The sequence below is a fragment of the Sardina pilchardus genome, chromosome 4 (assembly GCF_963854185.1).
Source record: "Sardina pilchardus chromosome 4, fSarPil1.1, whole genome shotgun sequence".
Taxonomy (NCBI): domain Eukaryota; kingdom Metazoa; phylum Chordata; class Actinopteri; order Clupeiformes; family Clupeidae; genus Sardina; species Sardina pilchardus.
Genome location: NC_084997.1, coordinates 15,856,155 through 15,928,243, shown reverse-complemented (window position 1 = coordinate 15,928,243; position 72,089 = coordinate 15,856,155). Strand labels below are relative to the sequence as shown.

The 72,089-nt window shown below is 40.7% G+C and overlaps 6 protein-coding genes across 7 annotated transcripts; all 6 read left to right on the top strand.

The window, feature by feature from the left end:
- The first annotated feature begins 7,505 nt into the window (after window positions 1-7,505).
- LOC134078018 (gamma-crystallin M3-like) lies at window positions 7,506-8,232 on the top strand. Its single transcript, XM_062533647.1, has 3 exons — window positions 7,506-7,520; window positions 7,615-7,857; window positions 7,954-8,232. The coding sequence occupies exons 1-3, from the start codon at window positions 7,506-7,508 to the stop codon at window positions 8,230-8,232; spliced, it is 537 nt and encodes a 178-aa protein (XP_062389631.1).
- A 6,674-nt stretch (window positions 8,233-14,906) lies between these two features.
- Window positions 14,907-15,622, top strand: LOC134078016 (gamma-crystallin M3-like). The gene is made up of 3 exons (XM_062533645.1): window positions 14,907-14,918; window positions 15,005-15,247; window positions 15,344-15,622. The coding sequence occupies exons 1-3, from the start codon at window positions 14,907-14,909 to the stop codon at window positions 15,620-15,622; spliced, it is 534 nt and encodes a 177-aa protein (XP_062389629.1).
- A 5,221-nt stretch (window positions 15,623-20,843) lies between these two features.
- LOC134078015 (gamma-crystallin M3-like) lies at window positions 20,844-21,599 on the top strand. Its single transcript, XM_062533644.1, has 3 exons — window positions 20,844-20,896; window positions 20,983-21,225; window positions 21,321-21,599. Exons 1-3 carry the CDS (start codon window positions 20,885-20,887, stop codon window positions 21,597-21,599), a joined length of 534 nt encoding a protein of 177 aa, XP_062389628.1. The 5' UTR covers window positions 20,844-20,884.
- Window positions 21,600-40,237: 18,638 nt separating this feature from the next.
- LOC134078405 (gamma-crystallin M2-like) lies at window positions 40,238-41,637 on the top strand. The gene is made up of 3 exons (XM_062534340.1): window positions 40,238-40,301; window positions 41,032-41,274; window positions 41,368-41,637. The coding sequence occupies exons 1-3, from the start codon at window positions 40,266-40,268 to the stop codon at window positions 41,635-41,637; spliced, it is 549 nt and encodes a 182-aa protein (XP_062390324.1). The 5' UTR covers window positions 40,238-40,265.
- Window positions 41,638-42,210: 573 nt separating this feature from the next.
- Window positions 42,211-44,759, top strand: LOC134078014 (E3 SUMO-protein ligase ZBED1-like). Its single transcript, XM_062533643.1, has 3 exons — window positions 42,211-42,334; window positions 42,605-43,228; window positions 43,741-44,759. The coding sequence occupies exons 1-3, from the start codon at window positions 42,211-42,213 to the stop codon at window positions 44,757-44,759; spliced, it is 1,767 nt and encodes a 588-aa protein (XP_062389627.1).
- Window positions 44,760-56,778: 12,019 nt separating this feature from the next.
- On the top strand, window positions 56,779-59,183 carry LOC134078406 (gamma-crystallin M3-like). Of its 2 annotated transcripts, none has more exons than XM_062534343.1 (3): window positions 56,779-56,787; window positions 58,569-58,811; window positions 58,908-59,183. In XM_062534343.1, exons 1-3 carry the CDS (start codon window positions 56,779-56,781, stop codon window positions 59,181-59,183), a joined length of 528 nt encoding a protein of 175 aa, XP_062390327.1. The 2 variants fall into 2 exon arrangements, with proteins under 2 accessions (XP_062390327.1, XP_062390325.1); XM_062534341.1 differs by lacking the exon at window positions 56,779-56,787 and adding an exon at window positions 58,247-58,258.
- Window positions 59,184-72,089: the final 12,906 nt, after the last annotated feature.

Below are 72,089 nucleotides of genomic sequence, written 5' to 3'. Positions count from 1 at the left end.
TGAGAGACGCACCCCAGGATTACAAAATACGTAGAACCCACAAATGTGATCATTTCCCAATAATGTAATAAAAAAAATCTCATAAACTCAAAAAAAATGAAAAATGTTTTAACCTATCACGTATGACGTATGAACAGGTTGGCTCATTATTTTTACCATATTACCTTATAGGCTGCTATAGGAAAGGACAAAAAGACCATAAAAGCAATTGTACTGTATGTATAGTATACTGTAGGTTTGATCACACACACTAAAGTTAGACGACACCACCTGCGGCGTCGGGACCTTATTACCACTTCGAACGTGCATTATTTTCCTAGAAACGCACGGCGCGTCGTTGATTATCTCTTACATAATGACCGCTGCCAATGGCAACGGGGTTTTTGCTTCAGATTCACGCTGTCATATCACTTGGCAAGTAGATTGATAACGGCTGATTTGAGATTTTATGGCGACACCTTGCGGCGAAAAACTGTTTTCTATTAACTTCAATTGTTATGGTGAATATCGCACTGCTGAGCGCTGGTGGGAAGACCAGTTTGAAAGTGAGATGTCTAAAGAAAAATCAAAAAGGCATAAACAACTGGACGAGGAGGAAATTAACAGAATAGAGGACAACAGGCATGAACCCAACACCAACAAGAAGACTGCATGGGCCATTAAAGTTTTCAGAGTGGTTGGTGGAGAAAGACATCCAATCTCTTGTAGATGATTTTGATGAAGACAGGTTAAATCAAGTACTGAGATCTTTTTACGCATCGGTGCGAAACTCCTCTGGCCAACTCTACTCCGTGGCTAGATACATTGCGCTCCGCAGTAGGCTAAATCGATTTTATGCATAATTCAACATCATGCAGAACGGCCTCTTCAAGAGCAACAACAACGTTTTTAAGTCCATGGTAAAAGAAATTCGTAAAACCGCCAAGGACACAAGCCAACACCACCCTCCCATTTCCAGCAACAGACCTGAAGTGCATTAAAGAGTCACCAGCCCTTTCTACAGCCTCTGCCATCGGCTTAGTTAGGAAGGTGTGGTTTGATGTGCAATTGCACCTTGCACAAAGAGGAAGGGAGGAAAATCATGACCTAACAAGAAAATCTTTTGAACTGAGAACAGATGAAAACGGGCATGAGTACATAACATTGTCTCATAATGCCGAAACCAAGAATCGCAAAGACCCTCGAGATCTATGCCAATAAGTTTACAGAGGATGCATTTTTTTCTGAGCCAGGCAACCCAGACTGCCCGGTTGCAAGTTTCAAGAAGTAGGTCTCACTCTGTCCACCTGACGCAACATCTTTTTATTTATATCTTTTGAGAGAAGAACAAGCTCTTCTTGATCAGAAATCAGTCTGGTATTCCAGGGAGCCCATGGGGCACAATTTCCTTGGACAAATGATGGCCAACATCAGCCAGGCGTGCCCACTATCCCGGCGATACACTAAGCATAGCCTGCGGAGCACCTCAGTGCAGCTGCTGTCATCGGCAGTACTGGAGTCCCGTGAAATCATGACGGTCACTGGGCACAGGTGTGAAAGTAGCCTAAAAAGTTACTGGACTCCTACCACCACTGACAGACAGAAATGGAGCCAGGTCCTATCAGGTTAGTTAAAGTCTTGCCTAAATTGTCCAACTTGCAATATAATGCCTAATGCATAGTCTAATTTGAATCGTTCTTGCATACTGTAGGTGTAACCTGCAATTCGCCTGCAGTCAAGCGAGAAGGGCAAGAAGTGAATGGAGGCGTGAACTTTCCCGGAGATGTCCCATTCATCCTGTCAAACTGCACATTCAACGGGAATGTACAATTTAACATCAACAAATAGCCTGTAGGATAGCGCAGGCTGCAACAAGTTACAAAGTAACTGTGCATTCACACCGAAACCGTCAAAAGAGTCAAAATCGCTGGTGAAGCTCATAGCCCGACGCTCAACTCAGTTCAGCGCCGAAAGCGTCAAAGCCAAGACGTGAAACATTCGAACCAACCACAAGCAGCAATCCTGCGAGTTTGACATTCTAATTGGTTGACGCCGAACCGTGTCACAGCTAATTACCATAAAGTTAACTGAGGTTCAACTTTATTTTGACGCCCGTGAAGCTCATGAAGCCACGCTCACGCCCAGAACGCTTTTGACGCCGGTAACGCCGACTCTCCATAGAAAATGAATGATTTCCGGCGCTCTTGACGCTTTTGACGGTCTTGGTCTGAACGCACAGTAACGAGTCGCTTAGTAACATGAAACATGAACGTTCCATGGACTATTTTCTTAGCGCAAGCTATGAAACTGCAACAAATCATTATTTATTGACTTTTTATATAAACTTTTGTCTCCCTTTTCTCTTATTGGCAAGTAGCCGTATAATAAGCGTGATCATGTATAGAACGCTGGTCATTATCGGAAAATAATGCCCTGTCGGTACTTACAGTATTTTCCGATAATGACCAGCGTTCTATACATTATCCCTTACATAATCAGGGTACCCCCAGGATTGTTAAACCTAAATATAAGACTTTTTAAGACCTTTTTAATGCCATTTCAAGTGAAATTTAATACCTTTGTCGCACCCATCAGAGAAGATTAAGTCATATCGAACACCAGATTAAACCTCAAATAATTACTACTTTTGAGTGTTTGACATAACAAAATAAGAGTTTACAAGATAATGCAGGTACACCTTTTCGAAGATCAATAACTTGTATTTCTAAAGAATATGGAACTGAAATTGGAAGACATTTTTAAATATCCACAATAAATGAGCAAAACAAACCAAAAACAATAAATACACAAATGGACTCTGTTGGCCCAGTTCACAAATTAAAACGTGACATAGGACGTGTAGAGTGACAGTAGCCTAGTTGTTAAGCCTTATGCACGGAACAAAATGTCATCATACAGCTGTAGCTGATAAATTACGCAGTCAACTAAACATTTGAAACATGCGCAAAACGGCATGAACCCAGCATCGGCACGTCACGTAAAACACAAATTGAAGCAATAAGTTGGTCATCGGATGATCCTGCAAAGCCTTTTCATAGGCATGCTACGTTTATGACATATAACGTTGATTATGAACACATTTCATCACAGCTGAGAATTAGCTTACGCAGAGACATTTTAAACGGAGCTGCCGGCTGTGTTGACTTGCTGCCGAGTGCTGATTTGCGCGTCTTTTAGATGGTGAACAAATGTAAGCATGATTTTCTGAACTCGGCATTATCACTACTTTTACCCCCATAACTGTCGACGACTGAAAATAAAATGTGATAGCTACAACAGAAAGCTTATTCAGTGTGCTTAGGCTAATCGCCATAGCCTCGTCTAGCCGCGAAAAAGACGAGGAAATTAGCCGAGTGCTGGGAAAACCACCCTGTTTGCGCGTGCACCACAACGCAGCTTCACCTTTATCATGGACACAGAGAATTTAGTTCACGTTACGCTACAATGTTAGTCTAGTGATAATTTGACTAAGTGATGACTTGTCTAGTGATAATTTCTTTTGAAAATTAAGAAATTAAAAAAGAAAAAAATTAATACTTTCAAGGCCTTAATTCTGGAAACTTAAATTCAATACCTTTTTAATACTTTTAAGACTCCGCGGGTACCCTGATAATTGCCTATACATTTAATCACCAAATCACAAACTACAGTACATATTTTTTAGGGCCGGGACTTTAATGCGTTAATTATGATTAATTAATTACACAAACATTAATGCGTTAAAAAAATTGACGCATTTTAATCGTATGCCTATTTATTTTTGCACCGCGGAACGTTTCTCATTGGATGAGTTTCCGACGGACCGATTATACTGGAGCACCAACTAACGCGCATGAGTTCTGTTCGGTTAAAGCCTACCTTACATTGCCAGACTTTGCAAAGATTTGGAAAAGATTTTTGAAAAACTACAGTCTCAGACCCTCTCACATCTAGAGACAATTCATTGAGTTTTTAGTCACAGGCCAGTCTCAGATTAGGATTTTGCAAAGACTGTGGGTCACTATTTACAAGACTGCTGCTAGATTCCTTCAAATGATTTCCATCGTGCAATAGGCTACACGTCATCATTCACAGGAAATCACATGATAGCCTACTCATATCAAAGTAATTTTTTCGCGTTTCTGCAGCATTGTTTGATGTGTGACATCACTAACAGATATAGAGTTGTTCTGTCACGTAGAACAGCCGACTAATAAATTATAAGAAATGAAATAACAAATAATCATAAAGGCTACAGCTGTCGCCTATTTTGCCCCTTCCTGTTTCATGTTTGCGCAAGGTCTATTGGTTTTTAATGTTCACGTCACTATTTGCATGAGCCACGACTGAAAAGACTTCCGATAATATCAAACATGTTTGATATTGTCGTAACGGCAAAACTAGAAAAAGACTGACTGCGACGGACTTAAAACAGCTAAGATTGGCACCTTACACTAAACGATTTAGATGACGGGAGTGCGCTGCGATTTCAGTACAACTCCCAAGATTTCCGCCCGATTGTGGAAATTTAGTCGCCGACTGTTAAAACAGACCAAAATCGTGCAATGTAAGCCAGCCTTCAGACAAAACAAACCATAGTGGCACAGTGAACATGAACAAAGAAGCTGATGTGACCGCGTTGGTTGGCCCCGTGGATGGGAAATGTTACTAAAAACGAACGGATGGAAGCGTCGATAAGAGCATGGTTGTCTGCAACCTACTGTATGCAACAAGGAATTCGCCTATCACCGCAGGTATCACCTCAGTGCAAAACATAAAGCAGCTAGCGTGGACAAAGTATTGTAATACTCCAGACACTTGAGGGAAACCTCTGAGCTTTATTTATCAAACAAATAGCAACCGAGTTGCTGTTACAGCCACAACTCACGCTTATAACAGTAATCCACCGCACCTAATTCCATGTCCAACTTCCATAGACTTAAAAGAAACTTCACACTCAGAACCGCATACAAGCACCCACGCACACACGTAAACTCCACCCCCCCAGTTCCCCTTAAAGGGAACAATTTCATGAACTCAACTCAAGGTAACAGGTGACACACAATTAACAGGATATCACAGTATTATAGTTTACAGAAGGTCTACCTATCTATAGGCTACCTGAATTTCTGAAAATGTACAATTTCTAAATATGGTATTGCTACTCTTTATGGCAAAAATTGCACTGGTCTGTTGGACTTATTAATAAACAATATTTTTGTTGCTTAAGCGTAGGCCTATGTATTCAGTCATTATCCAATAGGCTATACTAAAAATCCATGTGAAAAAAAAATACTTCTCACTGTTCTCAGGTCATATATTCATGTGCGATAATAATGTGATTAATTTCGATTAATTAATTACAAAGCCTCTAATTAATTAGATTATTTTTTTTAATCGAGTCCCAGCCCTAATATTTTTACAATGCAGTTTATTAAGCGTCCCGCAAACTGCTGCCAGATATTCTGTCCGTTTATATTTTGACACACAGTTTCACTACCAGTTTACAGCTATAGCCAGCTAACATAAACTCTGTCAGTCTCAGACCAATCCGCAACCTAAAAGCTCTGAATGCTTATTTGCAGGGTGCGATTTGTAAAAAAAACAGAGGGGGGGATGTTTTTTGTTTTTTTTAAATCATGCAAAACCCAACAATCAACAGGCCTAATTCTTTTTAACGTTAACAGGCCCTACAACACTTTGGAAAGGTGAACATTCATCGTTAATGTAAAGACATGAGCCATTTAATTGTCTGCAATGGCCACACCTGCGATGTGGGAGATGGCCTAATTATGTTTCAGTAGACCCACATATGGTTAAGAATCATGCGAACATGGCAGCGGAATTAAGGCGAACGGACTGTAAAATGCAACAAAAAACATAATCGATTACTATATCACATAATGTCAAAATAATTCCGCTAATTGGACCAAGTAAACAACTTCCTCTAATGTCGGACTTCTCTGCGAACTTCTGAGCAGGGAATGAGCGCACGTTAACAGCTATGCACAGAAGACTATTCAGTCACATTTATTCTGTTGCACTCATCAGAGGATTTGATTCATGGCACTAAATCCACGTTGGTAGTCTGCTGTTGACATGGGGAGTGATAGACAAACATAATTTGGACAAAACATAGAGCATATTAACCTCCGTCGCTCAGCCAAATGCCATCACCGCGAGATGCCATCACCGACGGCAATGCTTTGTTAACAGACATGAATGTTGGACGATATCTTTGTAAATTACATTTAGGCCTAATTAAAAAGTGTTTCATCGTCCCGGTTCTCCCCCACTTTGCGGAGATTGTCTCCTTGGACTCCGTGGCATTCATAGCCAGGCCTATTCTCTGAAATTTCTCTTTCAGAAGCAAAGGTATGTCTGAGACCTCAGCAGCAGAGTTTTTTTTAATTCTGACAAGTTTGTCATCCCAAACAAACACAATGAGCTCGTCTTCGTCTGATGGCCCGCTTTAGTGGTTCGGCGGTGCAGCACAAGCAGCAGATTTCGTGCATGGGGACGTTCACTGTGCATGGGGACTTTCACTAATGCTGAGACAGTTCGGTTCAGGTGTAAGTTAGTGCCAGCAATGTAAGCTTTATGTGTAAGAAAGCTCTGTCACAACCTGTGATTTTGAAATAATTGACAAATTGTCTCCCCCGAGGATAAAATGCATTCAGCAGAGGTAGGGATGTAAACCCATCCCCCCCAACAAATCACACCCTGCTTATTTGAAACAAAATGTCAATCAGAAAGATTATTCGGCTCCGAATCCTGGTCAGTGGCCATTAAGAATGACTAGCCTACATGGACCTGAAGGAAGCGTTTTCCCACTTTCAAACAATGCCGTGACACAGGAAGCGTCTGTGCTTTGCTTTCAAAGGAGAGGTGTGGGAGTTCAACCACTTCCTGTTTGAGGCTATCTCTACCCCCAAAACATTCTCAAGGCGCAGAGATGCAGCTCTTGCTTCTCTGAGACAGGATGGCATTCGCATACAAAAAAAAAACCTGGCGATTGTATTCTGGAGGCTTACAGGTGAACTGGGCGAAGTGCTCCCTCACAGCTTTCGTTGGACTCGAGCTTGACCCCAAACATCTGACAGCCAGAAGCCGAGGGTGCATTCACATTTCTCTAGCATGCTTCCGCAGAGGGCACGAGGTCAGTGTAAGCCATTGCCTGAGGCTACTACGTCTGTTTGCAGAGCTAGAAAGTACTGGCTTTCAGGCGCTCCCTGGACTGTTCCCTGATATCTAGCTGTATGAGTTAGATTTACACAAATTATGCTCGGTCAGAGCACTCCCTGCCTACACCAACTGAACACGCCCCCTGCACAAGACTAAACAGCTGTTCATCTGCTGCAGGGCTCAGGCAGTTGGTTTTGCGTTATCAAAACAAAGGCTCTCTCACTGGCTGACTTTACACAAAAGGGGGCACATTTTCTTTGAGGTTTGTCAGGTATAAAAGTAAAGGGTTAACACAGCCAGGGCATCAGTGTTAACCGGTCTCTGAAGAACTACATCCAGTCATGACCATGGGCAAGGTAAGTGAAGAGGCAGCTATTATTATAAAGGTATTAGGTATGAATTATATCTAACAAAGTAATGGTACTGATTATTTATCTCTCACTTCAACAGATTACCTTCTACGAGGACAGGAACTTCCAGGGTCGTTCCTATGAGTGCATGAGCGACTGTTCCGATATGTCCTCCATGCTCAGCCGCTGCCACTCCTGCAGGGTGGAGAGCGGTTGCTTCATGGTCTATGACCGTCCCAACTTCATGGGTAACCAGTACTTCATGAAGAGGGGCGAGTACTCCGACTACATGCGCATGATGGGCATGAACGACTGCATCAGATCTTGCCGCATGATTCCCATGGTAAATCATTTTCATGTCAGATTTTACTGATAATTAATGGATATTTTGTAAAGAGGAGTAAAATGCTCATCAAACTTTTAATTCTGCACTCTACAGCACAGAGGACAGTTCAGAATGAGGATCTACGAGAAGGAGAATATCGGTGGTCAGATGCACGAGCTGATGGAGGATTGTGACTCCATCATGGACCGTTTCCGCATGTCTGACTGCATGTCCTGCAATGTTATGGATGGCCACTGGCTCATGTATGAGCAGCCCCACTTCAGAGGCAGAATGATGTACATGAGGCCTGGCGAGTACAGAAACTTCAGAGACATGGGAATGAGCAACATGAGGTTCATGAGCATGAGACGTATCATGGATTCCTGCATGTAAACTGTTAAGACTGTAGAAATGTTTACAGATTTCAAATAACTGCTTCTACTAAATTTAAACTATCTGATTTAAATTACTATTTTTCTACATATTTTTATGCAGTAATACAGAAATAATGTATGTTCATCTGGCATTTCAAATAAACAAGTGGAAGTGTACAACTGTATCTTGACTGGTTATTCAAACATTGACTGTTTCTTTGTTTCGCATGAGCTTCAGAATTTAGGCAAAATCTGACACGAACGTAAAAAAAAATCAATATTGAGTATAGCACATAAAAGTTTATGGTGTATCTTTTTACAAACAGTACCTACAGTCTTTCAGTGCCGTAACAATATTTGAATGTTATTACGTTATTTTTTCTACAAACTTTCCTTTGAAATAGTGAGGGAATTGTCTGTACAAATGTATATATATTGTACTGGCAGAATACAGACAGATTACAATGGACTGTAAGTATATTGTATACTTTATCATATAATATGAAGATATTTCATGAATAAAGTCAAAGCTCTTGCATGGGTTTAATTGGTACCGTGGCACCATGTGTTCCAAATAAGCCCACAACAGAAATGTGACTCTCCACGGCAAAACCAGTCACTTGTCGCAACAGACGTTTCTGAGAAAAATTACCATTTATGTCACTTGTGCTAAAATCGTGGATTTTTTTTTGTGTGTGTTTTGAAACAGTGGGAGGTCTACACTGTACGGCCGTGAATACATTTTGCCGAAAAACAGTCCTTTTCTAGTCTAAAAACGTGAGTTTCTTGAGGTGAGAAAGTTGGAGGAAGCAGGAAGTTAGAGGCGTCTCCTTTTTGACGCTCTATTCCAATATTTACGGTAAATGCACTCATTGACAACCACCAAGCCATCCGCGTGCTGTGTCGTTGATACAAGTACCGTAAATCTTGTAATAGCGGCGACCTTACAAAGCGTTTGTGAGTGTTGAGCCGACGGTTAACTTCAGAGGCAGATTTTATTTCTCTGTTTTTCTCTTGGCATGACAGGATGAACTCAACTCCTTTGAATGTTTATATTTCAGTAATATGACGTTCAATTCATTAGATATAGGTATCGTTTTGAAGGTTGATTATGCCCCTTCCTGAAAACGTAATAACTATGATTTTGAAAATTTGGACAATGTGACTGATTTCGCCGTGGAAGGTCACAAATGTAAAAATGCATATATATGTATATAAATACACACACACACACACACACACACACACACACACAGTGGGGAGAACAAGCATTTGACCCCATGCTAAAGTTGACTAAAAAGAGGAATATACAGTCATGGCTGAAATTGTTGGCACCCATGCTAAAGTTGACTAAAAAGAGGAATTTAAAATCATCTTTTAGAAATTGATTTTAATGGCTTAAGTAATAAAATTAGGAAAAATCCAAACTTTAAGGACACCAATTTTCTTTGTGAATGAATAATATATCATAAATAAATAAATGTTCTTCCCAAAATTTGCATTTAGCTCAAAGAGCATCAAACAGGCTAATAGGCTAACTGAACGAAACACCATGCCAATCTCTAGGTATGGTGAAGTGTGTGTGATGATGTGGGGCAATTTTAGCTCTAAAGACCAAGGGAACTTCACCAGGATAGTATCCTGGATCCATGAAATAAGTGGCCTTTAAAAATAAAAAACTGCCTGCCCCTATGTTAATCCTATGTGTCAAATTCCCATAGGGTTACATAGGGGTGCCAACATTTTTCACCCCAGTATTTTGGGAAGAACATTTATTTGTTTATGACACATTATTCATTCACAAAGAAAATTGGTGTCCTTAAAGGTTGGATTTTCCCTAATTGTATTACTTAAGCCATTAAAATCACTTTCCAAAAGATGATTTTATATTCCTCTTTTTAGTCAACTTTAGCATGGGTGTCAACAATTTCAGCCATGACTGTAAAATCATCTCTTGAGAATTGATCTTAATGCCTTAATTAAAAAAAATAGTAAAAATCCATCCGCTAAGGACACCAATTATCTTTATGATTGAAGAATGTATCGTAAATAAATTATATGTTCTTCCTTAAATACAGGGGAGTATTTTACCCCTATGTTAAATTCCCATAAGAGCAGGAGGATTTTTTATATGTTTTTATTTTTAAAGACCAGCTATCTCTAACCTGACTTTCGCCAGATCCTGTAGTTCGCTGTCTGCTTCACACAAGGATCTGGGACTTCTCGATAGAAGATGTATTTATGAAGGCGGGTCCTTGTAAAACATTCTCGCATGTGATTTGATAAACCACTTGTCTGTTATCTTGAATGACGTGCTAGGCTTCTTCAAGCTCTTGCCAAACCCGGTCGGAAGAAGAGTAAAAACATCCTTGCCACCAACAAATGTCTTCAAAACTATTCTCTGTTAATCTTTTAAAGAATGAATACTCGATAGATTCGACAAAACGGTTGAAATAGCAGAATCAATGTCAGCACAAGACTCCTCGCTGCGTGCCGCCATTGTTATTTGAATCAAACACTCGCTTCGGCGCTCCTGATTGGTTGCTAATTTTTTGATCACTGGCAGGGGTTTGGATTGCCCTCGCGTCCAGACCCTTGTGTGGAGCTCAGCCTCTGGTGGAGCATGGCGGAACTACAAGGGTCTGGCGAGAGTCAGGCTAAGCTATTTTATGGATCCAGGATACTATGCATCCTGATAAAGTTCCCCTGGCCTTTGGAATTAAAATAGCCCCACATCATCAAATACCCTTCATCACAGCTAGATTGGCATGGTGTTTTTTCCGGTTAGCCTATTAGCCTGTTTGATGCTCGTTGAGCTCAATGCAAATCAATGGTCAATACTAACCATTGTATATAGCATATTATACAACAATTGGGTTCTATGAAGCTGTTTCTTTGTTTCTGATTGGCCGAGAGACATTCCATGAGTTGAAATATCATAAAAATTACTTTTCACAAATAATAAATCACTCCACATACAATGTGAAGTTGTGAAGTGTAAAACAACGGTCACGTTGCATCCAAGCTGAAATACAGACGCTCAGAACATAGTATATGATGGAGGTGGATTTTAGCTAGTTGTATGGCATGTAGGCTAAGTAAAATAGTGATGTTTCAAAGCTAAAAGCATGTCCTTGCCAGACGCTATGCAAGCTAACGTTTATTAGGCTACATAGCTTGGCTTTTGGCCATAGCAACCGTGCTTTTAGAACTAACGACTGGCCTTTGGCCATAGCAACTATCCATTTAGAACTAGTAACGGCAGTTTGTCCTGAACGTAAGAGAAATTTGTGGCGGAAAGAAGTAGTTGCAAGACAGTTTTAGCGACTTAAACGTTTACATAACAATGGGAAATTAACACAAAAAAACAAGTGGTAGAATTATATAAAAGCAATATAGCACTCGTGATCATGGGTTGTTGCTGGATATTCCCACGGGTGTTGTTCGGCCGTAGCCACGAGGCCGGAGGTTTTTGGACAAAAGACCCACTTGTGCTATATTGCTTAAATAACCCACTTTATTTCTCTTCCTTTTTTCCCCTATACCTCACCTGTGAGGTAAACCATTACCTGTCATCAGCCATCTTTGTGCCTGGCCCTCATCACACCTGAAGTCCCATCCCTATGACTGCCCTACCATCGCCTGCTGTGGTCCCCTTGCCCGGATTCCTGGCCCACGCATCCTAGCGATCTATTACTTTCCAAAAATGACTGGACAATTTATTCCCTACACTGGACTATTTGAACTTTCTGATACTACAAATGACTTTACTGTAACTGACCCTAGGCAGATGGGTTGGGCCCTTTTCCTCGCCCCTGTTACTCACGGGCTCTCTTTGAATGTTTAACATTCTGTAAAGCACTATGAGATGTGTAATGTTTTGGCGCTCTATAAATGAAGTGAAATTAAATTGTAATTGAAATTGACTTTATGTGAGTCTCCTTAGGACTGTACTAATGTAGGCTATCCTAACTCAACTTTGACTAATGTGATTGGTGGGGGGGGGGGGGGGGGGGAGAAAAAACATATACTCAGGTAGACATGTACATGAGGATAGAGGATGAATAGTATACAGTAGGCAGTTACACTGACAAGATTCAGCAGTAAAAGAAGCAATATGTGGCAGGGAGGGTTTGCATACGATATTACCAGTGGTCCAGGGGTTCCTCCCTTTGGGCAATTCTCCATGCAATTTAACGCAGTTTGGGAGGGACAGAACTTTACATTACACATTACACATTACAATATATTGATCATTGCAATCCCTCCTAAACTTTTGGGGGGTTCCAGGTCCTAATCAGGAGGCTCAGACACCCCAAAACCCCTCATAATTTGAACTGTGAGTACAATGCCAGACAGCCAAAGCCATCACTTTCAGTTTCCCCAAACAAAGCGAAAGGCCCTGAACAACCCTGAATGACATTTGAGGCCCACACTTTTGAGCACATATTTGAAAAAATACAATGGACAATGACCATTTCACAACATAAGCATTAAGTTGAAGTTACATTTTTGTTCCTAATCCCCACAAACAGCCCCATACACACACACACACACACACACACCTTAGACTTAACTTAGAGGAACTAAATCAATGGCTGGGGTTTTCTAGAGGAATCCTGAGGCATTCAAGTATTTCCAATATTACCCTTTTATCGCCATTGCGAACTAGAGGCTCCCTAGGGTAAAAAAAATGGCAGAAGGCACCAGCAATGACGAAAATAGGAACCTGGATTATGAAATCTGTACAACCCACTAATGTAATAATTTACCAATAATGTAATAAAAAATCTCCTGATATCTCAATCAAAAATGCTATCAAACATCATAATTTTTTAACCTATTGTGTTTTAACCTATTGCTACTTATCGTAGCATTCGTGTTAATGTCCCTACATTGTAAAACATTTTTACCATATTGCTTTATAGGTGGCTAATAGACTCCATTGGCAGAAGTGGAAAGAAGATAAAGAACATGAAAGTAATATACAGTACATAACTTAAAAACTCAATTTAAAAGCCTATGCCCAATTAAATGCAGGCCCCGTTTACTGGCCTAGAGTGACTGTACAAATAAAGTCTCAATTAGAAGCCTGGTCTGGTTTTTATGGAAGTTTTTTTGGATTTATACAACCTCCAAAAGTCCACCAGATCATGATGCTTTGATTACGCACACAAAAGTTAGAATAGATAGCACTGCTTCAATCATAATTTTTTGGCAGGCAGTGTTAGTCAGATGTTAGTCAGTTCCTATATAGCCTGTTTTCAATCAAGTTCATTTGGCCTTAACCAATAGGAAGTCATCCCCGCATGACATCATCTGAACCGATGGCAGGCTCGCTCTATGGTGCCCGCTGCTGCTCGAACCGGGGCATTCTGCAACAGCACCACTACCACCCTCCCACCGCCGCCAGGCAGAGGTACTGGTCCAAACGGATTCGACAGCAGCGCTCCCGGTCCAAGTTGAAGGACTCCGCGCAGCAACATTCCTGACCTGAGCCAACCAAACTGGGAAATTACCCACTCCAGCTCAACAATGCAAAAGAATCTCTCAGGCCTGCACACGGCACTCCTTTCCTCTCATTCCCCACACAGTTATAGCCTGTGCTCTGCCTTGCCCATCTCCAGTTGTAGTAGAGGTGTCGCCTGAGGCAGCGCCACACAAACAACACTTCCCGCTTCCCCATATAAACCCATATGCGGGCACTCTGGCCCCTGCGGGTCCCTAGGTCTCGCTCTCCCTCTGATAGGTGCTTGGGATGACGTGCATGCAAAGACTCAACTGGATTCTGCGCACAGTGTGAAGGGGATTCACACTAAAATGTTCATGCCCTCCGCTGCAATTCACACCAGTGTACCTCATGCCAGTTTCCCCTCACCATGTAGCCGCTCTGAGGCAGGATATCAGCAAGCTGGCAGCAAACCAAGCTAGCTAGTGCCAGTGGAGGACATAAACAGGTTTTTTGTTCAAAAGAAGGTTCAGACAGATTCAGACAGATTACTCAGAACCAAATCATCACCAGTGTTCGCTAGGAAGAATGGCTAGTCTACATGGACCTTTGAAGGAAGTGGTTTTCCACTTTGAAATAATGCCCAGACGCAGGAAGCATCAGCGCTTTGCTATCAGAGCAGAGGTGAGGGAGTTCAACGTCCATCTCTACCCCCGAGTATTCTCAAGGTGCATAGATGCAGCTCCTGCTCCTCTGAGACAGGACAGCGTCTGTGCGCTAAAGTTTTTGGACGACTGAATTCTGGAGGCTTACAGGTGAACTGGGCAAAGTTCTCCCTCACCGCATTAGTTGGACTCAAGCTTGACCTCAAACACTTGATCGCCAGAAGGGAAGTGGACCTTCATATTTGTCACCCTTCCGCAGAGGGCACAAGGTTGCAGTGCTGGAATGTACTAGATTTCCGGCACTCCTCAGACTCCGCCCTGACATCTAGTAGGAGGGGTTGTGGTTCCAAAAATTAGCGGAGTGCTCTGCACCTACACCGACCAAACACGCCCCCTGAACAAGACTGCTACGTGGCTCAGGCAGTTGTTCATGCATTATCAAAACAAAGGTTCTCCAACTGGCTGACTTTACACAATAGGGGGCACTTTTTCTTTGAGGTTGGTCAGGTATAAAAGTAAGGGGTTAACACAGCCAGGACATCAGTGCTAACCGGTCTCGGAAGAACTACAACCGCAATCATGATGGGCAAGGTAAGTTAAGAGGCACCTACCATTATGTATGAATCATATCTAACTAGTTGTACTGTTTATTCACCTCTCACCTCCACTTTGAACAGATCATCTTCTACGAGGACAGGAACTTCCAGGGTCGCTCCTATGAGTGCATGAGCGACTGTGCTGACATGAGCTCCATGCTCAGCCGCTGCCACTCCTGCAGGGTGGAGAGCGGTTGCTTCATGGTCTACGACCGCTCCAACTTCATGGGTAACCAGTACTTCATGAAGAGGGGCGAGTACTCCGACTACCAGCGCATGATGGGCATGAGCGACTGCATCAGATCCTGTCGCATGATCCCCATGGTAAATCACTTACATGTCAGATTCTACTAATAATTAATGGTAATTTTGTAAAGAGGGGTAAAATGCTTACTGAACTTTTAACTCTGTCCTATACAGCACAGAGGACAGTTCAGAATGAGGATCTACGAGAGGGAGAGCTTCGGTGGTCAGATGATGGAGCTGATGGACGACTGTGACTCCATCATGGACCGTTACCGTATGTCCGACTGCCAGTCCTGCAACGTGATGGATGGCCACTGGCTCATGTATGAGCAGCCCCACTTCAGAGGCAGAATGATGTACATGAGGCCTGGCGAGTACAGAAGCTTCAGGGAGATGGGAATGAACAACATGAGGTTCATGAGCATGAGGCGTATCATGGATTCCTGCATGTAAACTGTTAAATCTGTAGAAATGCTTTTAAATTTCAAATCACTTCTTCCGCTTGATTTAAACTACCTGGTTTAAACAAATATTTGTCTACATGTATTTATGCAGTAACACGGAAATAATTAATGCTCACCTGGCATTTCAAATAAACAAGTGGAAGTGTATTCTCCCGATTGTTTTTTCAAACATGTTGCACAGGGGTCATAACTGACTGTTTCATTGTTTTACGTGAGCCTCAAAGTTTAGGCAAATTCTGACATGAATGAAAGTAGTAAATCAACACTGAATACAGCACAAAAAAGGTTGTGCTTTTCTAATAGATCTATTTTAATTTCCAATCCCATAATCAGACACAAACTCTATAATACTTAAAACATGACACAAACGCACACACACACACACACACACACACACACACTTGTGGGGAAAAACGTAACCTTAACTTTTCACTGGCAAAATTTCCATAAATGCCTCTTTTTTTTACAAACAATTACTTCAGTTGTTCAGTGTTTCTTGAATAACAACAAATGTTGTTCATTTATAGAAATATTTAAATGTGTCCTGTTATTTTTCACAAACTTTCATTTAAAGGATTGAAGGAAATATCTGTACAAATGTACAGATATTGTACTGGCAGAAAATTGCTAATACATTTTTCTTCCTTATTACCGATTTTCTTTCAGAGCAGTTTGGTTGAGACGCAAACTAGTAAGGGAGACAATGTCAGTGTTTGGAAAGATAGACAGACAGATGACTATGGAGATATAGATGGGTTGCTACAAAGAGAGATACATTTCCCCTTGGGGATCAATACACTAATCCAGCGAAACACGGAAGTAACACAACGCCGCCATTACTGCGTGCCTGGCTGCTAAGATTAGCCCGTTGGTTCCATAGGCGGCTGTTGCAGAGGTTAGCTGTCATTAATACACATCTTAATACCTTATGGTGTTAATAAATTACCTTCATTGGTAAGTTTTGGTACAGTCTGACATCATTGATCCAATGTTCCCTGTCACCTGACATTTTCATTCATGAGCGGGACCTCTTGTTAGACATTCTCTGACAGGATACTTTCATTGAAAAGCACAGGCAAGTGTCACTCGTCACATTCGCAGGCACGCAGTAATGGCGATATTCAAGATGGCAGCGCCCATAAAGTTCGCGCTGGATTAGTGTATAAAGTATCTATCTATCTAGAAATATAATTGCTTAAACACAAAGGAAATGTCCGGGGTTTGTGCACATTTTCAGCTGATGGTTAACCTGAACAAACTTAAGTTTTTGTCTGCTTGTCTGTAGGCACTAGGCAGGTTTAAGCAAAAATAACCAGTTCAATTTTCACACCTTTCGTTGGTGTAATATGGGCCAAGGAAGAGGGCAGCTACACAAGACTATTGAGTTTGGATAGTGCTGCCAGACACTGTGTTTCACCCTGGTGGGTGTCTGTTTTTTTTCGCGCCGGCAGTAAGGTGCATCCTGCCATGCAGATTACTACAACACCTGTGTCTGCTAGTGTCTCTAAGTGCAAGTGTGTGTGTATATTTGTGTGTGTGTGTTACTAGTGGTCGACCAATTATTGGCCGGGCCGATAATTAGTATTTTTATAATAATCAGTATCAGTTATTTTTCCCACCTATAAGCCGATATTTAAATGGATAAAAAATGAAACGCGCTACTTTGTAAAGCATCTCTCACTCCCTGTATTTGCTACCCTGTTACTTACTTACTTACTTACTTATCCTCTTCGTCCCAGTTGGGGCATAAGGCTGCTACCCTGTGGTCAAGAGCATTGTCCCACCCACTACACCATCTGATTTGTTAGTCAGCACGAATCCAGCCAATCAGGATGAACTGAATGCACAGAGAGATTTGACTTCTCTTGGAGGCAGTGCACAAACTTTCAGAGATTCAGAGATTTCACAGAGATTCAGCGGTAGCCTACGGAGCTATTTTTCGAAAGTAAGGTAACATACATTGCTGAAGCTGCAATGAATAGCATTCTCTATACTGAAGTTACAATGACACCACTTTGCAAGCTATTGTCTCTTTGATCCAGATCCATACTTAAAGCGTCCACTTCCTTCATTTAGCTCATTCCATTAGCTCGTCTCATTGCAAATTCAGCTCCGTCTTGTACCCCCCTTCTCCGACACTCTTCTCCTCCTCAGCTAGCAAACATGAAGTTTGATAACATTCCAATCGGAACCCTTCCCGACCCCCAGACGTTCAGCGGAATACAATAAAGCGGAATTAATGTATGTTCCATGTAAACGCCAATTCGGAATTATTATATCCATCTAAACTCAAAGGAGAATATTTTAATTCCGAACTATTTAATTCTGAATAATTAATTCGGAATTAAAAAACATCATGTAAACGTGGCCACTGACAACATTATGAAAGAGTGCTCAATCTCTACTATAATAAAGTAGTTTTTTAAGCATAAAATAATGTTATATGTCTGAATTAATCAATGCGAGTTCAGAATAGCTGAAAATGTAATTCAATTAATTAGTTACACCTGTGTTTCCAATACAGTTTCATGTGAAAGTGACCCATTAGTGACTTGAGCCTATGTGATGCCACCTTATAGATCACAATGGCCCTCATTTATCAACCGAGCGTAGAAACCAGAGTATATCGGAGCGCAGAAACCATCTTACGACAAGGCTCACGTGTGATTCATCAAACTTTCGTATCACTCCAATTCTAGCGTAAGAATAAACGTGTGTTGACAAATGTGCCGGCTGGAAACAAGCGTAATTTAAATATCACGCCCTATGCTCGTTTTAATGGCCTCGCCCTAGAATTTACAACATGAAGGTGCATTATATACGTCCAAAAGAGATCATTAGTGATCTCGAGCCACAGTGACGTCCAGCTGAACCTTGTCAATTTTGACATCTAGAAGCTGTCATCAAGGAAGGTGGGAAACTCGAGCGATTTAAGCGCAACAGACTTTATTTTCGCAGAGAGAACGCATCATACTGTAAATACATTCATTACAAAACCATACAAAATATTCCGTTAACTGCACACGTGTATTAATCTCATAGCTGAATCAATGTATAATAGTTGGCAAAATACGGTAAAGGATGAATAGCCTACAGTAGGCAGTTACACTGACCAGATTCAGTAGTAAAAGAAGCAGTACATGGCAAGGAGGGTGTGCATACGATATTGATTGGTGGTCCGGAGGTTTCTCTGTCAGGCAATTCTCACTGCAATTTAACGCAGTTTGGGAGGAACAAGAAGCAATGTATTGATTATTGCAATCCCAATCCCAAATCCCAAACTGTTTCTACTTCTTTTTTTTCAATGCCAGACAGCCAAAGCCATTACTTTCAGTTTCCCCAAACAAAGCGAAAGGCCCTGAACAACCCTGAATGACATTTGAGGCCCACACTTTTGAGCTCATATTTGAAACAATACAATGGTCAAAGGTCATTTCACAACACATAAGCATTAAGTTGTAGTTACTTTTTGTTCCCAATCCACATTGACAGCCACACACACACACACACACACGTAGACTTGACTTAGAGGAACAAACTCAATGACTGGGGTTTTCTAGAGGAATCCTGAGGCATTTCCAATATTACACTTTTATTGGCATTGTAGACGTAACTTGACTTATTGAGTCAACCTATTGTACAATTCCTGTCAATATCCCTAATAGGTGTTCTAAATGTTTTACCACATTGCTTTATAGGCTACTTTAGACTCCAATGGCAGAAGAGGAAAGAAGATAAAGAACATGAAAGTAATATATACACACCATAAAAACTTATTTAAAAGCCTAGGCCCGATTAAACATAGGCCCCTTTTATTGGCCTGGTTTGACTGGACAAAAAGACAAGCCTCAGTTAGAAGCCTGAGTCTGATTTTTATGGATTTTTTTTTGATTTATGAAACCTCCAAAAGCCCACCAAACCGCCTGCTTGAGCTAGTTCTATGCTGCTTTGATCACGCACACAAAAGTTAGAGTGGACGGCACTGCTTAAAACATACATTTTTAGGCAGGCAGTGTTAGTCAGAGTACCTAAATGTTTAAAGTCCCCATATATCCAAAAGGCTCTCTTTCAATAAAGTTAATTTGGCCTTAACCAATAGGAGGTCATCTTCGCATGGCATCATCTGAACCGATGGCAGGCTCACTCTCAGGTGCCCGCTGCTGCTCGAACCGGGGCATCCTGCCCCTCTGCACCCATGCTCTTGTCTAGAGTCCCGGGTGACGTAAGCTGCGAGCTAATAGCAGATCTGTTCAACCTTGGCGACGTAACGATGTCATTCCTCGCCTCGGATAGGGAACATGAAGGGGCAACTGGAAATCCAACATTTCTGAGAACACCATTACTTTACATTACATGGACCTGAAGGAAGCATTTTTCCATAAATATTAGAAAGCTAGATACCGCATTGTTATATTAGGTGGCATACACCTTTACTTTCTACGGGCAGCACTTGCTGGGAATCAGGGACACTTGTCTGATTTCCAATCAGAGACACCTGTTTCTTCATTGGCCTCCAGTAATTGCTGCCCACACCAAGATGGCGGTGCTATTTACGTACACTCTTGAGCCCAATTCGGTATCTAGCTTTCTAATATCTATGCGTTTTTCCACTTTGAAATAATACTCAGACACAGCAAGCATCTGTGCTTTGCTGTCAAAGGAGAGGTGTGGGAGTTAAACATCTTTCTGTTTGGGCTATCTCTATCTCTCAAGGTGTATAGATGCAGCTCTTGCTTCTCTGAGACAAGACGGCATCCGCATATTAAACATTTTAGACTATTGGATTCTGGTGGCTCACAGGTGAACTGGGCAAAGTGCTCCCTCACAGCATTAGTTGGACTCAAGATTGACCCCAAACACCTGATAGCCAAAAGGGAAGCGGACATTCACACTTGTCTGGTGCCCTTCCGTAGAGGGCACAAGGTCAATGTAAGCCACTGCCTGAGGCTACTATGCCTGCTTGCAGTGCTGGAATGTACTAGCTTTGTTGTGGTTACACAAATTATGCCTGGTCAGAGCGCTCTGCACCTACACCGACCAAACACGCCCCCTGCGCAAGACTGAACAGCTGTTCATCTACTACGTGGCTCAGGCAGTTGGTCAGGCATTATCAAAACAAAGGCTCTCCAACTGGCTGACTTTACACAATAGGGGGCACTTTTTCTTTGAGGTTGGTCAGGTATAAAAGTGAAGGGTCAACACCACCAGGACATCAGTGCTAACCGGTCTCGGAAGAACAACAACCGCAATCATGATGGGCAAGGTAAGTTGAGAGGGACCTACCATTATGTATGAATCATGTCTAACTAGTGGTACTGATTATTTATCCATCACTTCCTCTTTTAACAGATCATCTTCTACGAGGACAGGAACTTCCAGGGTCGTTCCTATGAGTGCATGAACGACTGTTCCGATATGTCCTCCATGCTCAGCCGCTGCCACTCCTGCAGGGTGGAGAACGGTTGCTTCATGGTCTACGACCGTTCCAACTTCATGGGTAACCAGTACTTCATGAAGAGGGGCGAGTACTCTGACTACATGCGCATGATGGGCATGAGCGACTGCATCAGATCTTGTCGCATGATCCCCATGGTAAATCACATAATGTCAGATTCTACTAATAATGAATGGTAATTTCATTAAGAGGATTAAAATGCTTACTGAACTTTCATATCTATACTTTACAGCACAGAGGACAGTTCAGAATGAGGATCTACGAGAGGGAGAACTTTGGTGGTCAGATGCACGAGATGATGGATGACTGTGACTCCATCATGGACCGTTACCGCATGTCTGACTGCATGTCCTGCAATGTTATGGATGGCCACTGGCTCATGTATGAGCAGCCCCACTTCAGAGGCAGAATGATGTACATGAGGCCTGGCGAGTACAGAAGCTTCAGGGAGATGGGAATGAACAACATGAGATTCATGAGCATGAGGCGCATCATGGATTCCTGCATGTAAACTGTTAAATCTGTAAAAATTCTGCTTGAATTAAACTACCGGATTTAAACTATTATTTTTCTACATATTTTTATGCAGTAGTACAGAAATAATTAATGCTCATCTGGTATTTCAAATGTTTACGCAAATTCTGACACAAGCAAATCAACACTGAATATAGAGATTGAGAACGTGACGTAAAACGCAACGCATTTTGGGAATCGGTGGCCCAAAACTTGGGTTGTTTTACTGACGTGCGGGAACAACGAAGTGCAGTTGTTGAAATGCCGTTTACCTGCTGTGTTATAAAATTCAATAGAGTAACATGAAGGTTATCTTTTATCGTTTTCCAGCGTGGAAAAATAAAAGTACACGCCATGTTTCAGAGGTGACAAAAAGGCAAGGAATGGCATGGATGGCATCAGTAAGGAAGCGCAAGATTATGTTCTGTTTTTCACACAATTTTTTCACGCTTAGTTTTCATTATTATCATGCCAGATCATAGACCAAGAACACTAGTTTACATGGGCTGGCATTAGGCGAGCCAAACATACCCATAATTCTTTGTGTTTTGATGAAGTTACGGATTTTCTTTTTCAGAGCAGTTTGGTTGACCTCCAAAAAAGGGAGGCTTGGTAAACCCTGCCTGATCTGCATGCGATTTGGATTTCACCCTCAAGCTCAGGCTGGAAACCTGCACATCAGTCTCTCCTGCCTCCTGTCCACATCTTCTGGGTCCAATCACAAACTAGCTCATCCAAAAGGCGCACCCAGATTGTTGATCTGATTGGTTGAAGGACTATCCAAAAGTCTGCATTTTGCCCACTGATCATGCCTTTTGTGCAGTAGAAATAAAGCGCAGACTCCCCAAACTAATGTTCAAGATTGGGCTTAGTATGGTGATAGCCAGACTACAAACAAGGTATAGTGGAAGAGTAAATGAGCCAATGTCAGTGTATTGGAAAGATAGACAGACAGATTACTATGGAGATATGGATTACAACAAAGAGATATACAGTACATATAGATATAATTGTTCAGACACAAGGGAAATGTCTGGAATTTGTGCACATATTCAGGTGATGGTTAACTGTAACACATTTGGCAAGAATATGTTTCTGTCTGCTTGCCTGTAGGCAGGTTTAAACAAAATCTACAAGCTCAATGTTCACAACTTTCATTTGTGTAGCATGGGCCAAGGATAAGGGCAGCTACACAACTTTAGTATGAGTTTGAATAATGCTGCAAGATAAGTGATAAAACGAGGCTTTACATAGCGTTGTCTGGTCATCCTAGCTCAACTCGTTTCACTATCTCCAACCAAGATGAATAGGAGCGACTATGTCAAGCCAGGTGTAAGTAATTCAGGATATGGGCGCATTCATTCCCCCAAAGAACTCACAGTTGGAATAAAAAAAGATGTGGAAAATAGCATCATTCATACAAAGTGAACAACCGCTTTTGATATAGGTCAACAACGAAGTAAAGTTTTGCTTTGTTGAATGAGGAATCATGGTCATTTCTGTAAAACAGCGGGAGTAGGTGTGGCAGACCAACTGAATGCAAATGTACCTATGTACTCACATGAGACTACTTCCTTGTCTCAGCATGCAACATCATTAAAGGAATAGTTTGGAATTTGGACATACTGTAGGACCTCGTTTAGTCGGGGTAATATAGGTCGGTGGAGACCATTTTCAGTGAATTTCCAACTATCAACTATATCTGGTGCCGGAGATAACGCAAGTCAACGGTAACATCCAGCCTGCCACTGAAAACAGTCTTTATCCACTCCACAGAACACCCGAAACAAATAAATTATAACGTCAGACTATCAATGCACATGTGTTGATAGAACAATGTTAGAAATAAAACTAACCTTGCATCACATTGCAATAGCCAATTTTGTTCCCTGTATGGCAGTAGCTGATTGATATTGAGAAGCTAGTCCCTCAAAATGTAATAAATCATTGAGTTGCAAGGTTAGTTTTATTTCTAAAATTATTCTATCAACACGGACATGTACATCAATAGTCTGACGTTTTAATTTACTTGTCTCGGGTGTGCTGTGGAGTGAGTAAGACTGTTTTGGATGTTACCGTTGAAAGGCGTTAGCTCAGAACCAGCTTAGTAAAGGGGAACACTGCAACTTAAGGAAGGGGTTAAACGCGATAAAAACTGTCTCCACCGACCTACAGTATATCACCTCGGCTAAGTTGGAAATGAGGTCCTATGTCCAAAATTCCGAACTATTCCTTTAAGAGAGCGCTTGTCCCTGTGAAGTTGCACTTAGTATGACCATACAGTGCCGTCCAGATGTATAGGCACCCTTGGTAAAATTGATTAAAAACAGGTAAAAAAAAATATTCTGCTGGTAATTTATTGTAATTTTTCAATTACATAAAATGAAGAAAAATCCAACATTGAAAGGAAGCAAATTATTTTGAGAAAAAGGAAAATCTCATAAAGAAGTAAATATTTTTAACAAAAACATGTCACTCACAATTATTGGCACCGCTACTGGTAATACCTTCTTAAACCTCCCTTTGCCAATAAAACAGCTTGTAATATTCTTCTCTGACACCCCATAAAGATTGAGAATACAAAGTAAGGGATTTAAGACCATTCATCTTTAAAAAAAAAAAAAAAAAAAAAACCTCCCCAGATCGTCCAGATTCCTACAGTAGGTCCACACTTGTGCATTCTCCTCTTTAACTCATCCCACTGTTTTCCTATGGAGTTCAGAGGACTGCAATGGTAATGTCTGAAGCTTGATTTTGTGTTCAGTAAACCATATTTGTTTTGATCTGGTCATTTGTTTTGGTTCATTGACCTGATGAATGATCCAATCATGACCAAATGTATGGCCTTGGCAGAGATTGATTGATTTCCTTTGAAAATGTTCAAGTTTTTCTTGGTGTTCATGATATCATGCACCTTAATTAGGTTCCCAAGGCCTTTGGGAATTAAAACAGCCCCACAATAGCACAGCCCATCCACCATAATTCTCATTAGGCATGGGATTCTTTTCAGTATAGTCATTCTTCTATGTCTGACAATAGACCACACTCCCTGACATGTCATGGTACCATTCAGTAACTCCTGCCATTTACATTGTTAATTAAATGACTGGACTGGCTTTAACCTGACATGCCTCATGCCTCTGAGTGACTTCATTTTCATACTACTACAGTAGGCTATTCATCAAATGTCTATCAAGACGCAAACAACGAGTAGGCTATGTTAATAATTCTAAGGCTACTACAATTAAAATGATAACCATATGGAATTAGGTAGACAATCTGGGGGGTATTCCATCAACCTCGCTAAACAAGGCGGCGCTCAACAGAAATAGCCTGGCTTGAACTAGTGTAGACTTCCACTTGAAGCTAAAGCCGTTCCATTAACTCAAGTTAGCTGCATCTTGCCCTCGTTTATTCAAACGAGGCTAAAATCAGCTTCATGTCTGCTCGTGCACGAGGTAGAAAAGTAGACCAAAACCATAGATTGACGAAAAGAGGATGCATGTCGTAAAATTAAGGCAAACTAGAAGATTTCAGTTCGATTTACAAGCGCCATCTACAGGATTTTCATCGGAAGTAATCAAATTGAACTCGAGAGAAAAAAATAGATACAGTTGCCTAAAAAGGAGAATAACGAAATCGTAGGCCTAGGCCTACTGTAGCCTAAATCGCTTAACAGTTATGATGGTTTGAATTGGGACTTTGATTGTCTTCACTCTGAACAAAACGAGTGAATAAGTAGGCTATTTAAACTCAAAACAACTTTGGCAGCTATTCAACATTGATAACGTTTGTAGATTAAAAGGGTTCACTCTAAAATATTTTTTCGGTGGTCATAAAATAAATTAGTATTGTCCTGGGAGTATTGGGAGAAAACCTATTGTCTCCCATAAGCATATTTCTGCCAAAGTGTTTGTGAAATATTATCTGAAATGCAATTTGGCTTTCAATATGTCATTTCATAGGCCTAATTTAATTTGTGTAATACAGTTGGTTTGATATCCGAAACTATAGGCCTGATCAATAGACTATAGGCTATGAAGCGGTTATAATTATTATAGCCTTTAAAATAAGCTGTAGGCTGGCTTGCCTCATCGTATAGCCCACTGACAGCCTGCCTACTACTGTCACTGAACAAGCTACTGTAGCCTACATGACCCTTTATCAATAGTGATGCCTTTCATTAAAGAGTATAACTAAACATGTCAATATTAATGTGTTAACATAGCCTATGTAAATTCATGGCATGGGAACCGAACCTGAGAACACGCAAAACATATCTAGTATGAAATCCTGTTACGCTGCGCATGACACCACGAAAGACGTAGGCCTACTCTGTGCAGAGCCGCAAGATTCCTTGGATCACACACAGATCAAGTTCAAACAATGTAAGTTGCATAATTTTCAGAAATTCTTTGAAACTAGCGAATAGGTAGCCTTAATCAATGCTTGCAACACTGTCGGAAAAAAGTTTCTCCTTCTATTTTTTAAGTTGTAGGCTACAGGTGACGAAAGCACAGGTTGACGGAACCAACGGTTTGGGACTCGTTTTCCGACAGGTGTTTTTTTTTGCAACACAGATTAATTTAGCTCGGCAGTTAGCCTGCCACCGACCAGGTTATTTCAGAAGCATATGTTACCCCAGCAACTCAGCTGAGATTCCTGTTAGCGGGAGTAATGGAACCGAACTCTCTCTGAAATTAGCGAGGCTTATCAAAGTTAGCCGCGATTTACGGTTAGCTCGCTTGATGGAATACCCCCCTGTTGTGTTTCCCGAGTAAATACATGTAGCAAATACAGCGCCTCCACAATTATTGGCACCCCTGGTTAAGATGTGTTCTTTAGCTTCTGATAAATTCTTTTTTTTCCAAATAATGTAGGACCACAATGAAAAAAAGCGTAAAATCCAACCTTTAATACAAGTGCATTTATTTAGAAGGAAAAAAAATCCCACATTAAGAAATAATTATTTTACATCAAATCATGTGTGCCACAATTATTGGCACCCCTGATGTAAATGCTTTGTACAACCCCCTTTTGCTAATAAAACAGCACCTAATCTTGTCTTATAATGTTTCACAAGATTAGAGAAAACAGAAAGAGGGATCTTCGACCATTCCTCTTTGCACAAAATCTCCAAATCATCCAACGACCTGGGTTCTCTCCTCTGCACTCTCCTCTTCAACTCACCACACAGGTTTTCAATGGGGTTGAGGTCTGGGAACTGAGATGGCCATGGTAGGAGCTTGATACGGTGTCTGGTGAACCATTTCTGTGTAGACTTGGCCATATGTTTAGGGTCATTATCTTGCTGAAAGACCCAGTGACGATCCATCTTCAGCTTTCGGGCAGACGCCACCAGATTTTGATTTAAAATGTCCTGGTATTTCAAAGCATTCATGATGCCATGCACCCTAACTAGGTTCCCAGGCCCTTTGGAAGATAAACAGGCCCACAGCATCACCGATCCTCCCCCATACTTCACAGTGGGCATGAGGTGCTGTTCTGCATACTCATCTTTTTGTTACGCCAGACCCACTTAGAGTGTTTGTTGCCAAAAAGCTCTAACTTTGTCTCATCCGACCAAAGCACACGGTCCCAGTTGAAGGCCCAGTACCGCTCCAGACGTTTGTGCTTATGATTTTGAGTGAGAAAGGTTGTTTTCCCTGCATGCCTCCCAAACAACTTGTTGGCATGTAGATAGTGCCTGATGGTTGTTTTGGAGACTTTGTGACCCCAAGATGCAACCATTTGATGCAATTCTGTAACAGTGAGTTTTGGAGATTTTTTTATTTCTCTTACCATCCTCCTCACTGTGTGTGGTGGCAAAATAAACATGCATCCTCTTCCAGGCTTGTTTACCACTGTTCCAGTTGTTTTAAACTTCTTAACGATTCCTCTGACTATAGATATGGGCAGGTGTGCGAGTGGCTATTTTCTTATAGCCATTGCCTTAGTTGTGAAGGTCGACACACATCTGCCTTACTTGAACAGTGTGTTCCTTTGTCTTTCCCATGTTGAAGATAAATGGCCTCTGTGTCACGTCATATTGATAGCCCAGGGAAACAGGATGTTAAGAATTACTAATTAAATGTTCCTACATACTCTGATTGACTTTGTAAACTACTGTAGAAATGACAGAAATGACAGAAATACTTTAATATCATTTATTTCCTAGGAATTGTTAGGGGTGCCAATAATTGTGGAACAGGTGATTTTATGAAGAATAATTATTTCTTAATGTGGGATTTTTTTCCTTCTAAATAAATGCACTTGTATTAAAGGTTGGATTTTACGCTTTTTTTTCATTGTGGTCCTATATTATTTGGAAAAAAAATGAATTTATTAGAAGCTAAAGAACACATCTTAACCAGGGGTGCCAATAATTGTGGAGGGCGCTGTGTAGTATATGGAATAAAGCCCAGGGTTTCCCGCAGCGCTTTCCTGCTAAGGCGGCCGCCTTAACAACACAGGGCTGCCGCTCTAACTAGCGTCTTCAATAAATAAATAAATTATAATCATAATATATGATTAATAAATTATATCATAATATATTATGTATAGTGATATTCGCCGTATTACTCTGTCATGTTTTCTCCCTGTCATTCCAAACCATAGCCGCTAGTCTCCCTTCTCTGTAGAACGCATAAAAAAAAGAAACTTTTTCAAATCGAGTTGGCCTATGCGCACAGGCGACGCGCTCATTCAGCATGAGTATTTGATATCAGGTGCCACTTCCACGCATATCTCAGAGTGACTGCGAACACAAATAGCCTAAACCTAGCTAGGTTTGACGACTCTCACAGGAATGGTTCTCCGTTGAATCTACCAAATGTATGGGATGAGCGGCATAACACTTTTGAGCGCTTTATCTTTTTTTTTTATCACTCGTCTACTATGAATGCATAGCCCACTGCATCTTGTAATTTGTTGTGACAAACACTTGTGCCATCTAGCCTACAGCTAACAACAATTTGTGACGGCTATTCATTCACGTGTTGTAAAATACTGAAATTGTCTGAAGTTTACACAGGCTAGTTTAAACTTTAAACTGTAGCCTCTTGTCTCCCATGCCAGTTTCATTCATCCCGACCGGGCGGGACGCACGTTTCTGTTTTGTAGAAATAATTCCTGAATGTTTTTGTTCAGAGCTGAACATTAGGGATGCACCGATCCGATATTTGGATCGGATATCGGCCCCGATATGAACAAAATAGCTGGATCGGGGATCGGAAAAAATGAGCCGATCCATGGGCCGATCCGAATTTAATATAGTCTCAAAAAAAGGCTGAGCCATGACGCGCAACCAGCCATTTAGCGCAGCTCACTGCTGCGGGTTAGAGTGTGCCTCACCTCACTGTGTGCTCTGAGTGTCTAAATTCATGGAGATTTATTATTTAGTAATAACTGTGAACTTGAATTTGAATGCTGTTCCAAGTTGCTGCTGGTGTACAACTGTTTATTTTTAATACGAGTAATATAATCAATAATGATGATGATAATAATAATAATAATAATAATAATAATAATAATAATAATACATTACCTTTATATCTAAGTGTTATTTTGTTAGATTTTTTTTAGGAAAGTAATGTTTAGTTAGGGAAAGAATGAAGAATGAAGTCAAGCCTGATGCCTTTAGTCTTTTCCACATGGTGAGGTATACAGTTTATTAATTAACAATGGTATCGGATCGGTATCGGATATCGACCGATACGCAGAGCCCAGGCATCGGTATCGGTATCGGGACTGAAAAAGTCGGATCGGTGCATCCCTACTGAACATGCAACTGTATTTGACAGATGACAGATTTGGTTGCTAGTGACAAAATATTAGCGTTCAATGTGGTACGATCTCGCTAATTATGTTTTAAAAAGCATTAAAAACGTTCCGGCTCTCTTAGGCTATATGTGACCCTGTAAAGCGGAACCAGTCATTTCGGTAAAATTTATTAAATTAAGTTATTGTGCTCACGTGAACGGCCATAAACTAAGCTTTCCAACAATATGTATATCGAGGGTATTACACAAACTATCGCTAAGATAACCGCATCCAAAGTTGACATGGTTCTCCTGTCACGATATGCCAGAAGAGGAGAAATCACCTGTTTAAGCGGCGCGTGCACAACCGGAATGACAGCAAATGTGTTGAATCTTCGCCGGGTTTAACAGTCAAAACGTATGTTTTTCTGTGAAATGCGTTCACGATATGAAACTGTAGACTGTATACAGTCAAATTATGCGAAAACGTGAAATTCAACATTTTAACCCGGAAGTAGGGTTGGGCATCGATAACCGGTTCCGTCTTGGAACCGGGTTTAACTTATCAATTCCATCGACATCGTACGTCTTTTTTGTTATCGATTCCCTTAACGATTCACTCAGCCTGCATGACGTCGGACCTTTTCCGGTTTTCCTGAAATTTTGTGTTACTACACGCCCTCTGCGACGACTCATACTACAAGTCAAATCGTGTAAGGGTAGTAATACCAGCAATATGTTAAAACATTTGTCCGTGAAGCATGGGATTAAGCTCCAAGAGTGTCATGTGTTTGACAGACTACGGAGGGGTGCTAACGTTGCCCGGTCCAGGGCTCCAGAGTGCATATGCGCCCAAAATGTTTAAGAGTGTGCCTGAAAATAATTCTAGGTGCACCTGACGCTGCTCGGGTGAAAGCATACGTTTCCTTCACAAGTTTTAATTGTAGACTATGCGTGCAACTTTGCCAAACTGTATAAGTAACCCCCTTGGCCCGCTCTCTCTCCCTCTCCCTCTCTCGTGCGCGACACCCGCCCCTCGACATGCACATTCACAATCGTGAAAGCAATGACGCATAGAAGACAACTAGCGACATTATAATTAATTTCGGTTAGCATCATAGCGTAGGCTACTGCACAAATTTGATTCAAACTCTTGCATTCAAGTTGACTGATCATCTCATGTTTTCCAACTCTAAGACTCAAAAGGGCCTGTCCCAAGGAGACAAAGTATTAGCCTACCTTGCAACTTAAACACACGTGGGGAAACTGAACAGTCCAACCAGTAGACTATAATAAGCTAGCCAACTATGCTACTTTGTTTACAATTTGAGGCTTCAAGCCGACAGCTGAATTAAAGAGGCAGAGTTGTAATATGAATAGTCATGAATGTCATGAATATCAGAAATGTCAGTAGTACTGTAGGCTATAGATTAGAATAAAGAATTATATAATATTATATATATACACTGTAGGCTATATATACATCTTTATAATTCTTTATAAAGAATATGTATATTCCTTATTGTGTTTTAAATAAAGACAAGCTTTTTCTACGCCTTATTGTTAAAAAATCATTCACATTATATGAAAGGAGAGCGATAAAAGGTGACCTTTTGGTGTTAAAGGCGATGCAATGAAAAATGTGGGTGCACCTACATTTTTTGGGAATCGATAAGAGAATTGATAAGGAATTGGATTGATAGGCAGAATCGATAATGCCATCGATATTGATAAAAACTTATCAATACCCATCCCTACCCGGAAGTTTGTTATTGTTGATTTTCTCAAAATAACGTTGTGCGCAAAACGACTGATTTTGCTTTGAATGGTCACATATGAGCAACAGGCACGCACAATATACAGCTTCAATCAAAGAATTGCAGCTTTAGGCTACTAAATCACAATTCACTAACTTTACCATACAGTCGCAATGTTACATTTTCATTTTTCAGTTTCATCTTTATTTCATGGTATATTCTAAAATATCCACCATTACAAATATTCTTGGTTTTAATAGAATATTATAATATTGACTGGCTTTAAAATATATCCTATGGTGCTATGCTGAGCAGTGCAAAAGATTTTGAAAGATACAAAAGGCCCTGTATTGGAGTTGTAAACTTACACTTTTAAGGTATAATATTGTCTAAATTGTGTTAATGATGTTTAATTGGTTGCTGATACAATTAAATCTGATACAATGAATGTGAAATCCAGGTATATTGCTGTCATTAGTGTCAAAATTCAACATTTTCAACATTAATGAAATGCTGACAGCCTACTAAATTTTTACTTCAGCTGACCTCCTTGTCTTAAAGTAAATCAGAAAAGAAGTGATTTAGACAAGTGTGTGCTAGACTGCTCCTGTAGCCAACAATCCCCCCTCTACCCTTTGGGAATTGAACTGTTATATGATCCTTGGTGATGTTAATTATGAAAACCTCTTTCTTTGGTTGGTCTTGATGCGGCCTTGACTCCTTTAAGACTCGGTCTCGACTCAGACTTGCTTCCTAAAAGACTCGGTCGTTGTCACTCGGTCTCGGCTGCAGTTAAACCAACGGTCTCGACCCCCCCCCCCCCCCCATCGTAGGGCAGTGGCGGCGATGCGGCGGGGACGCGGCGGGGACGCTACGGCGACGCCCCCTTCCCCTGGACAGACAGCACCTTAACTAACACATTTTCTGGGGGAAACCCTGAAGTCCTTCAAAAAAATCACACGGAGGTCTGATTTAAATGATGACTAGCTGAACCTTTCAAGACAACATAATTACCATTACAATTAATTCAGCCTGGCTGTTAGCCTGGTTGGGACCTGTATAGGTACAGAGTAGAGATGCGCGGATAGCGGTTACAGCCGCAGACTCTGCGGTAAACCCAGTAATAGAGTTAATTGGCCTGTAATGTGAATGGCTTGTTGTTATTCTGTTCAGACTTTCTTTCTTTTAAAAAATAAAGTGTAAAAGGCATTAATTAGACTAAATAGTTGCATCTTAGAATAGGCAAGAGCTTTCTCGCGTCGCAACAGCGCCTTGGATCATCCATAGACCTTAAACAAATAGCGGATGGCGGGCGGGTGCGGTTCTGAAAAACCGTAGGTGCGGATGGATGGCAGACGGATGATGAGTTGTATGATTGATTGATTGATTGATTGATATTGTTTATTTAAGTGTCAAACACCTTTTTTTGGTGCCCAGCCCACATGGGCTTATTAGACACTGAATCAATAATTATACAAACTATCTCCATATACAATATACAGAGATACCCAACATAATATAACTAAACCACAAAAAAAATGAATACAGAGAAAGACAACTTATCAGACTGGGTACAGAATACTTTGCCTCAAACACCAGGCCTTTTCTACAAATTTTGCCAAAGCAAAAACATCATATTCAAACAGCCAGCACAAAATCTCTCCTTCATATTGCCAAAATATATCAGGATTTTTTAACTGAATTGATTCAAACAATGAGTTCCTTAGGTTGCAGTATAAGGGACAATAAAAAACAAAGTGAAATTCATCTTCCACCACCTGGAGATCACAGAATTCACACAAACGCAAATGTTCTGGTATACCTTTAAATCGACCCACTTCCACTGCCAGAGGTAAGGTGCTAGTTCTCAATTGAGCACAGAGGGACCTCTGCCTTCTCTTTAGCTTAAGTGAAATATAAGGTTCTGTAACATAATCATTCTTAAACTGCACATAATTTCTAAGTTTTGGCTTCTTCCATATATCCTGTTTCCATTGCTCTTCATATTTACTTAACAATCTTTGTCTGACCACATTTATATTACAGTGTAAATTATTTCTAAACATCATATGCAAGTCAGACGCAGACAATGTTATTGAAATTTCTCTAGACCAGGGGTAATGCCTTGCTCTGTCCCAATTAAAGATTTTCCTAGTTACCCTTTCCTCTGGCAGACTGACAAGACGGTTCCACAATCGCACCATTTCACACCTTTGTTTTACAACACATGGATCCCATCCTGCATCCCCATTGACAGCTACCTTTGCTGCATATTTATGCACACCAAGAAAACACCTTAAAGCACGATTTTGAACAGTGTTACAGTCAAGTACCTCATCAAAGCCCCAAACTCCTGCAGCATAAAACAAAACAGAGTCAACCAAAGATTTATACAGTTGTGTAAATGTGGAAAACCCAAGATCTGTGCATCCTTTCATTTTACTTAACACAGCACCTAATGCTCTTCCAGCAGACTCTGCCAGTATTTTCCTTCCCTCTGTAAACTTCATATTTTCATCAAAGACAAAACCAAGATATGTATAACAACGAGTATACTTTAAGGGCACAGGGCCAAACTGAAATGTATGAATACTCTGTAATTCATTTTTTTCCCTAAAATGAACAACTTGTGTTTTTTCGCTGTTAATAGTAAGACGCCACTTACTACACCATGAACTCATAATATTCAACATATTTTGTAGATTAATTTCATTTTCAGCTATCAAAACAATGTCATCTGCATAAAGCAGAATACTTAGATTAATGTCCTCAATTGGCACACCAATATTACCCTGTTTAATTTCTTGAGCTAAATCATTTATATAAAAAGCAAATAAGGAAGGGGAGAGTAAGTCTCCCTGCTTCACCCCACAAGGCGTTGAGAACCAATCCGTTCTTAAATTATTTATTTGTACACAAGCAATGGGGTCTTTGTAAAGGGCTTTTATAGCATTGTAGAATTTTCCATTGATACCAAATGAAAGTAATTTAAACAACAAAAGATCTCGGTTAACACAATCAAACGCCTTTTTGAAGTCAACAAAGCAGGTAAAAGTACTTTTACCCTTGTCCAGACGAGCTCTTACCACAGAAGATAACACATAAATATGATCAATACAGGCCCTGTTTTTCCTAAAACCATTCTGTTCATCTACCAACCCTCCATAAACCTCCAAAAACGTATTAAGTCTGTTGTTAAGGACACCTGAGTAAATTTTATAGACTGTGCTGATCAGACTAATCCCTCTATAATTCAAGGGGACTCTAGGGTCATCTTTTATAGATTTTGGGATGGGTTTGATAATTGATCTATTCCACTTGGATGGGATAATACCATTTTGAAAACATATGTGACACAAATAATGTAGGACATTACACAAGTTAGGGTTCTTAAGTACCTCGTTAGGAAGGTCTTCAATGCCCACGGCTTTATTTTCTTTTGCTTTGTCTAGCACTTTAAGTACCTCATCCAATGTAATATCACTATTCAATATCTCATTTTGATAGTATATAGTATTCATCCCAGTTTCCATCTCAAATTTTACTTTACAAGTTTCTTCTAAGAAATGATCATCAAATAAAGTGGAACTACTATACGCGTATAATTCACTGTAATCTTTTTCCCACTTTTTTAATATTTGACCACATTCAAAAGAAGATCCACCACTTTCCAGTAAGACCTCCATAGGTATTAATGTCTTCTTTTTTGGACCTAACTTCTGTATTTCCCTCCAAAATTGCTGAGGATTACCAGTTTGTAACTGTTCTAATTTGAGAGCTTGGCCTCTTTTAAACCTTCTTTTGAAGAACCTGAGCTTTCTATCGAAGTTAGCCTGACATTGTGTGAATTCACTATGCAGGGCTCTCTTCTTCCAGGGTTCCCCAGGACCACTTTTAAGAAATATTCTCTCTGCAGAACGCAACTTCAACCATAACTCATTCAATTCATTATTCCAATATGGTTGTTTAGCTCTATAATATTTCTTTGTAGAGCCCCTTTTTTTAACAGGACAATATTTATCCATCTCAACATGTAAAAGATTACAGAGATTGGTATAACACTGGTCCATCTTTTCCTGATTTTCCTGCACAATCTGTAATTCACATATTACCTCCAATAGGGCCTTGCAACACATCTTTGAAGACAGAAAATCAACAGGGTAATTCCTGTCTCGTTTTCTTGCATGCTGTAAACAGTCAACATTATTCTGAATATTAACTACCTCCCCCGTTTGAAAACGTAAACAGAGAACAGAATGGTCAGGGAGTCTACTATGGTCATCAATCAAATTAAAACTTTCTGGACCAATCCTATCAGCAAGCTCAGAAGGGGAATAAACATTGAAACCAAGACATGTTTTCAAATCGACATGAGGTGTCACTATGTAGTCAACAACAGCTTTACCTCTTACAGAAATAGAAGTAAAGTTGTCACTTTCAGGATTTAACCTTCCATTAAGTATACAATATTTAGAGTCCTTCAAAAATTCCAGAAAGGTATGACCATGTTTATTTACATTAGTGTCCAAAGCTATTCGAGGAGGAATGTCATCCCCTTCCACATAGTCCTTGAGCGTCCCGATTCGACTGTTAACATCACCACAGATATAAATTGAATCCACCTTGTCGGTAACAGTATATAGTAACGCCACTAAATGGCTGAAATAGAGATCTGCATTCCTGCCCCAGGTAGATGATTCTGGGGACAGGTAACATGAAATTAAAATGAAAGAATATTGCGACTCTCTATGCTCAAAGCGTAAACAAAATATTCCATCAAATGTTTTATCAACAATGCTAACTGAATACCGTTCGAACACAGCATTTTTAACCAAGAATCCAACTCCACCAGAGGCTTTAACAGCCCTCTTATGGGCAATACGATTATGTCCAAACCAAGTGAATCCATCAAAATCCAGTGTGTCATTGCTTAAGTGAGTTTCATTCAGGGAAATAAAGTCAGGGTCTAGGGATTTAAGTAGCAGTATCCTGAGTTCACAGTTTGACAGCGTCCACCCATTAACATTCCAGTGGGTTAACAAAAACTGTTCATTACCAAACCTGTATGATGCGGTTGCGGATAGAATAATAGTCCATCCGCGCATCTCTAGTACAGAGCACAAATCCCCATGGTAACTTATGTGCCATCTCTTTTGTGAAACCAAGTCAAGGCTAAATTCATCCAGGATAACCAGAAAATCACATCTTAATCCCTTGTCTAAGTTTTGTGAAATACCCCTCTGGACTTCAACAAAGGCCCATTCCACCAGTGTAGGGCTCTGTGATGCCTGAGGCATAGTATGTCTGAACAGGCAAATTGACTTGGTATGTCTGGCATTGTATGGGTGTATAGCATTTGGTCTGTCAGACACCCAACGCCATCACCTTCAGTTTCTTCATACAAAGCGAAAGGCCCTGAACAACCCTGAATGACATTTGAGGCCCACACTTTTGAGCATATATTTGAAAAAATACAATGGACAATGACAATTTCACAACATAAGCATTAAGTTGAGGTTACATTTTTGTTCCCAATCCCCATAGACACCCTCACACAACCGAACACACACACCACTATAATGTACACCATTTTAATTTAGAGGATTTATATCAATGGCTGGGGTTTTCTAGAGACATTTTCTAGAGGAATCCAAAGGCATTTCCAATATTACATTACATTGCCATTGTGTACCGGAGGCTCCTTAAAGGGACACTTCACCGATTAGCATTAGGCTTTGTATCTATAGAAAACCAGTCATGATTTTGAATGGTCGTGCATCATTCACTCAGTTTGCCTTGAGATGGGAGAAATACGGATTTCAATGAAACCCATGAATAGGACTTCCTGCTTTCAATTATGTAAAATGATGATTTTTACATCATTGAAAGCAGGAAGTCCAACATTGAAATCCGTATTTCTCCCATCTCAAGGCAAGCTGAGGGAATGATCCACGACCATTCAGAAACATGACTTTCTGAATGGTCGAATGGTTGTTTTCTAAAGATACAAAGCTTAATGCTAATCGGTGAAGTGTCCCTTTAAGAGGAACCCACTAATGTAAGCTCATTGTTTTAGCATATTGTTTTATAGGCTGCCATAGACTCCAACAGCAGAAGAGGAGAGAAGATAAAGAACATACTGTAACAACTGAGATTAAAAGCCTAGGCCCAATTAAACAAAGGCCCCTACAAAGAACTTGTCATTGATTTTAGGAAGCAGTGCCCCCCTCTTCCGCCCACCACCATTGATGGCCAACTTGTTGAGACAGTAGAAGAGTACAAGTACCTTGGCACAATAATTGACAACAAGCTATGTTTTAATTCACAGACCGATGCTGTTTGTGCCAAGGCCCATCAGCGCTTGTACTTTTATCGAAAACTGAGGAATTTTAACATTGATCCCACTTTTATGAGAATGTTTTATTCCTGTTTTATTGAGTCTGTTTTAACCTTCTGTTTTATCTGCTGGTTTGGTTCCCTATCCACAAAAAACAAAAACCGATTACAAAGTACCGTCAAGACATGTAGCAAGATTGCTGGCATAAACTTTCCCACTCTCACCCACATCTACTCAAACAGAGTAGCAAAAAAGGCCCAATCCATTGCAGCTGACCCTAGCCACCCCTTGTCTTGCCAGTTCAAGCTACTTCCCTCAGGACGCAGGTACTCCATGCCCAGATGCAGGTCAAATAGACTCAGGAATTATTTTATCCCGACTGCCATTTCCATTTTAAACAATTTGCCAGAATTGTTTTAAATGTATTAACTTATTTATTTTCTGATTTTATCTATTTTATTTTATTGTTTATTTTCTAATCCTATTTATTTTGTGTTTTTAGTTTCTATGGGTATTTTATGTTTTTGCCGTATTGTTGTGTGTCTGTCCTTATGTATACCTGTCTGCTGGCTGCACAAAAATTGCCCCTTGGGGACAATAAAGTTACCTTGACCTTGACCGGCACTCCTTAAAACACACATTTTCCACTGATGTATTAGTCAAAGTCACAGCAGGTAAAATAGTACTGCTGGTCAAGCTAACAGTTCAGAGAGGAGGGGCTGGAGGCGGAGAAGGAAAGTTAGCTCTAGACAGTGTCAGGGAGACATCCCCCACCCGGGTGGGGATGCAGCATGCTTAGTGCAGAGCAGGAGAAGGCCTACCTGTATAATCTAAGGGTACTCCACAATCTTTTGTAGGGGTGTCACGATTCTCCAAATCCTCGATTCGATTTAATTTTCGATTTTAAAGCCACGATTCGATTCGATTTTCGATCTTTTTTTATTAATGCATTCCTTGTGTCATTATTATTATTATTATTATTATATTCATTTTTATTTTTTGCCCTCTTCCTATTCTGTTTCAGGGGGCTTTTATTTTGAAAGCAATTTTTATTTTGAAACCGTTCCATCCGTGAGGTTGTAAACAAAAAAAAAAACGTCAAACATAGACATGTGAACATAGTGAAATGAAGCAACACAGAATGATACTTTGAATGTTTGTGCACACTCTGAAGACACTCTGAAGAGACCCAAGGTTAGTGTTAATGGAATAAGTACTTATCAATGTGCATTTTAAGCCTTAAAGTCATTTTGAACTGTAGGCTAACTAAATCGTTTTTTTTAATTGCTAAGTTGAGAAGGCTAAATTGGTGTTAGGCTAACTGACGTGAATGAACGCAAAAATGCTTCCACACCCGTGATTTCAGAGTAACAAGAGGTTGATGTGCATTTTTTAACTGGCTGCAGCCTAAAATTAGAGGAGTGTTGATGCTGCACGTGTGTGGTTTTGCGTTTTGGGCATACATGCTGGACGTCACGTTGGGGGTGTGGCTGCATCGTCGATTCTACTTTTCAGTTCGAAGTTCGAGATTCATGCATGCTGGGCACCGTCATATAGCCAGTCAACTGCGCTTCGATGAAGTCCCAGACGCTGCATTATCGCACCCCTGGTATGCGAATCCATGACTGGCAGCCCTGTCCTCCCCAGCTCACAGATGTTGCAGCAGGCTCACTCTCTGGTGCCTGCTGATGCTCAAACCAGGGCATCATCCCCCTCTTCACACATGCGCTCGCCTAGAGCCCCAGGTGTTATAAGCTGCGAGCTACCAGCAGATCCATTCAACCTTGGCAATGAAGCAATGTCATTCCTTGCCTCTGATAGTGAACACAAAGGAGCAATAGCGTAAATCTGACTTTTCCTGGGAACACCCCTTCTCGGTGCGGGTGATGATGCCGCAAAATAGCTCTGCACTATCACATGTCTCATTGCTCTGCAATGCAGGTAGCCTGGGTTAGGGAAGCAGTAGCTGGCAACCCTGCCCCACAGGGCCCATTGAACACTGGTAGGATCACGCTGGCAACAAAGCCTGCTGTGTAATGGCCTCTTTGGTGGAAAAAGTCATACATCTGTCTGGGGCAGTCATGCAAAAAATCCATTAACTGGACACCTTAAGGATTACAAAAAACTATGTTAAAAATATATATATTTCGGGTGCATGGGACCCCCCCTTCCTACTAGACCAATAGGCTAATCTGCATCAAGTTTGCTGTTATGAGTATCAGAAATTTCAGAATAGAATGTAGGCCTATACATAATTACACGTGTGTGTGTGTTTCAAATAAAGACAAGCTTTACATCTTGTTAAAAAATCATTCACATTACATGACAGGAGAGCGATAAAAAGGCGATACAATGAAAAATATGGGTACACGGGTGCCTATGCACCTATGTTATTCCATGTTTTCCCATGATTTAATGACTGACCACCAATCAAAGTACTATTTGATCATGTTTTCTTAATGTGGTATCAGAAAACTAAATATGATCAGTAAAACGAAATAAAATAAGTAAGTCTTTGGACACCCCATTATAGAACCATACAGCTCATGCTTAAGCGAGAACATTGGCTTTGAAGATTTGGTAAGTAAGAAAAGCCTGCAGAACAGGTTCAAACGGAAACGTAGAGAAAGCACTCTGCCTCTCTACAGGCCCTCTCCTTTCCATGGGCCTCTGTGCTTTGTTGCTGAGTTAGAGGTTTCGAGACAATACAGGGCACAATTTGGTTTAGTTTTGTTGAGTATAAAAGTAAGGGTTAACACTCACAGACCACCAGCACAGTTACAGCAGCCTGAGTTGAAGTAGTATCCAAAATGACTACTACCACTGGTATGATGGGTATGGGGAAGGTAAGCCAGAATTAATTTACAATCATTTACAATCCATTTCTTGTCTAGAAAAACACCTTTATCACTTGGAGGTCCGAGGCCTTTTCAGGCACTTTGAGGCAGTCAGCTATACCTTGAGATTTTTAAGTTTTTCATCTAACTAAAACATCTATGCAAAAGTGGCACATATGGGTATATTCTAGAGGTCCTCCACAATAAGAAATCACATTTTATTACAGTGTAAACACAACTATTTAAAAAACGATTTTCAAAGGTCAGAGGTCAAAGGTAAAAAACACACTATAAATATATCGAGCTAAGACTTTTGAAGTTTGAACCTTGAAAACAACGGTGTTGGCTCCATGTAAGTAAAAAGAACATTCAAAAATGTTATGTAGTTTTACTACAAATTGGAAAAAAGTCAGACTAAATGGGTCACTTAGTGAGTGTCTCTTTCAAATGCAAATGAAAGTGAATGGGCTTTTTCAATGGGCCTGCTGCAGGTGAGAGGACTGAAATCCTAGGATTTTCTTTTATTGTTTTTAAAAAGTGTCATTGATACATTCTCTTTTAAAACATATATATTTGGAAACTAGTTGATTAAAGGTTTCTAATGGTGTCACTTATGTTTCTAGGACAAAAATGTGCAGAGATTGAGATCCCCAGGGGGGGATTTAGACTCCAGAGGGTTAAATGAGGATGACGAAAGTGGCATTCTAATTTTGTTTAATTACTTCTTGTAATGTCTCAGGTCATCTTCTATGAGGACAGGAACTTCATGGGTCGCTCCTATGAGTGCATGAGTGACTGTGCTGATATGTCCTCCTACCTCGGCCGTTGCCACTCTTGCAAGGTCGAGAGAGGTTGTTTCATGGTCTACGACCGTCCCAACTTCATGGGTAACCAGCACTTGATGAGGAGGGGCGATTACTCTGACTACATGAGCATGATGGGCATGAGCGACTGCATCAGATCCTGTCGCATGATCCCCATGGTAACTTTCTTTTTTTTTTTTTACTGATGATTCATGAGGCTTGTGTAGCGAGGAGTGAACTTCTTAATAATCTTTAATATCTATACTCTACAGCACAGAGGATCTTACAGAATGAAGATCTACGAGAGGGAGAACTTTGGTGGCACCATGCACGAGATGATGGATGACTGTGACTCCATCATGGACCGTTACCGCATGTCTGACTGCATGTCCTGCAATGTTATGGATGGCCACTGGCTCATGTACGACCAGCCCCACTTCAGAGGCAGAATGATGTACATGAGGCCTGGCGAGTACAGAAGCTTCAGGAACATGAATATGAAGTGCATGAGCATGAGGCGCATCATGCATTCCTGGTTTTAAGCAAAGCTACATCTTTTGATATAATAAATCAATCAAGTATACTGACTGACTGAAAAATCTGTTTCCAATGCCTTCTTTCAACTTACTTTGGTAGGACCCTAAAAGACAGTATATTAGAAGTTCTACTCAATTTTTGATGGGATAATCAATGGGCCTCATTCATCGATAGTCCCTAACAAAGCAAACCTAGAGCCGTACAGTGAGACATTGAAACAAAGACGTAAGACGCTTGAAAATAGTTAACTTTTGGCAGAAAAAAGCAGACTGAATTCCCTGTGTAATACTAGATCTCTTGTGTGTTGCGTCAGTTTGGAGGTTAAAAAAACTTTGAAATGACAATTAAGTAGGCTTCAAATAAGCCTAGACATTTAGACACAAAGCATGCATTATGAATTCTTGCAAGTAACATTACTGCATACTAGGGCTGGGCGATTATACGATCTCGATTCGTGATCGCGATCAAATTAAGTTCGATCACGGTGATCAGCTGTGGGTATACTTTCTCGATCACGTACATAACATGCTGCAGCAAAGTGCACGGCACCGCGCTGTCTGCATTAATTGATCACGCACATGACCCGCAGCAAGTTGCACAACCATAGCAGTAAACTAGTCACATCTGCCTCCCCTGCACCTGTGCGAGCAAGTGTGAACAGAGCAGAGGGAATAAAGCTACAAGAGAACAGAATGGCCGAAGGTGAGAGCAGGGAATTTGAACATGACTTGGAAGTATCATCGGAGACAGACGCCATTGTCGATAAAAAAGGCTACTCAACGTCAGTGGTGTGGCGGTGGTTTGGATATGGCCAAGATGACACCCATCAGACGAAGCCGGTATGCAAGTTATGCCGGCGACTAGTGTCTTCTAAAACTGGCAATACAACGAACCTTTCTAATAATTTAAAAAAATACCATCCAAGTGACTACTCTGAAAGTATGCGAATGCGAGCTCTGCCTGTGCGTTCAGCAAGCAGACCTAGTACCAGCGGTGCAGCCACAGGACCAAAAGCCCAACAACAGTCAATTGTGTCCTCCTTTGCAGCCATTACGCCGTACGATAAACAGTCCAAAAGGAATAGAGCTATAACACATGCAGTCTCTTTTTGCTTAGCCAAGGATATGATGCCGCTCTCAACAGTTGAGCAAACTGGCTTTAAATATATGCTGAACGTGCTGGACCAGAGGTACGAAATCCCTGGCAGAAAATATTTTTCTCAGACTGCCATCCCACGGCTTTATGAAAAATGCCGTAGCAAGTTAGAAACCCGGCTCCAAGATGTCAAGCATTTCGCGACCACCTCTGACCTGTGGTCTAGTCGCACGTCTGAGCCCTATTTGAGTCTGACGATACACTACATTGATGAGGAGTGGGCTCTGCAAAGCACATGCCTGCAGACTGTGTATTTTCCGGACAACAACACAGCCGAAATAATTTGCCAGGGACTTGAGGATGCGCTGGAATCTTGGGGCCTTAGTGAAGACCGACAGGTGTGCATCACCACAGACAGCGGTGCAAACGTCGTCAAGGCCGTAGCTCTGAAAGGATGGACTCGCTTGCAGTGCTTCGGTCACCGGCTAAACACAGCTATTGGTAAGTAAACGAACTTTTGAAATGTATTGTATCTTTATTTTTATATTCTTTCTGATGCTATATCACAGTGTAGCAATTGTTGTTGATAGTAAAATGGTAAAAGGTAGTTTAATCATAGTGAAATGCTTGGTCTGACTCCAATGACTGTGTGCACTTTTCCAATGAAAAGTAAATAATGAAATTAATTAAATGAAAAATAATAAAATAGATCTGAAAATGATAGTTAAAGTAACCTCTCAGGAGAGGTTAGCTTGGTTAGTTTTGCATATTTTTATGATCACCCTCATGAAAACATTTGAAGCATGAAGGCTACTACTTAAATACAGTATTAGAGCCTATAATTCCACATACAGGTTAATAACAAAATAGCATTCTCATTCACTACATTATTCTTATTCACTACAAAGCACCAATTTATTATCTTGTTGTTTAAAAAAAAACGGCATTTCAAATTATTATATTGAGTATTTCATAACTGATTGAATTTTTTTTTTTCTTTCTTTCTTCTCTAGAGGGCAGTATGAAGGACCGGAGAATTGACAGGGCTGTCAGTGTTTGCAAGAAAGTGGTCAGTGCCTTTTCTTACTCGTGGAAAAAGAAAAGAGCACTAGCAACTGCTCAAAATGACCTGGAGCTCCCTAAACACAGGTTAATCACCGAATCTCCTACCAGGTGGGGTTCCCGTCATGCCATGATAGCGCGAGTACTGGAGCAGGAGAAGGCTATTGCGAAAGTGTTGTCTGCTGACAGAAAAAGCAGGCACCTCGTTCCCACATGGCAGGATGTTGAGGTATTGGAATCTGTCCACAAGGCTCTAAATCCACTTGCAGACTTCACTGACGCCCTTTCTGGTGAAGCGTATGTCAGTGTCTCATGTGTGAAACCTGTACTTCAGCTTTTCAATGAGGAAGTCTTGAAGCCAGAAGATGATGACACAGAGCTTACCAAGGACATCAAGACTGCTGTCATTACATATTTGAACGAGAAATTCAGTGATGATGCTACTGATGACCTCCTAAGCATGGCGACCCTTGTTGATCCTCGCTTTAAGACCCACTACATCCAGGCTGACAAAATAGAGGCTGTGCGGGCCAATGCCGTCTCACAGATACTGGACGAATGGAACAGCTCACAGTCCAGCTCTAGCCCTAACGTTCAATCAGAAGCATCAACTTCAGCTGCACCAGTCATCCACAAAAAGACACTTGGCAGCTTTTTCAAAAGGCCAGTTGCTACTGCTGGCCTCACAGACCACCAGGCTGTTGAGGCTGAACTGAACAGTTACTTGCAATCTGCAAATGCAGACAGTGAAAACAATCCTCTGGAATGGTGGAAGACCCACTGCACAGCATATCCCAAGGTGAGCCTTCTTGCAAAGCGGTACCTTTGCATACCTGCCACTAGCTCGCCCTCAGAGAGAGCTTTTAGCACAGGTGGCAATATTGTTACCTGCCACAGGACAGCTTTAAAGCCAGATGCTGTGGACAGACTTGTCTTTCTGGCCAAAAACCTCACAATAGATCCTGAATGATGTGCATTAGATTCAGCATAGGCCTTGCATGCACTGACTACTTTTTATATATAAATATATTTGCACTTTCTCCAGTTGGTAAAACTGTGTGTTTACATTTTTGAATACTGATCAAGGAGGTTTGCTGTCCGCTAATACAATTTGATGTGAGATGTCAGAGCTGTTTTTTTTGTCTGTTTCAATACCTGTTACCTATGAATAAGAGTTGTTGTTAAGGAATACCTACTCTATGTTAATGTTATACATACTGTGTAGTCATTGGTATTTATAGATTTAGATTTAAGATATTTGCCTGGTGTTCTGAGTGCTATGTTAATTCACAATTCTGCAGATTTTGCATGTCACTTCCCTCTAGGAAGCGCAACTGTTTGTTTACATTTTGAATATTGAGATGGAGATTTTGGTGGCTGCTAAAATAATTTGATGTGAACTGTCAGAGTTGTTTCTGTTTGTTTGACTACCCACGTTACATGTGAATACCTATGTTAAACAATATTAGTTTGCTTGGTATTCTATGCACTGTTTTTGTTCACAGTTCTGCAGATTTTACAGTTCACTCACTTGCACTTTTTTGGTTGGTTTACATTGTAAATGATCATGAAGATGTTTTGTCTGCTAAAACTACTTGAAACTACTTGTTAAAACTTTTTAAAACACTTAAAACTACTTGTTTGTTATGGCATTTTCTATATGGCTCTTGTTAAAACATGCTATTTGCTTTATTTGTTAATAAAAAAAACCTCTAATCTCTTGTTTCTTTCTGTTTTATTCCAGAAGAGAGGGGAGGGGGGGGGGATCTTCTGATAAAAAAAATCGTGATTACAAATCGAGATCGTTCAATATGGGGAAAAAAATCGTGATCACTTTTTTTGCCATATCGCCCAGCCCTACTGCATACTATAAAGTAGCCTAGCTAATCCAACATGTACAGATGGTACGGGTTGAGAATGCTCCTTTCTTTCCCGCACATCGGGACTCCCGAAGCATCGGGAAAACTGCAACCGCAAGGGGGCAACATAGACCGCCCTAATAATATGAAGGTTCGGCTCATGGAAAAACCCGAGGACACCGCGCTGGTGACAAGCGGAGAAAAGAGACATGACGCTCGGCATGTTAGATTGCAGTTGCAGAGTTTTCGAATGTTTACAGCCTACCTCACAGCTCTCTCACTCGACGTAGCCTATAACTCAGTCAGTCCAGCAGAGATGCCAGAGCAACGTTTTGGTCAGTGGAGGGGGAGAGAAATGCTCCGCATATCCGTCTCATTTAATCATTAAAATGAAAGTGATGACTGGCGAAATTAATCAAACGACGTTTCAATAAACCATTGTTGAAATGAATGAAAATGGTTTTAGAAAATCGCCTATAGGCCTATCAGAAGGAAATAGCCTTCAATTCAACCTGAAATACTCGAAAGGCAACCTTAGATTAATTCATGAATTAATTACGGTTAGCCTATAATGTTACATTTTGTAACATTGTAACAATGGATGGTCAGATATGCGATAGGGCAGTGAGGGTGATTCATTGTAACCATCGACTAGGAGGCCTAGCTCCGCAATATAAGTCTAGCAACGTATGTATCGTATGCATGTTCATGTTGATTCAGAGATAGGCATAGACTAGCCTACCATAGGCTGCTGGGCGTCAAGCTATATGACAGCATTTTATCATGTGGTGAATTAATAACTAACGTCAGTTTAACATGTCAGAACTTTTGATCGGCGTTTCAAGTCCATGGCGTGAATAAAGTATAACGATGTTAACAATCGAGCTGTGGCGCAACTGGTTGGAGCATGTGCAAGGTACGCCAGCGACCGGGGTTCGAAACCCACTCGAAGAACCCCTCCGGAACTCATCAAAACAAAAGTTGTCGTTTTATTAAAAAATTAAAGATTTTCTGTTTTGCGATTTTTTTTATGTTTGCGATGTCTGCTGAAAAGAAAAGTTAATAGCCTATGTGAATTTGTGGTTCAGCGCACACTCACGCATATTTTTACATTGACGAGTCGGGCTCAGGTGTCTGTCGAGAGAGAAGAGGGAGAGGCAGTCGTCCTCAGTGCCACATATAGGTAGGCTATAATGTAGTGAACTGGTTAGACAAGTGTGGGGGAGGGGGCATGATCGCACAAGACAATTGCTCTTCATGAAATGGATCTCACATACGGCTGTCGATTTTTAAATGTAGCCTAGGCCTACTACACCACTTGCAAAATCGGACGTGGCACATAGCCTAATTATTAGGCTACTGGATTTAATATAGCAAATCCATGGACTTTGTTCATCCTATACTGTATATACAATAAGTATAAAATCCGACAATCCAAAACGATAACGAGATCTCCCAGAAACGAAAAACAAGTTTGTTGAGTAGCCTAGTCCTTCCAACAATCTCAGCTTTTGCGTTTGATAGATAAAAGGCATCCTGTCCTGCTGTATTCCAATGAGAAAAAAAAACATCCAAGGTATAGGGTCACGGTAATGCAGAATGCATGAATCTCTCTCTCTATATATATATATATAGACCTGGCTTTTTACCAAATGGCGAACCTCGAAAATTATTTAGGATATAGAGCCGTGTCCATTACGCACTACAGTTATTTTTTAGGCTATTGTTTTATTTGAGCGTTTTTGTCTACCATGGCAAACATAGTTGAAACGTTCGCTCTAAACTTATGTATTGTTTTAAGAGAATATGCCAATGATAATGGCACTTTGTAAAAACAACAAATTCTTAGGATTTGTCCTCTCACCTGCAGCAGGCCCATTCAAAAGCCCATCCACCTCATTTGCATTTGAAAGAGCCAATCACTAAAGTGACACATTTAGTCTGGAAAAAGTAGCAGGCTAGCCTACTTTATGAGTTTTTTTGACCCCTCTAATAAATTGCCTATAGGCCTACTACGATATGGAGGAAGGGCTGCCTAACTGTTCCCCCTAAGAGTTTTTTCATAAGATAAAATGTTTACGCTATTTAAGTTTAGGATTTGGTAGACAAGACAACCTCGGAAAAGTTCTTCAGATAAACATTTTTTTATTGAATTAAAGGAAAGAAAATGTATCACCGGAGTTTCGGGGCTTGCGAAGGCATTCGTTGATCTTATCGATGCAGTCCTTGCGGCCACTTCTCCCCATCGTAGGAAACTTTCTGTTTAGTGTTGACAACACAAAGGCCTTCACGTTGTGTGGCAGTGCTTGCTTGCCCTTCGATCCATCCCAGTTGGTGGTTTTGCACCTGTCCCTGAGTTATAGTCTATATCATGGGTCTTCAACCGGGGGTCAAGGCGTTCTGCGTGAATTCATTAATCCAACGTTCTCCGCGATGTCATACCATCAAAATGAAACGATAACGATAATCTTGTGTGTTTGTGTTTCCTTGTGTAAGACAAGTTATATTTACACAAGATGCAGAGGCTATCAGGTTGAGCAAATGAAGCTTTGCCTGAATTTAGCTGAATTTATACCACCAGAGAGGGTTAAAGCGGAGCTTCTCACACTTGAATATTAATTCGCCAATGTGAATGTAACGGTAAACACAGCAACGTTGTATCTAAGACAGCGGCAATATAAACGAAAATGACAGTAGCAGTCAACGGGATAATCAACTCCGCGCCGTGCGTTTATAGGAAAATAATGCACTGCAATAATGCCTGCGGCGTCGGGACCTTATTAACACTTAAAACGTGCATTATTTTCCTAGAAACGCACAGTGCGTCGTTGATTATCCCTTACATATCCACCTTAGTTGACCCTTGTGACATTCATTCTATTATAGGGCGAGTTTATGCAACACTATGTAAAGAATTATCAGAAACGAGTTGTATAAAGCAGTTACCCCCCTGATAATAATAACTTATGTTTAGAATGTGTGCGTTCGTGTGTGTGCGTGCGCGTACGTGCATGCATGTAGGCACTAATGACTGACGGTTCAAATGATAGGCATGATTTGAGGTGTGCCAGGTGTGGGGGTCCGTGCTCAGTCTCTCTCACAGCCAAGGGGTCCTTGGGCTGAAAAAGGTTGAAGACCCCTGGTCTATATGAGTAAGCGCTTATGCTCTAACCGCATAATAAAAGAAGCACCTGCATTCCACAGCAGTGCTTATGGCAAGGCTATTAACACCTGTCACTGAGCTATGGACAAGCAGTTATGCTCGAAAATTATCATAATAACAGACACACCTAATTGTATGGCTCTAAGTTTAAACACATAAAATTAGCAAGCATTTCCTCCCGATAGCAGCAACGTTTGCTTTCTTTTTCTGTCGGTCCGCGGTTGCTTGGTCAATTGCGCAGCAAATTATCAGATCACCGGACCTAATTTCACTCCATGTCTCGCGGACCAGCAGCAGTCTCCACGTTTCGCGGCCCATAGTTTGAGAAACGCTGCATTAAAGTGTCATTTGGTTGTAGGCTATATGTTTAGCGATTTCTTTGTGTGTTTTTCATTGTAGTAGTTGAGTAGTTCATTGAGTAGTTCCTTAAAATAGTATCTGTTCAATACGGAAGAAGACTAACTATTACCTATATATTTCTTATAACGAAACGCGAAGAAAAAATACGAGGACTGACCGTCTCGTTTCTCCGCGTTTCCCCCAATACCATGGCGACAAAGAGAAATAAATATGATTTGACATTTAAGCTGATTGCTGACAAATTTGCCACACAATTCGGGAGAAGCAGCGGACAGGAGCGCCACCACAAGCAAGCACTTCTAGCCCAAATTAACATGGCAACGTTGCCTATGACTAAAGTGTCTAAGTAGGCTAGTCCTACTAATATTACATTTGATTGGTAACATGTTTGTAGCGCGCCAGTTTACCCATCCCCTACATCAAAACAGCGTAATCAATCAAAGAATCAGCTGTGTCGGCGGTAGGCGATTTTCTATAACCATTTTCATTCATTTCAACAATGGTTCATTGAAACGTCGTTTGAATAGTTTCGCCAGTCATCACCTTCATTGTAATGATTAAATGAGATTAAGGAGTCGACTATTGACGGATATGCGGTCTTCATCATTTTGAAATGCGGGATGAAACTTTCTGCCACCTGGTGGTTGTTTGGGTACATTGCCTTAGCCTCGAAAAAAATCGGCTTGACGGCCTGCGGGATCTCTTCGGGAGTCCCGCGGGAGAAGGTGCATTCTCAACCCGTACCCACTGTATCTACAGGCTACATTCTTGTCAGTTAACATCAGCATTTTGTGCACTGTATTTCAGTCAATCGTCCAATGAGTGGCCAGCGGCTTAGGCTACTTTTTCAAAGTAATTATCCACTGACATCTGGGGAAAAGGATTGCCCACCCATCATAATGTAGCCTATGAGCAGGTAATGTTCTCACTTTAATCTAAATCTGAACCAAAGATCCTTAAGGCGGAGCAAGATACGTCGTCGTAGGTCATGTCTACGGGCGCAAAACGGGGATCACTTCCTCTGCATAAAGGGGGTGTGTCATGTTTGTCATGTCCATAGACTTCAATGGAACAGCTCTGCATAATAGGCCAGTCAATCTAGCGTTTGACCCATAACTAATTGCAATAGTAATCATTCCAAGTTTTTTGTGATCCCTAGGTATATCTACAGTAATTAACATACTAAAAATCTACCGATTTATATTTAGTGTAACTAAATATGCCATTGGGATTTACTACAGGTGAAATGGGTACAATTTTAAACTATAGATATCAACTTGAAACTTTCACAGTCGTTTACTCACATTAAGGTAAAGATTTTTTGTATTGCAAGTTTTCTGAAATGTGATGTTTAGATATGCAAATGAGACCAGTTTTACTTAAATATGCAATAATTTGCATATATTTTTAGAGCACTAAATCTGAACAATAGGTACAGTCAGCTTCAAAATAATTGCTGCATTTTGCTTATATATTGGTTCCCTATTCCCTTTGCAAAGGGAATATTAGATATCGCTTCACATCACCTCAGAAATGAGGATATCAAGTCAAGTCAAAATCAATGTGTTTCAATGGAAGTACATTATAGAACAAATGATTGTCAATGATATGGTATGATGAAGTATCTCAATGCATCCCAAGTCACTTGATATGTTGTCTAAAGGTCAATATCTTCCTTATGTGACTTGGGATGCATTGAGATACTTCCATCATGCCATATCATTGACAATCATTTGTTCTATAATGTACTTCCATTGAAACGCACTGATTTTGACTTGACTTGATATCCTCATTTCTGAGGTGATATGAAGTGATATCTAATAATAATGTAATGTGCAATTAACATAAGCCTAGCCTAACCTAACCTTACCTGGCCAAATGTTTAGCTTACCTTCAGCCTACATCAGTTTGTTTTAACCCACTTCACCTCTAGATGAAAACAATCCAGAATTGTCTTCAAAACATTTAGGAACTAGAAAAGCACTCAGAGAGCGCAGCTACCTCCGCCTGCCTTCTTCTTCCTAGGTTGTCATACATTTGAACCTAAACTTTTCAGATCACCACCACGTGGCCATACCATGCCATTACACCACTAAGCTAAATACATAAACGGCTCCGGTATCCCAACGGAATTATGGATCGCTCCCAAAATGTAATTGTTTCTTCCTTGGGTCATGCCTGACATTCGCTAAAAATGTCAGCGAAAACCGTCCTTCACTTTTTGAGCTATCTTGCTAACAGACAGACAGACAGACAGACAGACAGACGCCGGTCCGCGATGAAAAGATATACCTCCTTGGCGTCCATGTAAGCAAATTAGTGCTTGTTCTCTGAATTCGTTCTTGATGACGATTGACCATAGTTTCAAAATTTCTTAAATCTGTTCTTAAAGCAATAGTTCGGAATTTTGGACATAGGACCTCATTTCCAACTCAGTCTGGGTGATATAGGTCGGTGAAGACCATTTTCAGTGAATTTCTGCCCTTCCTAAGAGTTGCAGCGTTCATCCCGTGCTAATCTGGTGCCAAGATAGCGCAAGTCAACGGTAACATCCAGCCTGCCACTGAAAATACTCCACAGAACACCCGAAACAAATACATTTTAACGTCAGACTATCGATGCACATGCCTAGTGTTGATAGAACCATGTTAGAAATAAAACGAACTTTGCATCGCATTGCAATAGCCTACTTTGTTCCCTGTATGGCAGTGGCGGATTGATATTGAGAAACTAGTCCCTCAAAATGTAATAAATCATTGAGTTGCAAGGTTAGTTTTATTTCTAAAATTATTCTATCAACACGGACATGTATATCGATAGTCCGACGATTTAATTGACTTGTCTCGGGTGTGCGGTGGAGTGAGTAAGACTGTTGCTGATGTCAGACTGATGTTACCGTAGAAATATGTTAGCTCAAAACCAGCGTTAGCAAAGGGGGACGCTGCAACTGAAGGAAGGGGCTAAACGCGATAAAAAACGGTCTCCACCAACCTATATCACCTCGGTAAAGTTGGAAATGAGGTCCTATGTCCAAAATTCCGAACTATTCCTTTAAGAAAGGTTCAAAGAAAACTGTCAAATTGCCGTGTTCTTAAACTGCAAAATCATGTTTTTACATTGTTTATATTATCTTCCAAAGCTCACCGTCTGAGGTGACTAACAATCTGATTGACCACTGGCAATGAAATTCCCTCCTCATTTGCATAATAGGCTAATCAACTATTAATTTTCGTAAATTAAGTAAATTTTTTCATTCACTTAATTTATCATTTAACATCAGCTTCGCAGCAACAGAATTGAATAAACCACAGAACTTCACTTTGCTGGCATGTATCTGTGCCATTACTGTATTGCTATGTCATCTAAATTAGGGTATTCAAGCAAAAATAATCTAATTAAGTATATACTCTGATTAATTCATCTAAATGAATTAAGCATCAATTTTTGCTATTAACATATTATAGGGTATCTAAGTGGTTTTCATATCCATTAAATAGAACCAACGTTCTATGTTTACCGTAAGGGGAAACAAGCAGGGGAAAATGAACAAAACATTGTTTAATCATTATTACATTGCATGTCAATGCAATGTACTGTTATCCCTGTTCTTCTTATCGGGATTATTCTTCTTCCGACCAAAATCAACGATTTATAACACTAAAACCACTGAACCGTTTGACATCATTCAAGCACTCCTACAAAGATCTTGTAACGGAGATTTGACAATTGTATTTTTGACATTTGTGAACTTCATACTTTTTGAGATATTTACGATAAAAGAGTTTAAAATTCCCATAGAGTTTACATTGAGACCCTTCGGCGGCAAAGATTAACTGTTACGTCAGTGCTCAGCTGTCAGTAATCAAGGATCTTTGCTGCGCTAAACCAGGCTAAACTTGAATGTTATGTCTACTCAATAGCCTAGCTGCTAGGCTACTCATTAAGCTGTAACAGCTATGAAAGCATTCTGTAAACCAGGACGTTATCGTCTTGTCTCCTGGGCTACTCCTTTGATTTGTTCATAATCGTTACAGTGACCGGTTTGCTCTCGGTAACGTTATCAACAGCTAAAGACAATCTAACCTAACGTCAACGTAAATGCAACACTGTATCCTACTGTAAGCTAACGTTACATTTGCTAGATATCCTACCTGTTGCTGCATCATCGTTGATTGGCGTTGTTTGAGATTGTATTCCGTATTCCAATGGTGTTTAAGTCTATGTAGCTTATGGCCTACTTTTAACCTGCATTAGTGTAGATATGAAGGCTATAAGCTATCCTACCAGTCGTTTCACTGTAGGCTACTAAAGTGTCAGCTCTTGCAACTCGTTTGAAGTTGGCAACTTCATTTCAGTCTTTTAAATTCTAATAAATGAAGAGTTATTTTCCATAATAGCCTATATCCACAATTTTGATGCATTTTCATAAATCACTTTTTAAATGTGACTTTCCAAGTAATTTCAGTGGGATTGTGATTGGGTTATTGTTATTTATCTATTCTTCTGTGATAGCCTAGTCTTTTTAACTATAGGCCTAATACAATGTTTTACACAGTCAGCAACCTTTTTGCATTTACATGCAATGGTAATTCCTTCCATGGAATTACATTTTCTAGTTATTTTTTATTATCAAACCAACCAGGAAGTAAACCAAAATGACTAAGATACATTTGTATGGAAGCAATTTCCTGTCCATCCATGGATGGGTAGATAAACTAGATCAGCAACAGAGCCATCTGTCCATATGTAACCTGCGTTGTGTGGAACCACCGCGGTCCAGCCCTGCACACGCCCGGACTCGAACCCGCGAGACAGCAGCACCTCGGATCGGGAGTCGAGCGCGCTAACAATCCAGCTAAAAGCCCAGGCTACTAGCTTTCATGCCAGCAGCGCTCTTGAAGTGTCGGGGAGTGAGGTTTACTAATGTTCCACCGCATAGCTAACCAGCTAGCACCCATTACACTCACCCCCCTAAACCTCACTCCCGATCCGGGTCACGGCACCAATGTAACCTGCGTTGTGTGGAACCACCGCGGTCCAGCCCTGCACACGCCCGGACTCGAACCCGCGAGACAGCAGCACCTCGGATCGGGAGTCGAGCGCGCCAACAATCCAGCTAAAAGCCCAGGCTACTAGCTTTCATGCCAGCAGCGCTCTTGAAGTGTCGGGGAGTGAGGTTTACTAACGTTCCACCGCATAGCTAACCAGCTAGCACCCGTTACACATACACCTTAATCCTCCCACTGACTTGCATTATCGAAAGTCGTGTCAACATGACTTTGAGGAGGCATATCTCTCTCTGACTGTGTTGTATGTAATTGTAGTACATTTTTTTAATTAGTAAAAATAAAGTGAAATAAAAAAAACTAATATTTTGATGTTCTTTGCTCATGTTTGTGTATAGTTAATATGGCAATAATTTAATCAAATTGCTTAGGTTTTACTGAAAAAGGATAAGATATTAAGTATTGCACTTCCCTGAGACCTCTATAAAGTCATTAAAACATAGTTATCATAGCATTGTAAGCCTAAGTAGGCTTGTTCTTAAAGACCCTCTTAGGAACGTCTTAAGAGTTTTGGACCATTTCCCAAAAACATTGACTTCGGTCACACGCACAGCGAATTCCAAATGAAGTCAATATTCTGGTTAAAACAAGATCAGGAATAATCCATTTATATGTGTGGAAGAGTATTGTGTTCCCAGAATATTCTCATATACATAGTGATCGCTTTATTCCGGTTAGATGACCAACGTAATTGACATACTTACCTTGTTTTGGTTGCGTCATGACATTAATTTATGAATTAAGTTGTCTCATAACAAGTAGTAGGCCTAGTCGTTGATTTCTAACAAACTCAGCCTATACACGGGAAAATAAAAGTGAATTTATTAATCATATTCTGCAGTCTTGGGATGCTTAAATAGCCAAAACACCTGCCAGTTGGACATACGCACATGCGAAAACCCATTCCGGTAATGAGCACTTCCCGATTACGGTGTATACATGACCACGAATTCCGTTTAATTCAGGAATAAACCAGGGAGTTCATTCATTTTTTTAATAAACCGGAATACGGGCAAATTCGGAATGAATAAAGAGTTTACATGACTCGTGCACAAACCGAATATTGCTAATTTTCCGGTAAACAGGAATATAGCTTCCGGTTTGACGCATGCCGGAGGTCTGGGATCACTCTGTTGAAATCCTGATAAAATAATTTTTCTATCCGTCTGATATACAAATATTTGTGTAAACGCTACCTAATTCTGAACATGAAGAAGGCGACTAAAAAACAAACTCAACTGGCGGATCAACACATTGTGAAAGTAATTCAGGACGATGTTGCTAAGCCAGCTGGACCTGCGGATTCTGAAGCTAGTATGACCCACACCGTTAACGCTGCCTGATATGAAAAGACTGCTGACATCAATGGAAGAACGCATCGTTGCCAAACTCTCTGCTCAACTTTCTGCTGACCAAGAGATTATTGACCAACATCATGAAACCATTAAGCAACTGGAAGTCTCACTCAAAGATACGCAGACGAGACTCGAGAGATTCCAAAGTTGCAGCTCTTTCCAGCGATAACGAAGCACTGAAAGCTAAAATAGATGATATGGAAAATCGATCCAGGCGCAATAACATCCGTATAATAGGTCTGCCTGAGAAAGTCGAAGGATCACAGCCCACTGCTTTCATCGACTCACTGCTGAGGGAGACCTTTGGAAGTGAAACTTTCCCTACATCTACAATCACTGACAGGGCTCATCGGACGGCGATGGCTAGAAAGAATCCAATCAACTCGAGATCACGGCCATTCCTCGTACGCACTATCACTATCACTATCAGACCTACACTGTCCACAATCCATTCTGAAGTTGGCAAGAGAGGCAAGCTCTTTATCCTTTCGCGTATCGGAGATTCATTTTCCCCCGGATTTTAGTGCCGATGTTTCAAAGAAGAGGGCTGCATTTGTTCCAGTTAAGGCTCAGCTAAAAAACACCGGCCTCCCATACAGAAGAATTAGAATTTTGCAAAGACTGTAGGTCACTATTAACAAGACTGCTACTAGATTCCTTCTAATTATTTCCATCGCGCATCAACAGGAACTCATAAACAATAGCCTACTCATATCAAAGTATTTTTTTCGCGTTTCAGCAGCATTCACGTAGAATAATTAGACTAATAATTCATAAGAAATTAAATAACAAATAATCATACAGGCTACAGCTGTCGCCTACTTTGCCCCTTCCTGTTTGGTGTTGGAGCGAGGTCACTATTGGTTTTTAATGTTCACGTCACTATTTGCATGAGCCACGACTGAAAAGACTGTTGATATTGTCGTAACGGCAAAACTAGAAAAAGACTGACTTCGACGGACTTAAAACCGCTAAGATTGGCACCTTACACTAAACGATTTAGTTGACGGGAGTGCGCCTCGATTCCAGTACAACTCCCATGATTTCCTCCCGATTTTGGAAATTCAGTCGCAGACTGTTAAAACAGACCAAAATCGTACAATTTAAGCCAGCCTTTAGGGTGCCTGGTGGTCCTGGTACCTATGGAACGGAAACTGCGGCCTCAAGGAAACCAACTGCAGAGTGAATGGGCCGAGTGGGAGGGGGTCAGACACAATCCGGCTGGCTCACTTTCTAATTCTAGCATCATGCAGGATGCTTACAGGAGCCTCTTGGCAGTCTGCACAATGCCGCAGGCTACTACAGTCTGTGTATTGTTGCAGAAGTGGATGATGGAATCCAAACATTTGTGTGGACAGCTCTTCATCGGATCATTTTAAGTGCAGTGCATGGGAATTCACGCTACTAGCAACGCAAGGAGTAATTCATCTGAAGTCTATCATTGACATGCTTTATTAGAACACCAAATCCTACTCTGCAACTGAAATCCCAGATCCATTTAACACATGCATAATGTGCTGTACTGTGTTTTATTTGGGGGGGGGGTGTGTGTGTGTGTGTGTGTGTGTGTGTGTGTGTCTGTGTATCAGAGGAGGCTCATCCATTGAGGAAAAGGAGGACAATACTCCTTAAAATGTTCAGGGAAATTAAAATAATAAAATATACATTTAACCAACTCACGTATTAAAACACACCTTCCTCCGCTACTTCTAAAACCACCAGTTGCCACTGATATATCTAGATGAAACAAATCGAGAATGATTCAAGGTAACACTTACTAATACTGACTTTCCTGTCAATTTAACTTTAACTTTCAAGTTCTGGTTCTTTGTAAAAAAATAACAGCAATGACAGATCTAGATAGTGTGATAAAGTCAACATTTTACCTGCATTTAATCTTTTAGGATTTCTGAGTGAATTTCCATAGCCTACCAGTTAAGTTTGATGTCACAGCCTAACATGATTCTAAGAATCAGGTATATTTTCAGACGCATAAGTGCTTTACTGTGTATTATTTAAGATTAATGGCAGATGATTATTAAAATGACACAAAATCCAAGGAGTGGCCTTGAATAGCTTAACTGAAAATAAGCTTTAGCGTCAAAAGGTGTGTGCTTTCATAAATTCACAATTTAAAGACTCTAAACCTAATCTCAACATGCTTGAGCAAATAAGCATTTCCACTGCTACAAATTATTAGGTCAAAAGGTGATCAGCATTTCTTTGTTGGGTGGATAGATGGGTAGATCAATTCATGTCAGATATGAATTACAATTGACAAGTCAATACAAATGTCTATGCTTACTGTACCTGTCACTATGATCAAATACACTATAATCAACGTCCAGCCTCAAGGCTACAAAACAATATTTAGTCTCAGAGTATGTCTTTGTACAGATTTTATGTGTTATGGGGGAAACGGTGTGTCTTCTCTAAAATGGTGTTTAGAGCAGAAAATTCTCTTTTACTCCGTCACAGGGCATGGAATAATAACCCTTTCTTGTCTATAGTGACAAACAGTAGGATTTACTATAGCATGCAGCTGACTAAGGCCTTTGATACAATGGGACCATCAATTCTCTGGGTGTCACATTAGGTATAAAACAGACCGCAGCCCCATAATCGGTACAGTCACGCTCAGAATAACCGCAACCATGCACGGAAAGGTGAGTTGAGGACCCAGGGATGAAATAGTAGTCTTTTTGCAAATTATTCTTATGCTTTATACATTTATACATATACTGTACATACATTCTATTGTACTTTATTTTACATTAGTTAAACTAAATCCAGTGGTAGGATACTTTCAATTGCAGCCATTGATCAGAAAAAAAGAATCAGTTAAAATCAGTTAAAATGCACTGTAAAAACACTCGCTACTCTCACAGCAATTCAGGCTATGTTTAACATTTATACTCATTATATATTATTCATTTATATTATCCATATTCAAGAGAGATATTTTGTCTTGTTCAGATCATCTTCTACGAGGACAGGAACTTCCAGGGTCGCTCCTATGAGACCACCACTGACTGTCCCGACATGTCCTCCTTCCTCAGCCGCTGCCACTCCTGCAGGGTGGAGAGCGGTTGCTTCATGGTCTACGACCGCCCCAACTTCATGGGTAACCAGTACTTCATGAGGAGGGGCGAGTACTCCGACTACCAGCGCATGATGGGCATGAGCGACTGCATCAGGTCCTGCCGCAACATCCCCATGGTAATCTTTTAAAACAATCTATTTCCAATCATTTCCATCTACCATGATAAAAGTAGTACATCCTTAATGTAATACAACTACTCATCTCCAAAACAGCACAAAGGACAGTACAGAATGAGGATCTACGAGAGGGAGAACTTCGGTGGTCAGATGATGGAGCTGAATGATGACTGTGACTCCATCATGGACCGTTACCGTATGTCTGACTGCCAGTCCTGCAATGTTATGGATGGCCACTGGCTCATGTATGAGCAGCCCCACTTCAGAGGCAGAATGATGTACATGAGGCCTGGCGAGTACAGAAGCTTCAGGGAGATGGGAATGAACAACATGAGGTTCATGAGCATGAGGCGCATCATGGATTCCTGTTAGGCACGGCATGTTTGCTAAAGCTGATGTGCGTCAATAAAATATTTCACCCTTGTAGAAGCATGGCATCTTTTTTATTAATTATTATGATATTAACATATATTAATTATTTTTATATTTATTATTATTATTATTATCATTATTATATTATTTTTTAAATGATAATGTAGAGGTAAAACATCCACTGTAATATATCAACATATCAAAAACACTGGTTTTGCTGTATTATAATCCCACATTTTAAGTTTCTTCAATAACTATTGTGCTCTGAAATCTCTATGCCATCAAGAATCTGTAAAACTGAGAGGACTCTGATCACACTGATCTACCCTCCAGTTCCTGAGAGTGACAAATGAAACATTGATAGTTTCAGTTGCTTCAACAAAACAACACTACTACACTGGCCAATCATACAACCTGGTGAAATCCATATGCTCGGTATACTCTACATGTAATGACACTACATCGGTCAATCACATCTCATTTCATATAATGTTCTATGGCTACGTTACAGACAGATAAAAGTAGAAAATCCACGCACATCCTAATTAAGCCTGGGTGCATGATCCTCAAAAAGCCGTTAGCTATACAAAAAAGATTTTAAAAAGTCTGCACACCAGATAAGCCTATATCATAAGCCTGAGGAAGAGCTAGCTGCTCGAAACGTTGCTTCATTAAAATACCACTGGGAGCTATACTGGTGTGCGGACTTTTTATCTTTTTTACATTACACACAGAGCCACTAGGTAAGTGCAGCAATTAGTACTACTCCCACAGAATAGAGTAACAGCTGATGCAGAGCCAAGGGAAGGACAAACAGGATAGTCAAGATAAGGAAGAAGGTAGCGGTGTGTGATTAAGCATGAAGGGAGGAAGTAGGGAGAGTTGGGTCTTCAGGAGGCTCTTCAATTGCCAGATTGGGTTGACTGAAATCCGCCCAATCACCCCGGCGCCTTCAGCAAAAAACCGCCCGATGACGTTTTTCTCATAGAGAACCATTGAACTCAAAATGTTATTTACCCGCCGACAGCTTATTTCCCCCCGCCGAACGATATTAAAGAAGCCCAATTGGGCGGGCACCAGCCCAATCTGGCAACACTGCCTTCAATATAAAGAGGGATGCCCCTGCTCCACCAACAGGGAACAGATGAGAAAACTTCTGGCAGAGCCAGGCGCCATTCATTGGAGGAGTACAACAGATGGGAGGTGTCAAATGCCTGTGTGAGGGCATTCAAGTATAAGAGTGAAGTCTTACTACTTTGTAGTCAAGCATTGACAGGCTAACATGAGTCAATTTTGGGTTGATTGAAAACCAGTTCAATCAACCCAAATCAATCCAATTCTGGATAATTTGAAAGGGTTTCACGGTGCAGGTCGAGAGACATGCCAGAAGGCCGTTACAGTCGTTGAGTCACGAGTAGGGTTGCAAAGGGCCGGAAAATTTCCGGTAAATTTCCAGAAACTTTCTGGAAATTTCCCATGGGAAGTTAAGCTGGGGAATTTTGGAAATATTCAAAATTGGAAACTTTTATGGAATTACAGGAAATTAGGGAATTAATCGGAATTTACGGGAATTTTGTTTTTTACTAGCAGTTTACATTAGCTAGCCAAGACTGCCGTGAACACTGACTTAACTCGACTTGTTACAAAAATGTTTAATGAATTTATTTTAATCCTCGGTTGGCCAAAAAATGCCGATATTACATATATGTATGACCCTAAACCTCACAGATTGTGATTATTTTAAAAGTGCCAAGCTAAATCAGACCAGTAATATGACCATATGATTATTAACCATCCCATTAGAGCTTATGCAAAATTACGTTCTTCCATTTACATGAGGACAACAGTGATGACACGCCAAGAACTGGGCGACTCTGTTCGCAAACTTCCCCCAGTTTCGCACCAGTTAATCCCACATGAGATAACGTTTGCAATGACGTTTTCACCGGGAAAATTAGGTTTCCTATATGTCTAGTAGCCTATGTTGATTGTTGTGTGCATGTAATTGGCCTGTGTGCAGGGTAGAAATTCAACTGAATTTGCATTAAATCAGGTTGTTTTAACTAACATTATGCTGAAAGATGGGTTTTTTCCAACTACATTAAGGTCTCTATTATACACTAACTTGCCAGATACAATATTTCCAGTTTATTCCCATTTATTCCCGTTAATTCCCGTATATTCCCGTTAATTCCCATGGAAAGTTTCCAACTTTGAAAATTCCCGGAATTTTGCAACCCTAGTCACGAGATGACCATGGTATGATTCAGGAGTTGAGTATCATATTGAGTCAGGTACTGCCAGGGTATCCATAAGGCTTGACTAATGCAGTTAAAACTAGGCTCTTAACTCCCGGAAGAAGGCATGTAGCCTAAACGCTGTCAGAGTTTTTAGAAGGTTAATATGACCAAGCCATAACAATAAAGGCTTTTTAAACTTTTCCAATCGAGAGTGCCTTGGAGTTTCTTTGTTTGAAGGCTTGACTAATGCTGAGAAAATGTTCCAATCAGTACCATGTTCGTCTGTTGACTTTCATATGTATATCATATTACAAGGGCCATAGTCCCTGGAGCAACTTGGGGTTAAGTGTCTTGCTCAAGGGCACAATGATAGAAGCTGGGAATTGAATCCACAGCCTTTCTGGCTACTGCATGCTAGCCCAGCTCCTTTACCACTATGTTAGGCACTCCGCTTCACGTTGTGCCTAACAACGCCCCTTAGCTGTTTGATTATACAGTATAACCCACAGCCTCTCGGGGCTTATTGCTTAAGTATTTCCCACATCAACTGCAATGTTTCTCAGTTTTCACCCACGGTCACAATACTTGCATTTTCTTCCATATTTCAGTCTAAAGACAAATTCACATGAACGCCGCAATAACATCCAGTCAAGGTCCTTATATCCTTCCCGTCATCATCTACTCTGGACACACATAGCACATAGGATAGCAAACAACTTAATGTTTGGTTGTGCTAGCTCATCCCTTTGGCTAAAATCACACAACTCTGCTACAGGATGTCATATATGGGCATTGATACAAGATATACCTGTATAGCCCAATGTACTTACTAAATGTAACCGTAGCGGACTGTTACATTATTATATTTATTATGTTATTTCTAAATATTTTTTATCCATTTAGCAGATGTGTTTATAACTTATCTTCAGACAGATGGGGTGTTAAATAGCCTACAGTAAAAGCTCAATTTGACCATCTGCCAGAGAAAGGTCTTTTTTGTCCCAAAATACATTCGAACTCCAATTCAGCTAATCAGAGGAACACTGCTTTCATCACACAGAACTAGTGTTGTCATGATACCAAAATTATTGTTTCGATACCGATACTAAGTCAGGAATTGCGTTGAATATTTAATATTGAATATAGTGTGATCATTCACACCAGTGGCCATTCAAGATTCTGCTCGACCCTTCACACACACACAAACAAAATGATCTCTTATATCATATGTTTCTATTTCATGTATTTTGGAATCCAAGTGTATGTATTTTGTTAACCCATTTAATCCCGAATTTTTCCAGACATGAAAATTATCAGAATCATGTATCTTGATAATTCATACAATTTCATGTTCAAATGGCACAGTAGCAAGATTTGATTTTTTGGCCACAATAGAGATCGCCAAGACATGTGACCAAAGTAATCAAAACACAAAGAATTATGGGTAGGTTTGGCTCGCCTGATGCCAGCCCATGTAAACGAGTGGTCTGGGTCTATGATCTGGCATGATAATAATGAAAACTAAGCGTGAAAAATTTGTGTGAAAAACAGAACATAATCTCACGCTTCCTTACTGCTGCTATCCATGCCATTCCTTGCCTTTTTGTCACCTCTGAAATATGACGTGTACTAATATTTTTTCACACTGGAAAACGATAAAAGATAAGCTTCATGTTACTCTATTGAATTTTATAACACAGCAGGTAAACGACATTTCGACAACTGCACTTCGTTGTTCCCGCACGTTAGTAAAACAACTTAAGTTTTGGGCCACCGACTCCCAAAATGCATTGTGTTTTACGTCACATTCTCAATCTCTATTGTGGCCTTATACGTAACCATGTTTAGAGGGTTTTTACTGAGGGGTTTGTTTTTTCTGTATTTTCTGATTTACTGAATAACTAAACGAGATATCCATTATTCCCTCTCTAAAATACTTTTCATGTATGTCAACAAAATGAAAAGAAAAAAAAATTAAACTGGCTTTACCCAAAGTTCAGATTTGATATTTTTAAGTTTATGCAAATCAGCGCATATTTAACTACATCATATCTAATTTGCATATTCAAACATTAAAGGAGAATTCCGGTGTAAAATTGAGCTTAACTGTACCGAAACATGTTAAGGTGTACTCACACGTGTTGTAAGACGCACTTTCGCTCACCCCAGCATTCCGAACTCCTCCGTTTTCAGCCTAGCTTGCAGTAGGCTTGAATCTATTAGATTGGGCATCACATAGCCTATGCAGCTAAATCACTACTTTTAAACATTAAAAAGGTTCCAAGTAACTCCACACTGCATTGGTTGACTTCTGAGGGTCCTGACATTTAAAACGAGATACTTAGAACTTTGGAAGTGCACAGGAAGTTTATTAAAAAAGACTGTTTATTCAAGCAGTACCTTCATAGAATCTCTCCGCTGGGCGCCATCTTGTGGTGAAGTCGCGATAAGTCGACTGACGAGCACAAACGAACAGGAAAGACAGGGGGACATATTGCAAACATTTTGAGCTTTGTTACTCATCATGCTCATGTAGACAGTATAACTATATATTTCCTATGGAATTACTTTAGCAATATGTTCCCGTCCTTCCTGTTCGTTCGTGCTCGTCAGTCGGCTTATCGCGACTTGATTCCAAGATGGCGCCCAGCTGAGAGATTCTATGAAGGCACTGCTTGTAAACAGTCTTTTTTTAATAAACTTCCTGTGCATTTCCAAAGTTCTCAGTATCTCGTTTTAAATGTCAGGACCCTCAGAAGTCTACCAATGCAGTGTGGAGTTACTTGGAACCTTTTTAATGGTTTAAAAATAGCGATTTAGCTGCATAGGCTACATGATGCCCAATCTAATAGATTCAAGCCTACTGCAAGCTAGGCTGAAAACGGAGGTGTTCGGAATGCTGGGGGTGAGCAAAGGTGCGTCTTACAACACGTGTGAGTACACCTTAACATGTTTCGGTACAGTTAAGCTCAATTTCACACCGGAATTCTCCTTTAAATCTCAGAAAACTTCTAATACATTTATTTTTCATATTGATCTAAGTAATCAACTGGTGAAGTTTCATAGTGATGTCTGCTTGTTATTTTTTTACCCTATTCACCTGTAGTATATCCCATGGAGGTATTACATAACTGGAGAGAGTGACTAAGTCCCGCCCTCCATTCAAATGAATGGCGGAGGCTAGGCTAGTAAATCCGGCCAATTTATAGTCAATGTCATATTGAACACTGGAGCTCCGATCCAGCGCCAGTCGGCTCTGACCATGCGCAAAGTTCCAAAGCTGGAAATGACGCATGGACCTACAGTGCCTATAGAAAGTCATCATACCCTTTTGAAATTGTTACTTTTTTTTGTCTTACAGCCTGAAATCAAAACCCATTTTAAAAAAAATCTTTTCCAGTTTTATTAACAAATTTAGCTGTACAACATCAAAATAATGAAAAAAAAGTAAACAGTTCTGAAAATTAATAAAAAATGAAAAACTAGAATAACAGGGTTGGAAAAGTCATCATACCCCTGACTTAATACCTTGTAAAGCTCCCTTTTGCTTTCATTACAGCCATCAATCTGTTTGGATACAGATGGTACGGGTTGAGAATGCTCCTTTCTTTCCCGCACATCGGGACTCCCGAAGCATCGGGACTTTAATTAAAACTGCAACCGCAAGGGGGCAACATAAGACCGCCTTAATAAAATGAAGGTTCGGCTCATACCGGAAAACACGGAAAAACCCGAAGACACCGCGCTGGTGACAAGCGGAGAAAAGAGACATCACGCTCGGCATGTCAGATTGCAGTTTCAGAGTTTTCGAATGTTTTACAACGTACCTCACAGCTGGCTCTCTCACTCGACGTAGCTTATAACTCAGTCAGTCCAGCAGAGATGCCAGAGCAACGTTTTGGTCAATGGAGAGGGAGAGAAATGCTCCGCATATCCGTCTAATTTAATCCGTCTCATTTAATCATTAAAATGAAGGTGATGACTGGCGAAATTATAATCAAACGACGTTTCAATAAACCATTGTTGAAATTAATGAAAATGGTTTTAGAAGCCTTCAATTCAACCTGAAAGACTCGATATAGGCAACCTTAGATTAATTAATTCATTCATTACGGTTACAAGACCGCATTTCCGTGAATAGGCTATTATTGTCAAGGCGAAGACGAAAGAGATGGACAAGATGGACATCTAGGCTACATTTATGCTAGGAATACTTCGAAATGTGTAGGCCTATAGAGGCTATTTTAAAACGGAGGCATGTTCATTTTAACCGGCGACGCTGGGTAGCTTACCCAGCACTTTATCACAGATTTTGTCCCCACCACTTTTGACAACTGAAAATAAAATGTATTTAACATAAATATCTTTAATAGGCCTACATGCCTATCATGTCACTTTACTTATAACCGTAGGCTACATGCATGGAGAAGATCGCGCATTTTGTAACATTGTAACAATGGATGGTCAGATATGCGATAGGGCAGTGAGGGTGATTCATTGTAACCATCGACTATAGGCCTAGCTCCGCAAAAGAAGTTTCTAGCAACTTAGAATATATGGATCTCGTTATGCATGTCCATGTTGATTCAGAGATAGACATAGACTACCGTGGGCTACTGTGCGTCAATATAACAGCATTTTATCATGTGGTGAATTAATGACTAACGTCAGTTTAACATGTCAGAACTTTTGATTGGCGTTTCAAGTGCATGCCGCGAATAAATGAACTCGACTGACTGAATCCTTTATATTTCTTGGTTAAGTGCGAAGAGATTGACACTCGAACTGTGGCGTAACTGGTTGAGGCATTTTAATCATACATCAGCGACCGGGGTTCAAAACTTACTCTACGAACCTCCGGAACCCATTAAGACAAGAGGCATTATTTTATTAAAAAGTTTTGCGATTTTTTATGATAGCGATGTCTGCTGAAAAGAAAAGTTAATATGTGAATTCGTGGTTCAGCGCGCACACGCACACACACACACACACACACACACACATTTTTACATTTACATAATAGGGCTCGGGCACACGTCTTGCATTCTAGGAATATCGCCGCCATTTGGTAGCGCACTGAACGTAATATCCATTCATTCAGATGCACAAGACAAGAAGCAGAAATATAGTAGCGATTTATTCTTTTCCTCTTGCGATCGTGGGTTGCACTGTTACACCCCACTACACAGCAACATACTACCAAGAAGGCAAAAACTAAGTAACAGGAACACACTAAAAGGCGGGAGTAGGCTAAATCCATAATCCATAGTAAACTAAGGAGTGAAGCTGCCAATGTGGCTGTGCCCGCGAAGTTTTGATGTCATGATCCCGAGCCCTAGTGTCAGGAAGTGTCTGTCGAGAGAGAGGGGGGAGGGAGGCAATCGTCCTCAAAGCCGCATATAGGTAGGCTATAATGTCTAGTGAACTGGTTAGACAAGTGTGGGGGAGGGGGAATGATCGCACAAGACAATTGCTCTTCATGAAATGGGTAGTCTCACAGACGTTTGTCGATGTTTAAACGTAGCCTACTACATCACTTGCGAAATCGGACGTGGCACATAGAATTATTAGGCTACTGGATTTAATATAGCATAGACTTTGTTCATCCTATATTAGCCTATATTAAAATGTAATGTGCTGCGGGGAAGCATTGGGGAAGTCAGTTTAAGTTGTCCTGTAACAATTTGCCTCTTATTATAATCAAGAGTAGGCTATGCAGCCACTACGCACATAATAGTCTAGGTTACGGGCGGATGCGAGCAACCCCATGCAAAAGAAGGCCTTAAATTAACGGACTGAAGGCCTGTTTACATGTCAAACATGCATTAAATCTAAGAAACGAAAAACACAAATATCATGTATTGTGTCGTAAACAGTTCATGACTTCGTGGCCACTATGCGCAACTGCATCGCGCAGTGAGCTGAAGGATAGGAGGACCGACACTTATTAACACAAAGCTTTGTAAAGCACTAACAACCACCCCTCAAAGTTCATTGTCCATAAGTCCAAACAATAAGTATAAAAATCCGCCAATCCAAAAAGATAGCGAGATCTCCCAGAAACGAAAAACAAGTTTGTTGAGTAGCCTAGTCCTTCCAACAATCTCAGCTTTTGCGTTTGTTAGATAAAAGGCATTCTGTCCTGCTGTATTCCAATGAGAAAAAATCATCCACAAGGTAGGCTAAGGGTCACGGTAATGCAGCATGCAGGAATCTATATACGCACAAAACGAATGAATGGGTTGGGAGAGTCGTCTGGCTGTGTCAGCAGACTGCAGTCGGTCTCGAGGGGTTAAATAGCGCACGTACTTGAATTTTAATCTGAAGAAGACCACACGAAAATAAAATCAAATCAAAAAAGAAGGATTTCAAGTGTGCGAACCTTTTCCCATTTTTTTATGATTTAGCCTACTCTTGTTCTGCACCTTGACCGGGGATGTGCACAAACTTTTTTACTACACTTGAATTTTAAACCAACTCTTCTCTAGCCTATATCCTATAGCCATACTTTAATAATCAGATGTTATGCTCATTTTTGTAGGCTACACCTCACCGGCAAGCACGCACGCAAATGCTGCTTTTGCACATCTACAATATTGGTCAGGCTATATAGAATAGGCTTTTAGGACTGTATTTTGCCTTCGTGCAACTTTAGTTGTGCTCAATCTAAATTATTGTCAGTAAGGATAGGTCATATTACCAAATGGCGAACCTCGAAAATTATTTAGGATATAGAGCCGTGTCCATTACGCATGCAGTTATTTTTTAGGCTATTGTTTTATTTGAGTGTTTTTGTCTACCATGGCAAACATAGTTGAAACGTTCGCTCTAAACTTATGTATTTCCAATCGGCTTTCACAAAACCGATGAGGTCCAGATCTCAGTGGCCTCATAGCTGCCTACAGCCATGCATAGTAAGCCTAATGATAGCCTAATAGTTATGACATTAATAGCCTATTAATGACCTCATGTCGGAATGGCACGTTGTTTGAAAAAAAAAAGTTAAATAGGCCTAGGCCTACCGCCGAGTGGGGATATGTCGGAATGAACAGCGGATACCAGCTGGGTTGTAAAACATTACTGTATTCGTTGATCTTATCGATGCAGTCCTTGCGGCCACTTCTCCCCATCGTAGGAAACTTTCTGTTGAGTGTTGACAACACAAAGGCCTTCACGTTGTGTGGCAGTGCTTGCTTGCCCTTCGATCCATCGCAATTGGTGGTTTTGCACCTGTCCCTGAGTTATAGTCTATATGAGTAAGCGCTTATGCTCTAACCGCAAAATAAAAGAAGCACCTGCCGCAGTGCTTATGGCAAGGCTATTAACACCTGTCACTGAGCTATGGACAAGCAGTTATGCTCGAAAATTATCATAATAACAGACACACCTAATTGTATGGCTCTATGTTTAAACACATCAAATTAGCAAGCATTTCCGCAGCAACGTTTGCTTTCTTTTTCTGTCGGTCCGCGGTTGCTTGGTCAATTGCGCAGCAAATTATCAGATCACCGGACCTAATTTCAGCAGCAGTCTCCACGTTTCGCGGCCCATAGTTTGAGAAACGCTGCATTAAAGTGTCATTAGGTTGTAGGCTATATGTTTAGTGATTTCTTTGTGTGTTTTTCATTGTAGTGTGTGTGCATTGAGTAGTTCCTTAAAATACGGAACAAAGAGCGTCCCGTATCTGTTCAATAGGCTACGGAAGAAGACTAACTATTACTTATATATTTCTTATAACGAAACGCGAAGGAAAAATACCAGGACTGACCATCTCGTTTCTCCGCGTTTCCCCCAATACCATGGCGACAAAGAGAAATAAATATGATTTGACATTTAAGCTGATTGCTGACAAATTTGCCACACAATTCGGGAGAAGCAGCGGACAGGAGCGCCACCACAAGCAAGCACTTCTAGCCCAAATTAACATGGCAACGTTGCCTATGACTAAAGTGTCTAAGTAGGCTAGTCCTACTAATATTACATTTGATTGGTAGCATGTTTGTAGCGCGCCAGTTTACCCATCCCCTACATCAAAACAGCTTAGAATCAATCAAAGAATCAGCTGTGTCGGCGTTAGGCTGTAGGCGATTTTCTATAACCATTTTCATTCATTTCAACAATGGTTCATTGAAACGTCGTTTGAATAATTTCGCCAGTCATCACCTTCATTGTAATGATTAAATGAGATTAAGGAGTCGACTATTGACGGATATGCGGTCTTCATCATTTTGAAATGCGGGATGAAACTTTCTGCCACCTGGTGGTTGTTTGGGTACTTTGCCTTAGCCTCGAAAAAAATCGGCTTGACGGCCTGCGGGATCTCTTCGGGAGTCCCGCGGGAGAAGGTGCATTCTCAACCCGTACCCACTGTATGTCTCTATTATAGCTTTGCACACCTAGATAGGGGAATATTTGCCCAATTTTCCGAACAGAAATGTTGAAATTTAGTCAAATTCTGTAGGGAATGGCGATGGACTGCTGTCTTCAAGTCAATCCACATATTTTCTATAGGATTTAAGTCAGGGCTCTGACTTTGCCACTCAAGGATATTCACCATCCTATCCTTAAGCCACTGCTTTGTTCTTTTGGCAGTATGTTTAGGATTATTGTCGTGTTGGAAGGCGAATGACCTCCCCATCCTCAGCTGTCTGGGAGAGGGACGCAGGTTTTCCTTAAGAATGTGGATGTACTTGGCAGCATCCATTTTCCCTTCTATCCTGACCAATTGCCCAGTTCCCGCTGAAAAGAAACATCCCCACAACATAATGTTGCCCCCACCATGCTTCACACTAGGTATGGTGTGTTTTGGATGGTGTACTGTGTTGGTTTTCGCCAAACATTGCGCTTGGAGTTCAGTGCAAAAACACATCTGGAATATTCTGCTACCATGTGGAAAAAGCTTATATGGTCAGATGAGACTAAGATCGAACTTTTTGGAGACTAAGATTGAAGTTTTTGGACTGAGCTCCAGGCGCTAACCAAACACAGTATACACACCCAAACACACCCAAACACACCATACCTACTTTGAAGCATGGTGGGGGCAACATTATGTTTTGGGGATGTTTCTCTTCAGTGGGGACTGGGCAATTGGTCAGGATAGAAGGGAAAATGGATGCTGCCAAGTACACCAAAATTCTTGAGGAAAACCTGCGTCCCTCTCCTAAACAGCTGAGGATGGGGAGGTCATTCGCCTTCCAACACGACAAAAATCCTAAACATACTGCCAAAAGAACAAAGCAGTGGCTTAAGGATAGGATGGTGAATATCCTTGAGAGGCAAAGTCAGAGCCCTGACTTAAATCCTATAGAAAATATGTGGATTGACTTGAAGAGAGCAGTCCATCGCCATTCCCTACAGAATTTGACTAAATTTGAACAATTCTGCACGGAAAATTGGGCCAATATTCCCCTATCTAGGTGTACAAAGCTATAATAGAGACATATCCAAACAGATTGATGGCTGTAATGAAAGCAAAAGGAAGCTTGACAAAGTATTAAGTCAGGGGTATGATGACTTTTCCAACCCTGTTATCCTAGTTTTTAATTTTTTATTAATTTTCAGAACTGTTGACTTTTTTTTCATTATTTTGATGTTGTACAGCTACATTTGTAAATAAAACTGGAAAAGATTTTTTTTTAAATGGGTTTTGATTTCAGGCTGTAAGACAAAAAAAGTAACTATTTCAAAAGGGTATGATAACTTTCTATAGGCACTGTACATTGATTTCTATTGGACATTCTGTAAAAAGAGTCATCCTCCAGTTCAAAGGGTGGTGATAATGCACATACCTTGCTTGCCCCGTAACAACGAGCAGAAAAAGTTGCTCGGGAACGCACACCTGAGTCCAGTGGAGTGTCGCGCGGTGTAATGATTGGCTGTAGGTACCCGTCCACCAACATGTGAGCGCATGAGAGCTCGTGCCCAACACGGATTTTAGTGCACAGAGCTGTTTCTAAATGCTCCATGAGGCGCCATACTTGAAAATGGCGCTTGCTAACATGCCGAAGCTAATCTACACGGTCTTGACCCCCTGGTTTATCCGCCTTATATTCAACACTTTGGACAAGAAAGGCTTAATATACGAAATTGCCCAAGGGATATCACTGGGCACCCTCTTAAGTCTTAAAGAGGTACCCCTAGTCTACTAGATTCTGCAAAAAAAAAAAAAACTTTAACCGACAAAACCAAGTCTGACCCCATGGCTGCCTGACTAAGCCATGTCCTGCTGTTTATGGCACGACAGCTAATAACGTGTGTGTGTGTGTGTGTGTGTGTGTGTGTGTAAGGAGAAAAGACACACAGGCAAGGGAGAGACTAGAAGCATGTCTTGTACACACGCATGTTACTTCAACAGAACACGGCCATTCTTAAAAGTATCAATACTGATCAAATTAAGTATTGTGACATTTTTGATTACAGGGTATCACGATTCTTTTGCAGTATCGGTGCATTTTGTGCAACACTACACAGAACAGAGTGTCCATCTAGCATCCCTCCACAAACCACTTCAAAAAGTCAGAGCTATAAATACTCTGGAAAGTGACAGCAATGTTAGAATGAAACAACACGACATAATCCCCAAACATAGTGATATTAATGTACCAACCAATCCAAAACAGGACACAACTTACTGTAGCACCGGTCCCCATAGCCATCCTTATAC

Bases quoted from the DNA above. Each gene is read 5' to 3' on its own strand.
- LOC134078014 (XM_062533643.1), top strand. From the start codon at position 42,211: ATGACCCGCAGCAAGTTGCACAACCATAGCAGTAAACTAGTCACATCT. The intron at 42,335-42,604 runs GTGAGAGCAGGG...CTGTGCGTTCAG, and splicing joins AGAGAACAGAATGGCCGAAG to CAAGCAGACCTAGTACCAGC. The intron at 43,229-43,740 runs GTAAGTAAACGA...TTTCTTCTCTAG, and splicing joins CCGGCTAAACACAGCTATTG to AGGGCAGTATGAAGGACCGG.
- LOC134078405 (XM_062534340.1), top strand. From the start codon at position 40,266: ATGACTACTACCACTGGTATGATGGGTATGGGGAAG. The intron at 40,302-41,031 runs GTAAGCCAGAAT...GTAATGTCTCAG, and splicing joins GTATGATGGGTATGGGGAAG to GTCATCTTCTATGAGGACAG. The intron at 41,275-41,367 runs GTAACTTTCTTT...TATACTCTACAG, and splicing joins CCTGTCGCATGATCCCCATG to CACAGAGGATCTTACAGAAT.
- LOC134078406 (XM_062534341.1), top strand. The intron at 58,812-58,907 runs GTAATCTTTTAA...TCTCCAAAACAG, and splicing joins CCTGCCGCAACATCCCCATG to CACAAAGGACAGTACAGAAT.
- LOC134078018 (XM_062533647.1), top strand. The intron at 7,858-7,953 runs GTAAATCATTTT...TGCACTCTACAG, and splicing joins CTTGCCGCATGATTCCCATG to CACAGAGGACAGTTCAGAAT.
- LOC134078016 (XM_062533645.1), top strand. The intron at 15,248-15,343 runs GTAAATCACTTA...TGTCCTATACAG, and splicing joins CCTGTCGCATGATCCCCATG to CACAGAGGACAGTTCAGAAT.
- LOC134078015 (XM_062533644.1), top strand. The intron at 21,226-21,320 runs GTAAATCACATA...TATACTTTACAG, and splicing joins CTTGTCGCATGATCCCCATG to CACAGAGGACAGTTCAGAAT.